This window comes from Gorilla gorilla, chromosome 17, assembly GCF_029281585.2.
Source record: "Gorilla gorilla gorilla isolate KB3781 chromosome 17, NHGRI_mGorGor1-v2.1_pri, whole genome shotgun sequence".
In the NCBI taxonomy this organism is placed as follows: domain Eukaryota; kingdom Metazoa; phylum Chordata; class Mammalia; order Primates; family Hominidae; genus Gorilla; species Gorilla gorilla.
Window position 1 is genome coordinate 67,341,946 of NC_073241.2, and position 72,089 is coordinate 67,414,034.

The following is a 72,089-nucleotide window of genomic DNA, read 5'->3' on the forward strand; positions in this document are numbered from 1 at the left end:
TCATTTTGGGTAATTATTTTTTAAATTAAAGTTTTATTTGAAACAGTCTTGCTCTGTCATCTGGGCTGGAGTACAATAGCATGACTGTGGCTCACAGCAGCCTCAACCTTCTGGGCTCCAGTGACCCTCCTGCATAAGTCTCCCAAGAAGCTGGGACCACAGGCACATGTTACCATGCTCAGCCAATTTTTAAAAAATTCTATAGAGATGGAGGGTCTCACCATTTCGCCCAGGCTGGTCTCAAATTCCTGGGCTTAAGCAATTCTCCAGCCTTGGTCTCCCAAAGTGCTGGGATTACAGATGTGAGCCATTGTACTCAGCCAATTATTACTGTAAGTTATGAACTACTTCAGAACTTTGATCTCTGCTATCTGTGGTAGCTTCTCAAATTTGTTCTTCAAAACAGTGGTTGAATCTTTTGCCATTTAATATCAGTTCTTTTCTATGCATGCTCCACCATGCTTTTTAATTTTATTTTTATTTCCTTATGTACAAAAATGGTTTTATCCATCTTTCTTTCTTTCTTTTTATATTCTAGTATTTGCATCTTAGCTTGGTCGGTTTACCCGTATGGCCACTGCTCTTTTTAGAAGAGATCCTACGTTATTGTAGCCTAGTGAAAAAGTCAATCTCTTGACTCTATAGGAGGTAATTTTCAGAGGTTTTCTATGTAGGTTCTTTTCTCATTTTCTATTTCTTTTTTTCTTTACTCATCTTTAAAGGTGGAATTTAGTCACATATTTTGGGACTAGCTCTAAATGCACATTGTTTCAGATTTCTCTAGGCTTATTCTGAATAGTCCCAACTTCAGTTCTTGCTACTTTTCAGACATCCATTTACTGCAGATTTACTACAGAATATGAATTCACTCCTACCCATGTTGGCTTAGTGACCTCCCAAATTGAAAGACTGGCAGAAAAATAGAATTGGCAATATACCCATTAATCGAGGTTCTTCTGACATTCACCCCAATCCTGTACCACATACGTAATTTTCTACTTGGGGAGAACCCTATTCTATGTGTTAAAATGTACATGCATAAATGCTTCAATGTGTTCTAAGAATTTCTCACTGCCAAAAGGAATTAAATTTGAGGGGTAGGAGAAAGTGTCCTGAATGCCTAAAAAATTAGTGCTGTGAGGAAGAGCAGAAATCATGCAGTTCTTTCACTTTTAATCTAAGTCTTGGTCTGAAAAAGGCCAAAGGATGAGGTGACTTCTTGTCTTTATACAAGTGATCTTTCTCTGACAATCTAAGTCTTTCCATGTCCTGAGGTCAAGTCGGGGCAGGTTGCCAATGTTTTAAAAAAAGAAAGTGGGGCTCAGAGAATGGTTAACTTTATCAAGGTCACGCAGCTAAAAGTAGACTTAAAGCCTAACATCAAGGTCTGTACACTCAGCACACTTTTCCTTTACAGAACAGCAAACTGTCTTTTTAAAGACAAGATTGCTCACTGATAAACCTAAGGCAACTCTCATGATCTAAGGATTCATCAACACCACTGAAGAACACTTCCTTTGTGAGATATAATATCTAACATTCCCATCCTGAATCTTATATGAAATAGCAGCATGATTCAATTAATGCTTACCCACATGTCATTTATCAACTAGAAGTTCACTGCAATGCAGTTTTACCTCCTCCTAATGCCTTCTTTAATTGTACTAGCTCGTGTAATCTTGTCCTATTTTGACCTCCTTTGATCCATATTGCTTCCACTCCTCCATCTCGCCTATCATCATACTCTACCTCATGCTTTGGGTCCTCTATTGAACCTTGTTTCTCCAGATGGCACCCAAAATTCTTGTTGGCAGAGGCTACGTTTTATTCAATTGTTCTTCCATGCCATCTAGCTTAAAACTACACCCACAGAAAGTATTTACACAGTAGCCTAGACTAGGGTACAATGCTAAAACAGCATTTTTCTCTGGAGGCTGTTTACAGGAAAATTAAAATTTAATTAATAATCTAATATTGTCTGCATTTTTCTTAAGTTGGCTCAAAATAGTTTTTGTTTACCTTTTTGTTTTCTCCCTTGCATATACAATTTTTCGTGAATATTAGGATTTCTTCTTCAGCTAACATTTCAGGAGAGTTTGCTATGTGCTGGGCACCTTGCTACTCTATTGGGAAACATAAATGAGTAAGATTCAGTCTAGGTTGCAAATGCTGTCTGATGATCAAAACAGACATTTATTTAAATGATCTCAGTCAAATTTGGGAAATGATCCAATAAAGTTATGCACAAGAGGAGAAGAGAAAAGATCAAGTAATTTATTCTGGGGGAGCTCTCTCTTTTCAGAGATTAAAATCCAGCAAAAAAGCTCAACCCCAAAGTGCCGCCCATAACGCCTCGATTCTTGAAACTTGAAATATAAACCTCACCTATTTCTTGTCAATGGTGCTATTTGGGAGTCTAAGGGCACTGGGACCTCCAAAGGACACAGGTAGACCACGACCAATGGCATAAGATATAACGAACATTTATACAGTGATGAAAAAATAAATCCCTTTCCTGTGTCCTTCTAAATTTATTTTGACTAGCTATTGAACAGGCGTTTCATAGATTCAATACATCACAACATATTAAGTGCTGCTCAGCTCCCGCCACTCCTGCTGCCCTGCTGTGGACCGTCTCTTTCTGTTTGCATCTTGCCCGTCCTCTTTGCATATAAACAAAGTGTCTCCATTTCTGCTCTCAGAGTGTACCGTGCCACACAACCGAGATTTCAAGAACAAATATCAACAGTGGCTAAGCCAAACATATCTTGTCAAGAGAGTGCCACTGCAGTATAAAGACTGATTTGTCGAGGGAGATCTTGCATATAAGTAGATGTGAAGGCAAGGACTGAGGTTAACAAGTTTCCACTGTGGGAGTTTATTTATAACAAAATAACAAAAGGACAGTTCTGCCTCTGCCAATTACTTTCCATCCTCTCCTACATTCATTGCCTAGTGGCTCCATTCATCACCAGGAAGCAGCCTCTGTAGCGCAAATACAGGTAGAGTTCTGTGGACAAAAAGCTTGCCCTCAGAACTTATGTCTTCATTTCAATTAGGACAATTTCATGCCATTCGGTACCACTTTGGAGTGTTCTTTGTGCCCGGTTCAGAGCTTAGATGCACAGAGGAATAAAAGGGAAAGCGAAGACATGGACTTTATGTGTGAGGTGCTCACAAACACCAGACCCACAGGCATCACACTAAAGAAAGTGTGTGATAAAGAGCTATTTGTATAAATTTTAAATAATGAGTGCTGCAGGTCAGAGGAAGGAGACATCATTTTGGCCTGCGGCAGTCAGGCCTGGCTCATTATACGAGGTGGTGATTGAGTCTGAACTTGAGGAAGAAGTAGGTTGGGAGCAGACTGTGGTTGGTTACATATATATGATGACATGTGTCATCATCCACAATCTGAGTAAACTAGGAATCAGGGCCAGGGCCAGATGGTGAATGCATAAAGAGAGCAGGCAGACATGGAGATGGTTTGATTCGGGTATCCACCCATTCAACAGATATTTATTGCATGCCCTAGGAGCCAGGGATCCAACACTGGAAAAGATCTAGTTTCTACCACAAAGAAGCTCACATCTTAGTGGGGAACAAGATAGCATTCTAAGTGTGACAAGCGTTTAGTTAATTACAAGAAGATATGAGAACTACTATAATGTCATGGAAACATAGAGGAGAAATATCCAAAATAGACTTAGACATAAAGAAAGGCTTTCCACAGGAGTTGATATCTGAGCTGGGAGAACTTGGTGAGTGGGAGGAAGGGCTACAATGATTCAATTACTCTGGCTTCTAAAGGCAAAGAACCAAAAATGATGCAATCAAATCCTTTCTTTAACATAGACACTGTTCTCAGCAAGCTCCTATTCTAAAACTGTTCTCTCCAAAGTGACAGCTGGTCATGACTAGGGGTCTAGGATTAGTCAAACTGCAAACAGCAGTTGGCATACTCTATTCAAGAGCAGGACGTTGTTGTGCACCACTGCAGGCCTTCAAGTCCTTAGGGCAAAGAAAACCAGCAGCCAACTAACTCATGGCTGATTAACTCAGCATATCAAAGTCATTGGACAGCACCATGGCTAGATACCTTTACATTGCTGGGGGTAGGAGGCAGGGGAAAGCTCCTAACTTGGGAAAAGCCTGTTCCCTATCCTTGGCTCCAACCAACTGTTCTTCCTCTGAAACTAAAAAGAGACCTCAACCATTGCCAATTGCCCCTCAAAAATGTGTCTTTGGACATGAGGGGAATATGTGGACAGCATCTATTTCTCAACTGTGGGTTTTAGATTATATGGTGGAAGATAATAAGCTAAGTTATAATTGTTGCAGAATTGCTTTTCTGCCAGTGAATTCAAAGCATGTCCCTCGCCCTCCACATTATCCCTAGTTCTAAGCTTTACAATCTTTAGGGTGCCATAGGTAGCTATTGAAATTCTGCTTTGTCCTAAAAAGCAACTCATGACCCTCATCCTTCCTCCTACTGCAACTTCCTCCAACTCTGTTCTGCATGATTGTTTCTGGCCTTCCCCAGGGTAGGTCCTATTTCTTCTCCTGATTCACCTAAGCACCCAAAACTCCACCTGCACTAAGATTGTGCTCACCTGGAATCTTTCACTGTTCCCTGGACCAGTAATACCACTGTGCAATCCTTCCTCAGTATCTGGTGACATCCTGTGTTTGGAATGGCCACTTCTAATGACTAGGAAACGCAAAGAAGTAATTAGTGAAACAGCAGGGTTTAGAGGTTTCTAAAAAATTTTTCTTTTCAGTATTTACTAGCACCCATAGGGCTTAAACTAAAGCAGCTATGTTGTCTGGGGTATAAACCCTGGGGTTCATCGTCTCACAGCAGGAAAACATAGACACAAGTGAGGAATTTAGGAGCAGAGGTTTAATAGGCAGAAGAGAAGGGGAAGAGAAACAACTCTCTCTCTCTACAGAAAGGGGTCTTCTGATTGGAAAAGATGGGCTAGAGATGGGTGCACCAGATTTTATAGTCTGGCTTGAGGAGGCAGTGTCTGATTTACCTAGGGCTCACAGATTGGTTTTGATCAGGTGTGATGTTTGCATAGTGCTGGGAGGGGAGGGGAAGGCTGATCGCCCCACCCTAATCTTATTGTGCAAATGAACTCTCCTTGGGCGGCACCATCTTGTTTGCACCTTACTGTACGCATAGCTGGCAGAGAAGGGAGGATGAAGCCACCATTTTGAACATGTCTAGTCCCTAGTTCCTGCTGGCATTCACCCGTGCAAGCTCCCAGCTTGCTTGTCTCGTCTGCAGCTCGACTTTGTAGGTTGCTCTTTGTTAGAAAATGATTTGGTCTGCCTTTCCTTTAAGGGAAAAGTCTTACTGAGGACTCTCATACCATTACTATCTGCCTAAGTGAATCCTTCTTAACTCCTATATGAAAACAACACTGTGGATTAAACAGGATGCATAATGAAGCCAAGAATGGATGAATGGAAAGCATTCAAGTGAAACTGAGCCAGAAAGTTACAGAGGGCAATGATAATTAAAGAAGAAGGAAGGTACATATAATACATGCATTCATATACATGTAATGTTATAAATTATGTATTAAACTCTGTTTTCAGTCACTATTGTGCAAATGTACATAAGTAACATTTGCCAAAAATGTGTAAAATGTGTTCAAAACAATTATTTATCATAACGTTAAAAGGTTTAATGGTTTTGATGAGTATATTGTTACAACATGCTGTATACCTCCAATTTCTTAAACACAGTGTGTCTTTTAAAAACAATTATTGCTGTCTACTTTATACAGTTTGAAATTTGCTTCCAGTATTAATGAGCTTAGTGCTATGTTTTTGAAATTCATGTGAAAATTTCTAAAATTTTCTATTTTTTTTTTCTTACTCTGAGGCTACTGGCAGTTCTTTCTGCTTTGAGTGTGATTTCATTGAGCTACTTTTTCCTTTTAATTTGATGATGGGACTCTGCTTTGGTGTTGGAGAGGTAAATGTTACTTGTAAAGCTGAGTTATACAGTAAGTGCCAACAGGCTGTAATGAACTGTGCCTAGCAGTCAAGTACGCAGATTTGATACCTGACTTTAACAATTGTTATTTAAACCAGTGAGGTGACTTTCAGTTGAAATCCAGATTTTAAATTTTACTCTTAAAGTTTTAGGTTGTTATAAGATAGACATTAGAACAATGAATCATTACTATTGTTAAATAAAATTTATAGGTCTTTGGTCAGACTGAGCTCTTACATGCGGCTCAATAAACCAAACCAAAATGAAGTCACTCACGCTAAAGTTGTACGTTATCAAGTGGGAACTAAATTGTTTATCTGACCTTCCAAGCAATCAGGATAGAGGTAGATAATAGCCAAATCACCAAACAGGCCAGTTTTAGCCAGCATGATAAGGAAGTCCTTTCTGCTTTAGTCTTTATAAGAAAAGTAACTTTGAAATAACCAATCTGCTTTCTGTTTTCTGCTTTACTCAGCCCTTTTAGGTCCATAAAACCAAACTTCTCTGCTCAGCTTATGGGAACACTCATTCTATTTTATAGAATGAGGTGTTGGCCAATTCTAGAATCACAAATAAAAGCCAATTAAAATCTTTAAACTAAATTTTGTTGTAATTTTGTCTTTTGACACTATTTTCAATGTTATAACATGAAGATTTATTGGTTTACAAGAGATACAAAGTTATAAAATCTAGAGCCAGAAAAACCTGAGTCTTAATGAGTCATCCATCCTCTTGGAGTTCAATTATCCCCAGATAATAAAATGAAGATGAAACGAGCCAACAGGCAACCTGCTCCAATGATTTAGTGATGGGGTTGTGTGGAAGGTATCAGAGAATAGAGTTTTATGTTTCTTTTTCAAATAACTATCCATTTTCTATTCTGAGGCTTGTGCACTAGTGGCCAAGTTTGGCTTTGACAATGGAGCCATTTGGGCTTTGTTTATCTTTTCTAAAGCTCTGGAAATGATTGTTTAAACAGAAGTAGTCCAAATAAGAGAAAACTACATCTTTATACTGTTGTAAAGGTATTAGAGGAGGGATTTTAAGGAGCAAATCTGGAGCTAGTTTCATCTCAACCAAAGCAAGTACAGAGATATTCCATTCTCCCATAATTTTTGGAGTATGGTGGGTTTCCAGATTTGAGGTTACTAGTACAAAATGAGATCTTGGCCCACAAGAAGAGTTGAGCTGCAAAGTTAATACTGCTTCTGGGAATTATCTGACTTACTTCTGCCCATGACTGCCATACTTTGGAAATCATCACAATTTCCCAAAAAGAAAGGGTACAGGAGAAAAAAAGAGCAGAGGCATTGGGTTTTTAAAAAATATTAAGAACTACATTTCCTTTGCTTCATATAGGACTAAAATCTATTTCTTCTTTCTTACCTTTCATACGTTCTTCTTTTTAAAAACCATTAAACAAATACAGATAACTGTTAGGTGCTGAGAATATCACCCTGGACAAGACACTCATCATCCTGCCCTTACAGAACTTAGAATTGAGCTCTTACTTCCATTTCATTCCACTGTTGAAATGCTGCCCTCAGCCTCATGGTGTCTTACAGAGAGATTTTCACAGAGAATTGCACAAGAGCAGGAAAGAAAAAGTACAAGTGCTTAATTACCACTGAATTTGATTCTTTTACTTCCTTTTACTTGTTTTACAATCTAAATCACCTGCATTTGCTGGGAAGTTCTTTGGAGAAGGGGCATAGAAGCAAATGAAGTCATATTCCTTCTTGTAGTTCCAAATCTCACCAGGAAGAGGAGATTCTTCCACATGAAATAAACCATAAACAAAAGGCAGCATTTTCATGTAGCCATATTACCTGCTTGATTAGTTCTCAGTACTTTGCTTTTTGTTAATTCATACGTTCATTCATGCAATCACTCAATGAACATGAATTGGGCACCCATTAGAGCTAAGGTATTTAAAACCCAAAATGTTTTGCATGACAGGAACCAGGTCAAGGATAGCAGTGAAGAGCCCCTGCAGACTTCGTAAAATACTTCCAGACATTTCAAAACAAAAGTGACCAGTGCCGGTTGCCTAAGCCATCTCACTTCCAAAAGGCCAAGTCTTGTTTAACTTTTATTGTGAGTTGGCAGTTTTCTTTACCTGCCCCCCTCTACCCCCACCACCTGCTCCTCCCCACTTCCCAAATAAAACACATACAGAATCTCTTAGGCAAATACACCCACCATGAAATATACAATCAGGTAATTTCTGATCTTGTCCCTAGGCTTGGTTGTTATTAATAGCTTCTGAGGGGCCAATGGGAATCTATAGTTTTATCCTAGGATCTTCTATTACTGATAATAGTTCTAGAAATGCTTAGGAGAGGGGTAGCAATGTTTAAGTTTTGTGATTTTTTTTTTTAGTTTGTTGCTTTTTACAACCAAAATAAAATAAAGTCTCAGCAAAGTTTATACTAACTTCTAAAAACAGTGCAATCACTCTACTACATCCTAATCTTTCAATTCTAATTGGACACAAAGAGGTCAACAATCAAGCTTTATTTCTTGTCTCTAATTGAATGTAAACTGGTGAGCATGTGCTTTTATTAAATTTCACCCATCAATACTCTCTGCCTTCACAGAATCACAAATCCAGCTCATTATAGCAGCCCACCTGTAGGAGCCTTAGCACCCATCCATAACTGCAAAGCCAATTACATTCAAGCATCAGCTATGCAGTTTTGCTTTCAACTTCATAAACTAACACTGAGAAGGCAATGCAAACCCTTGGCATTTTTTGTCTTAGTGAAGGTTCTACTCTAAGCCATGGTTCCCATGTAGATCTCCTAAGTCTGACTTCTCCAGTAATTTTTTCTGTTTCTCTGAATCTTTAAGTCACAGTTTTGAAAACAAAGGCTAACCTGATTAAGCCTTCCAAACTTAATCTGCCTTGCTTGCTTTTAATTGCTTATTTCTGGTTGATCTTAAAACTAACACTAGCAAGTCACATAGCCAAACAGTGCATAACTAAACTCCCACTAGCTTCCTTATAGATAACATCTCCAACTGTGGGGTACTATAGTAAACAGTTGCTTCAAGTTGTTTTTCAGGAACTGCAGGGCAGCTCTTGTCCATTTCAAACTGGTTGAAGCCACTGACCTTTAACTGGGCCTGGGTGGTTGCCTGAAGAGTGACCTTTTGAAGTCAGAAGACCAAAACCTCCACCCTTAAATCATGCTTAACATGCTGCCGTTTTCTGCACATGTATCCTATGAAAACCCATGTAGCTCAATTAAGCTTATGCAGAAACCTTGATTACCTCATCTTTCCTACCCACCAATCACCTTGCCCCACACTTTAGATCACCGCACACTTTAGATCACCCCACTTTCTGTCTCATAGATATCCCCAAGCTCTATTTTTGGGGAGGCAGATTTGAGACTTTTTTCTCCTGTATAGCAGCCTTGTGAATAAGATATTTTATCTTTTGTAGAACCCATTGTTTCAGTGATTGCTTGTGCATGAGTGGAAGGAAACTGGCTTGGTAACACACTCTCTTCTATTGTAGAAATTACTATTGCCTACCTCTCTTTTGAGCTACTACATAGTAGCATAGTCCCAACTTAATAGCTGCAGTTTAAACAATGCTTTCCTTCCAGTTGCCCCTTCTAAGAAGTGGAGTCATTGGACTAAGGTGGGGAGGGCAGTTTTATGTGGAGATGGAAAATGGTGGTCAACAAGAGAACGTTCTCTCTACTGTCTTTGAAATCTTTTCCATAATGACCCTTGTCACAGTCCATCCTTTTGTGGGATTTTTGCAGTGCTTCTATCTCATTTTAGGAGAAGGCTCTCTGAAGGCAGGGGCTGTTTTACATCTTTTTATGTCTCCCTCCTCTCCTACCCTAAATTAATCAAATTGCCTTAGACATAGGGGCTAAACAAATGTGCACTAAATGCTTGGTTTCCAGCTGCCTCCTATCATTTCCTTGCTTGCTGTCCCAAGTTGAGATGTCATAGGAGACCAAGCCCTGCTTGGCGAATGAATTGTGCTAGAGCACTATTTATTTCTCAAATGCGATTCACACAAGCTCTGGCTGAAAGGCACAGAAGTCCTTTGCTTATTATGAATCATTTTGGGGAATGTGCCTTGTGCCTGAAGGGACAGTGGAGTACTTGTCAATTCACAAGAAAGCCTCAGTTAACCAGGACCCAATGAGCCATAATCCTTAATTAGAATTGTTCGTTCCCCATTTAAGAAGAAAGAGGCAAAGAATGGAAAACATGCTTACATGGAGGAGCTAGCAAAACAAGAGGTAATAAAATTTAACAAAACCAAATTTGTAGATCACTGGTAGGAAACAGCTTAGGATCAGCTCCCTCTCCCAAATGATACACATCTTAATCTCTTGCTCTGAACGTGATGATTACATCTGTGATTTTTATTAATACAGAAAACAATAGATGATCAAGTCATTTATGACTAAAATGTTTGAAACCCAGATAACATACTGAGGGGCTCCAGACTGATAAATTACAGTATTCTTCAGAGAAACTCAAAGACCTTAGGAAAAACAAAACAATTAACATGATACTGGTTAGCAAATAAAAGCGTAATGTGAGGTGTGGTTGATAAAAGAGGCTGTTTACCTTAGACCAATGTTCTTTCCCCTGGACCAGAGATGAGGAACTTTTTCACAACTCTTGTGCCTTTTTGAGAAGATGGGAGAAGTAACTACACACTGCCTTCCCCTTTCTCTTCTCACTGACCCCTCTCCATGGAAAGAAGAGGAGCCAATGAGATGAGTCAGAGTCAGATGCTAGGACTTGACTATAAGCCACAGGTTTGATTATTAGAAAGGTGTCCTGATCCAGACCCCAAGAGAGGGTTCTTTGATCTTGTGCAAGAAAGAATTCAGGGTGAGTCCATAGAGTAAAGTGAAAACAAGTTTATTGGGAAGGTAAAGGAATAAAGAATGTCTACTCCATAGGCAGAGGAGCAGCAGGGGCTGCTCAGCTGCTTATATTTATTGTTACTTCTTGATTATACGCTAAATAGGGGTGGATTATTCATGAGTTTTCCAGGAAAGGGGTGGCCAAGTCCCAGAGCTGAGGGTCCCACCCCTTTTTAGCCCATATAGGATAACTTCCCGACATTGCCATGGCATTCATACTGTCATGGTGCTGGTGAGAGCGTCTTTTAGCATGCTAATGCATTATAATCAGCAATGAAGATAATGAGCAATGAGCAATGAAGACCACCAGGGGTCACTTTCATCCTTTCATCACCATCTTGGTTTTGGTGGGTTTTGGCTGGCTTCTTTACTGGAAACTGTTTTATCAGCAAGGTCTTCGTGACCTGTACCTTGTGCCAACCTCCTATTTCATCCTGTGACTTAGAATGCCTAACCTCCTGGGAATACAGTCCGATAGGGCTCAGCCTTATTTTAACCAGCCCCTGTTCAAGATGGAGTCACTCTGGTTCAAACGCCTCTAATAGTTTTACCCTGACTCTGCCTGGGCCCTGCTTGCCTCCTGGATTGGTCATTAGTGCAGTGGGTTCTCACCTGCTTCTTCCCTCTTACTGGAGGTTCTCCTCCCTCAGAACATACCTTTAGCCTCCCCATTCATGATCAGTGAGTAAATGAGGTTTATGCAGTCCTGTGGGCTCAGCTGGCTCTACTTAATTGTTAACAGAATTTGATATCCTACTTGAGTCCTCAAACCTTTGCCATTTCTTTTAGCACAGTTTATGACAAATCCTACTTATTAGTCACTGTTTTTACATGATTAATAAAGCTGAAATTTTTAGTCTTGTTTTGGCTAATGATTCTTGTGCCAATTCTTTCCATAGATTAAAATTTGGGGAGAACAGAATGGAGTAATTGTCACCTCTAATCACTAAGCCTCAGATATAGTCAAATTTGAATGAACCGTTATTTAAGTTAACTTTATTTTTCTATACTAGGCTTCTAAAGAGATGATTGACCTAAAAAAAGCTAAAGTATGGGATTTTAATAAGAAAAATTTCAGAATTAATACATATTTGGCTTAACTTTTAATCTCTTAAAGGTGAGAATGAGAAGGGGGGTGTTAGTGGTTTGATAAAAAGGAAAAGGAAGAAAATTCTATATCCATCTTAAAAAGTGGGAGAGTTAATTCACTAGTGGGTTGTAAGAGGATCTCTGGATAGTACTGAAGGCCTACCTGAAGTGTGTGATCATATTTTTAAAGTGAAACCAGTAAAGAAGTTGATATAAAACTTACCAGTAATTACATGACTCTTTCTGCCTTCTCCTTCTTGAAGATATAACGAGTCTTCTGAATTATACCTCTCTCCTACACGTGTGTGTTTGTGTAGTCACCATATACATGTGTAGCCCTAAACCAAATGTTGCTTAGTTTGCCTGGCTTTGAGCTATAAAATATATTAAATGTGTTCTTCTGTGACTTAATTTTGTCCCATACTATATTTATTAGCTACATCCATATTGTTGCTTAGGGATGTGACTCATTTATTTCCATTCAGTGTATAGATTTTCATTGTTTTTGCTATTACAGAAATGCTGTATGGCCATTCCCATGCAGATCTCTTGGTGTGCGTATGCAGTTTCTCTGAGTTATTTACCTAAGAATGAAATTGCTGGCTTATTGAGTAGACACAAGTTTAAGATAATGCCAAATTTTTTCCCAAATTGGTGGTAGAAATTTTTACTCTCTCCAGTAACGGTTTGTACCAGTTGCTTAGATACAGGCACTAAACAGGTGGAAGGACAGGTTCAACCAGATTGAGGATTCCCCCAGTGACTGTGATAGAAGGGGCAAGGGAAATAAGATCTTATCAAGGGAGTGATTATATGTTAAGTTCCATGGAAATTATACTGAGTAGATTATGAAGTAAAGACCTGAGTGAAGGACGGACAAGAAAAGACTGGTATAGGGTCCTTTCACCTTCACTGCAGAGTGGTAGGTGGGGAGATACAGTTTCACCCTTGGGCACAGAACCAAATGGAAATCTTAAAATGGAAGCTTTAGACTTCAGCCAAAGGGAGAATGGAGTATGTAGACAGAATTGGGAGGAGGCAGAAAAAACTTCTTGGACCTATTAAATGCATAGTTTTGCTTTTTAGTCAGAAATTTCTGTACTACTTGAAGTATGAAAACAGTTAAATATCATGAGGTAAGCTTTTATATTCAGGCATTCGAATGGCCTGAATGAGAGCAAAGGACTATCATCGTGAGTTTAAACCCACTAAGAATATTTATTTGTACTATGTGCATGAAGCAAGAACAACGTCAACATGAAAACAACAAAAAAGGAAAACAAAGAGTGTTCAATTCACTTGGAGAAAGTCATTCAGCTCACAGTTTGAAAAATGAAAGTGCAAAACCAGGTCTGTGAACTCTAAGACTGAGGGTCTTACAAGGTTATGTGTCTGGAGTGGTGATTCTTAAGCATTTCTGCTATGAACTTCTTGAGAATTCAGAGGAAACTATGGTGTCTCTGCGGAGGACAAGCATAGATTTGTAAAACACTACAATTTGCATTCCATTTCAGGAAGTTCCACAGCCTCTGAAGCTCCATCTTTGGATTCCCTCCTGCACCCAGGGCAGAAACATTACAGAGGAAGTTTGTGCAAGTTGTATACTGCAAGGAGGGTGCAGGCTGGAGAGCAAAGGGATGACAGAAGTCTTCTGGTCCTCCATCTGCCAAACTAGGCGCAGGTCAGCAACTGTATTCAAAGAAAGAGAAAGAAGTGCCATTTTCTAATCAATTTACCCAAAGAAGATATATGTTTTTTATTTCTCAAGATGAACTAGCAACAAGCCCAGATTAGACCTCATGTTATTGATGGTCCTAGTGGTTGATTTAATAATTTTGTGTAATGGCTTCATTTTCAACAAGTTTGTCATTAGAAATTTAGCATATACAGGCCTTTGATTGTCAGCTATATTGCCATGTGTCAGTCCTGTCCCCCTTGGTTATGTTTTCAAGTACCTGGAGGCCATGGGTGATTTCTGGACATTGTCTCTTCCCCAGCACACAGTAGTGTCTTTGTAGACTAAGATGCTCAAACAACATTTGATGCTTAATTTTGATTACTGATTAATATATGAAGTAAATCTAAAAGAAACTTTAAAAACAACTGATTGTTTGACAGAGTGTAGGTGTTTCAAGGTTTTATTTTTAATCTTAGCTGGTTTTTTTTTTTGGAGAAGTTAATGCAGCCCTAGGCTGTAAAGAATGAAATTCACCCTGCTCTTGTGTTGCATTAGTGATGTTTCTGCTGTCAGGGGTTGGAAAACAGTAACTTGGAAACTAGAGGGGGTTGTGACCAGCAAGTAGGGCAGATGGGATTATGTTATTGAAGAGAACCAGAGAGGTTTAATCCAGTTTCCACCAGATGCCAAAACATACTCTAAAAGAGGAATTTTCTCGAGATTGAGAGTGATGGAAACAGAATCGGAGACACTTAAGGAGATAAATGAGTGGGAGAGATTTATTGATGAAGCATGTGTAGAACTAAATGTGGAAGTTAAAACAGCAGAAAATGAGGTCCAGGAGAGGAAATTGAGGGAAGAGGCAGCATGTGTCAGGAGAGGAGGAGCTCATGGGGAACATGAAGTAAAAGCAGAGCTGTGGGAAGAATCACAGCAGGGAAGGACAGCAGAGCTGGGATGATCTGGCAAATCCACTCTTCAGGGCACTGGGGATGCAGCCTTGGTCTCTGACACCAGGAGTAAGTTGTGGGTCAGAAAATTGTCCCTGGGGGAAATATAAACTTATTTATGCTTTTATATAGTTCTATCAAGCCAAATTTCCAAACCTTATAGGTGCCCAGTGGATGTCCAAATAATTGAATTACTGCAAGAATGGTCCATTTGCAGGTCATTTGAAAGTGGGCTTCAGGGTCCAGAGTTAACTTTGAGACTGAGTGCATGCTGATTCTCAGATATTTGAAGCAAGTCTTAAATTATAACAACAGCCTGTGAGAGAGTAATTACAATAGAGCCCCAGGAGAGGAAATTGAGGGATATACTCAATACACTGTGCTCCTATGTCATTTTGTGATTTAGTTTTTATTCAAAGCCTTTTCATCTCCTTTGGCTCCGTGGAACTGATACCCTAGGAAGAGCAGTGAGGCATGGCACCTACAGGAGTATAGAAGAAAATGTGGACCAGGCTTGGGGTCAGATGAGTACATGGCCCACTATGCTGTTAATTGCAGATTTTTGGTTTCAGTTATTGAGTGCTGTGTAAAAAATCACTCTGAAGCTTCGTGCTTAAAAAACAAAAGCTCACTCATCTGGTTGCAATCAGATGGCAGCTACAATGGTAAGTAGGTCCAAGATGACCTTGTTCACATTTCTGTGGCCTCAGCACTGGAGTTTTATCCTCCTGGGTCCCTTACCATGCACTGATATGGCTCAGCTTTCCTACAGGGTAGCAGCAGCATCCCCAGAAAATAGAAGTTGCTGCTTCTTTAACTTTTATTTTAGGTTCAGGGGTACATGTGCTTGTTGGTTATATAGGTAAACTCATGTCACAGGGGTTTGTTGTACATATTATTTCATCATCCCATTACTAAACCTTATACCCACTAGTTATTTTTTCCTGTTCTTCTCCCTCCTCCCACCTTCTAGCCTCAAGTAGGCTCCAGTGTGTGTTCTTCCCCTCTATGTGTCCATGTAGTCTCATCTTTTAGCACCCACTTATAAGTGAGAACATGCAGTATTTGGTTTTCTCTTTCTGTATTCGTTTGCTAAGGATAAAGGCCTCCAGCCCCATCCATGTTCCCGCAAAAGACATGGTCTCATTCTTTTTTATGGTTCCATGGTATTCCATGGTATATATGAACCATGTTTTCTTTATCCAATCTGTCATTAATGGTCATTTATGTTGATTTCGTATCTTTGCTATTATGAATAGTGCTGCAGTGAACATTTGTGTGCATGTGTCTTTATGGTAGAATGATTTATATTCCTCTTGGTATATACCCAGTAATGGGATTGCTGGGTCACATGATGGTTCTGTTATAGCTCTCTGAGGAATCGCCGTACTGCTTTCCATAATGGTTGAACTAATTTACCTTCCCACCAACAATGTATAAGCATTCCCTTTTCTCTACAACATCTCCAGCATCTGTTATTTTTTTTTGAATTTTTAATAATAGCCATTGTGACTGGTGTGAGATGGTATCTGTGGTTTTGATTTGCATTTCTCTAATGATCAGTGATGTTGAGCTTTTTTTCATATGCTTCTTGGCCTCATGCATGTCTTCTTTTGAAAGTGTCTGTTCATGTTCTTTGCCCACTTTTATTTATTTATTTATTTTTTTTTTTGGATGGAGTCTCGCTCTGTCGCCCAGGCTGGAGTGCAGTGGTGCAATCTTGGCTCACTGCAAGCTCCACCTCCTGGGTTCATGCCATTCTTGTGCCTCAGCGTAGCTAGGACTACAGGCGCCTGCCACCACACCTGGCTAATTTTTTGTTATTTTTAGTAGAGACGGGGTTTTGCCATGTTAGCCAGGATCTGCCTGCCTTGGCCTCCCAAAGTGCTGGGATTACAGGCATGAGCCACCGTGCCCGGCCCTTTGCCCACTTTTTAATGGGGTTGTTTGTTTTTCTCTTGTAAATGTGTTTAAGTTCTCTATAGATGTTGAATATTAGAACTTTGTCAGATGCATAGTTTGCAAATATTTTCTCCCATTTTGTAGGTTACATGTTTTCTCTGTTGCTAGTTTATTTTGCTGTGCAGAAACTCTTAAATTTAATTAGATCCCATTTGTCAGTTTTTGCTCTTGTTGTGATCGCTTTTGACATCTTTGTCATAAAATATTTGTCCATTCCTATGTCCAAAATGGTATGGCTAAGGTTGTCTTTCAGAGCTTTTATAGTTTGGGGTTTTACATTTAAGTCTTTAATCCACCTCATAGAAATAAAAATAACCATCAGAGACTACTACAAAAACCTCTGTACACACAGACTTGAAATCCTAGGAGAGATGGATAAATTCCTGGACACACACATCTTTCTAAGACTAAACTAGGAAATTGATTCTCTGAACAGACCAGTAATGAGCTCTGAAATTGAATTAGGAATAAATAGCATACCAAGCCACAAAACCCAAGGACCAGATGGGTTCACAGCCAAATTCTACCAGACATACAAAGAAGAGCTGATACCATTCCTACTGAAAATATTCTAAACAATTGAGGAGGAGGGACTCCTCCTTAACTCATTCTATGAAGCAAGCATCATCCTGAATCCAAAACCTGGCAGAGACACAGCACAAAAGGAAAACTTCAGGACATTATCCTTGATGAACACTGATGTAAAAATCCTCAACAGAATACTTGCAAACTGATTCAAGCAGCACATCAAAAAGCTAATCTACCATGATCAAGTAGGTTTCATCCCTGGGATGCAAGGTTGGTTCAACATATGCAAATCAATAAAGTGATTCATCACATAAACAGAACTAAAGACAAAAACCACAGGATTATCTCGATAGATGCAGAAAAGGCTCTTGATAAAATTCAGCATCCCTTCATGTTAAAAAATCCCAGTAAACTGGATATTAAAGGAACATTCCTCAAAATAATGAGAGCCATCATCTATGACAAACCCACAGCCAACTAATGGGCAAAAGCTGGAAGAATTTCCCTTGAAAACCAGCACAAAAAAGGATGTCCTCTGTCACCACTCTTATTCAACATAGTATTGGAAGTCCTGGCCAGGGCAGTCAGGCAGGTGAAAGAAATAAAAAGGAACCCAAATAGGAATAGAGGAAGTCAAGCTATCCTTGTTTGTAGACAACATGATCCTGTATTAGGAAACCAAATAGTCTCAGCCCCAAAGCTCCTTAAGCTGATAATCAACTTCAGTGAAGTCTCAGGGTAAAAAAAACAAATGTATAAAAACCACTAGCATTCCTATACACCAAGCATAGTCAAGCCAGGAGCAATCCCATTCACAGTTGCCACAAAAAATGAACAAAATACCTAGGAATACAGCTACCCAGGGAGGTGAAAGATCTCTACAAGGAGAGTTACAAAACACTGCTCAAAGAAATCAAAGAAAACACAAACAAATGGAAAAACATTCCATTCTCATGGATAGGTTAAATTAATATCATTAAAATGGCCATACTGCTCCGAACAATGTACAGATTCTATGCTATTCCTATTAAACTGCAAATGACATTTGTCAAATAACTAGAAAAAACTATTTTAAAATTCATATGGAACCAAAAAAAGAGCCTGAATAGCCAAGGCAATCCTAAGCAAAAAGAACACAGCTGAAGGCATCACATTACCCGACTTCAAACTATACTATACAGTAACCAAAACAGCATGGTACTGGTCCAAAAACAGGCACATAGACCAATGCAACAGAATAGAGAACCCAGAAATAAGGCCACACATCTATGACCATCTAATCTCCAACAAAGCTGACAAAAACAAACAGTGGGAAAAAGACTCCCTATTAAATAAATAGTGCTGGGATAACTGGCTAGCCACATACAGAAGACTGAAAATGGACCTCATCCTTACATGTATACAAAAATCAACTCGAGATGGAAGTTGGTGCCTCTTACGTGCCTGATTCCAGAGCTCACACGACTTCATTTCACCCCATCTGTTTGGACAAAGCAAGTCCAAAGGCCAGGCCAAGGCCAGGGCTGGGTAAATGGATTTCCTCTCTTACTGGGAAGAGCTTCAAAACCTTGCAGCTGTGATTTCCAATCTACCGCAATTGTCACTTTATGGCAACGTCACTCTTCAGGGACACACTGTGACTCCACTATCTCCATTTAATAATCTCACAATCTTGAGATAACAAACACAAATACCTTTTAATCAAACCATTGGCATCTATTAATATGTGCTTCTCCTTTTAGCCTCACTCCTCACTCTAGACCAACTGAAGGAGAATCTTGAGAGCTATAGCCCAGACTTTGGCATTTTTAGCAAGGACCATAGCTGACTCAGATACCCATTGATGTTTTAGAACCATTATAATAATGTTTAGATGTACCAAGGAATGCCCAGAGAAAAGTGACTTGCCTATTCTCCTCCTGTTTCTCATTTTGTAGAAAATCACGATAATAATCACCTCCTAGTGTTTTTATGACATAGCTGTGAATAAATGTTGGAAAAATATACGCAGCATGGAACAAATGAGAACTTTCATTGTTATTTTTACTATTGTTATTAGTGTAGTTATTAACATCATGAGTATTAATAGAAGAACAATGTGAACTCCACAAGGATAAGAAATGTTTGTGGTTTAAAACTATATTTAGAATAGTATTTGGCATAGAGTAGATGTTCAATACTTATTTATTGCGAGCATAACACTTACTAATAGAATCTATCAAGTGCTTATTATTTTTTTAATAGAAAATGCTGTCCATGATAACCCTTTGGCAAATATTCTCTTCATCCATCTTTTACGCATGCTGTTTCATATGACTTGTATAATTTATCATGCTTCTCATGTGTACAGGGCAAAACTGATGCATGGTCCCTGCCCTCATTGAGTGTAAACCTCACAGAAGCAACAAGAAACATGCACTTAGAAAAGATGTGTTTGCTTCCTGTCAAATCATTGCTTTTAATGGAGAGTTCTGTATATGATCTGCGGAGCATTACAGCTTCGGATGATGACAAAGATTTTACAGAGAACATGGAACCTGTCCTGGCCTTGGAGAGATTCAGAAGAGACAGTGGGGAAGTCAAGAACAGCATGAATGAAAGTGTAGCTGTGGTAATGAACAAGGGCTTTTGTGGGGAAATGAGAGAGCTGTGTGGGATAGAGGCATAGGACAGGCAAACGTCGGATACAGGATTGTAGAAGTGGACTGAGCTCAGCATGTGGGAATTAGAGGCCATGACCTTCACAAAGGCTTTTAAGGAAGAGAATGTTGTTATAAAATGTGTTTGGGCTTGCAAGACCAATTCAGGTGTGTATCCGGAAGGCAAGGGCCAGGCTGACTTTATCTGGGGTCAGATTCCTGATTGCTCTGAGTAAACAGGGGCTGGCTTGAGGAAGATATCTGGACAGAAGACCATAAACAGGTATCTCCTCCCTCATTCTCTGGTTCCCCTCTCCATCCACATACCCAGATCACAATTGCAGTTTTGCTGCAATCACATTTCTGCCAGGAAAACTTCCCCACGTTTTAAATTCCACTTTGATCTACTTCTTGTTCCAGTTCCCAATTAAAGCTGCAGTTATAGAACTAGGTGTCCTGGCTCAGTGTGAAATACTATGAAATTTGTAGTAATTAATGATCAGTATGATAGCTATGAGTTATTAATGACATTAGAAAGAGCAAGATAATGTCATCGTTACATCTTTATAACAGTGTGAGGAGGTATAAAAATAGCAATTGCCATAATGATAGCTTCTGTAATAGGGAGATAGAAGGTATTTTTGATAATAGATCAGTGAGAAAGAAAAGCTGAGAAGTGTCTGAGAAGATGAATGAATGTAGAAAGTTGTTAGTGATCTGGAAAAAAGCATGAGCCTAGAAGGACCATGTAACTCAAATAACACATCCTCTGAAAATATTAGCATTAGTCAACAGAGCTGCTTGGACCTCAGTAGGCAAGGGATGGAGTGTTAGGGCTTCCCTCTTGACTGGGGGAGCGGGAAACCAACGGTGGTGCCAACAGCTCCTCAATACACAAGAGATTTCATTGTGTTTAAACCCCTAATTGTGAAAACATGCAAACAAGTAAAAGAAAAAACACATAGAAATAATTATATTAAAATTATAAAACACATATTACAAACATTTTAAATCTTCACTGAAGGGCTTTAAAAACTACAAATAGTCATTTTATGCTCCCAGATGAGAAGATGTGAGTGCTAATATCCATTTTCCCCAATTAAATAACACATTTGATACTTTCAAGCAGAACAATCCATTTTAATGGTAACCAACATTTTAAAATAAATTTACCAAGTAAATTCTCGAGTACATATGGTACAGAAAATGTCTGTCTATTTAACATATTTTCCAGAAAGTATAACATGAGTAGTGTTCCAGATATTAACACATATTAAAAATGTTAGTAATTAAAACAATTGACATTGTTGTAAGATAGATGAATGGAGGAAAAAAACAAATAAATTTATTCATATTATTGTGGAAATGTACCTAGTTATAGCTGATATTTTAAATCAGTATAGAAATAGTAGACAGAGAAAAAAATGTTTGGGATATTTGGAAATGTATTTGGAAAACAGAAAGTAAGTTTCCATATTTATGCATGCCTTATAGATAATAAGCCAAAGTGTAAAAAATAATGTGATTACAGGAACATTTAAAATTTTTAGTGATATGGTAGAAAATTGTTTAACATTGAAACAAAGAAGTCCACCTTAAATGAGATATAAAGACAGATGTTGAAAATCACTGAATAATTTGATGCATTAAAGAAAAAATAATACAATTTGGAAAGAAGAGAGCCAATAATTTAAGTACAGTCACAAAAAAGAAATCAAAATAAAGAATAGATATATCAAGTGCCTGATTTTACATTTAATACAAAAATAAAAATTAAAAGATATGTGATAATTGGATATGTAACATTTTAAGGCAAAATAATGATTGAGAATTTGAGGAAATAAATATTAACTTATCTTTGAAAATGAACTGTAAAAATGGTAAAATATTTTTGTAGAATGTAAATTAGTTTTTAAAATTGTCTCAGCAAAATTGAATTTTTTTTCTGATGGGCATTTCTTTGAATTTTAACACAGAAATAGATTTATTCCATTCTGTTGTTGTGTGGTATGCCACTATATGGACAAACAGATTATTTAGCCATTCTCCTATTAAAGGATGTCTCTATGATTTCCCCCTTTCATTCCTGGCATTGGTAATTTGTTTCTTCTCTACTTTTGCTTTCTTACTAGAGGTGCATTAATTCATTTGATCTCTTCAAGGAACCAGCTTTTGTTTTCATTAATTTTCTTTATTGTTTTTCTGGTTTTTATGTAATTGCTTTCAGTTTCTAGTTGTTATTTTTTTCCTTCTGTTTGTTTCGGACTTATTTTTTCTTCCTTTTATAGTTTCTTTAGGTTTATTTTGCTCTTCTTTTTATAGTCTTTTGAGGTGTAAGCTTAGATTATTGATTCAAAGAAACTGTTTTCTAACAGAAGTATTTGATGTTATGTAATTCCCCCTAAGCCATGCCTTAGCTGTATCATGCTAATTTAGATATGTTGTATTTTCATTTGTGTTCAAAAAGTTTTCTAGTTTCCCTGGAAGTATCAATAATTTATAACCATGTTGTCTAAGTTTCAATTATTTGGAGATGTTCATGTTATTTTTCTGTCATTGACCTGTGATTTCTTTTCATTATTGTGAGAAAATATACTTTGTATGATTTCAGTTTATTTAAACATGTTAAAGTTTATGACCCAAAATATAATTTATCATGGGGAATGTTTCATGTATATTCTATTGTTGATAGAGTACTATGTAAATGTCAAATTGTTCTGGTTAGTTGATGGTATTATTCAATTTTTTTAAATCCTTGTTGATATGTTTTTTGTTTACCAGTTCTGTCTATTGCTGGGTGAGGAGTGTTGAAATCTTCAATTATTACATGCATTTGTCTCTATTAATGTGCATTTATAAATGTAAGGGTTTTTTTTTTACAGACTCTCAATTCTATTCCATTCATCTGTGTCTCTCCTATCTTTATCCTAGTATTACATTATCATGAGTACCATAATTTAGTGTTAACTATTGGAATTGGAAAGTGTGAATCTTCCAACTTTGTTCTTTTTTCGAGATTGATTTGGCTGTTTTGAATTTCATGCATCCTCATGCTAATGTTAGACTAGCTGGTTAATTTCTTTTCACTTTTCCTCAAAAGACAAGAAAAAGGCCAGTTGTCATTTTGCTAGCAGTTGCATTGAATCTATAGATCAATTTCAGAAGTATTCTGGTCTTAAAGGTATTGTGTCTTCTGACCCTACTATTCCAAGAATATGGGATATGTGTGCTATGCTTATATTGACCTTTTGTTCCCAACTCTGTTTAATTTCCTTACTTTTAGAAATTTTTCTTATTGATTTGTTAGTGTTTCTACACAAATGATCATGCTGTTCATGAATGAAGTCTATTTTAATAGTTTTTCTAAACTTTATGCTGTTTATTTTCTTTAATTATTTATAGAACTACCAGTACAATATTACATTAAAATAAAGAGAGCTAATATACTTGACTTATTCGGATCTTAGGGGGAAATATTCAGGTTTTTATCATTAATTTGTTGTTACCTATGGATGTTCCACTGATGTCTATGCATTAGATTAAGAAGTTACTTTCTATTTATTATTTGCTAAAATATTTTATTATGAATGGATGTTGAATTTTATTATACGCTTTTCAGAGTCTATTGGGAGGATCACAAATATTCTATCATTAAGATAAATTATATTGATCAATTTTTGAATATTCACCCAATCTTGCTTACCTATGTTAAAATCCATTTTAAATATTAAATTTTTATATGATGTTGGATTTTATTTGCTAATATTTTGTCAACTATTATCCTTCCTTTCTTTCTCCCTTCTTTTATCTTATTTTCTCTCTCTCTTTCTCCTCTCTGGAACAGGGTAATGTTGGTCTCAAAAAACGTGTTAAAAAATGTTCCTTCAACTTATATTTCTGAAAGAGGTGAATAGGATTAGAATTATTTTATTCTTAAATATATGATAGAACTTACTAGTGGGGCTATTTGAGCCTAGAATTATCTGTGGGAAAGGTGTGTTTTTTTTTCTTTTTCTTTTTTTTTTGTGTATGTGTGTGTGTTTGAAATTAATAATTTAACTTCTTCAATGGATAGAGAAATACTACTTTTTATTTGTTTAGTTTTAGTGATTTTTATTTTTCAACTATTTTGGCCATTTAATCTAAATTTGTAAAATTATGAATATAAAATTGTTCATAATACTTATTTAGTATCTATAGAATCTGTAATGATAAACTCTAATTATTGACATTGATAATTTGCATCTTTTTTCTGATTATTCTTGATCAAACTTGACAAAGCTTTATAATTTTATTAACTTTTTAAAAACTCTAAATTTTATTGCTTGTCTTTTTTATGTTTTTAGTTGATAAGTCATTGATTTCTGCTTATTGTTTTTTCCTTTAATTTGTCTTATAGTTACATTGCTCTTTCTTTTTTTGCTTCCTAAGATGGAAGCTTAAATCATTTTTGGACTTTATTGCCTTTTGGCATAAGTATTTAAAATTACATATTTAATATCTACTTAAGGTGCATCTTACAAATATTTATTTTGTTTACTTCATAACATATTCCAATTTTCTATATGGTTTCTTTGTTTGCTATGGTTTATGTATGAATGTTTTATTTGATGTCATAATATCTTGATATTTATTTTATTTTTTTCTGATTTCTTAATTTCTAATTAAATTCCATTGTGTCAGAAAAAAATTCTCTATATGATTTAAATATTTTAAATATATCAAGGCTTGTTTTGTCACCCAACACACGTGGTATATATTATTAAATGTTAATGGGCACAGGAATATAATGTGTATTCTGCTGTTGGTTGGAACGCTCCATAAAGTTCAAATTTGCAAAGATTGTCACAGAGTTAAAGTCCTTCCTATCTTCAATGGATTTTCTGTTTATTCTATCAGTTATTGACAAAAAATATTGAAGCTTTAGATATAATTGTTAAATTTTCTATTTTTGCTTTCAGTTTTATTAGTTTTTTTCTTCATGCATTTTGAAGATCTGTTATTGTGTGTATACATGTTAAAATTGTGGTATCTTGTTGAACTGACACTTTTATCATTAAAAATATTCTTCTTTATTCCTGGTATTATTTCTTGTTTTGAAATCAAACTTGCCTCGTATTAATATACCCAGTGTGTCTTTATAATGAATGTGGGTTTCTTATAGAAAATGTATAGTACTGTCTTACATTTGTAGCCAAACTTACAACATTTTTCTTTTATTTGAAGAATTTAGATGGTTTCCTTTAAATGAAGTTACTAATTTGGTTGTGTTAAGTCTATCAACATATTGTTTATTTCATCTGTTTTTGTTCTTTGCCCCCTTTTCCCACTTTCTTTCTAATGTTTTAAAGATTACATTTTATGTACAAAATTAGGTTATTAAAAACATCGCGTCACTTTAATTTTAGAGTAAGGTTGAAAAAATTATAACCCGTGGACAAAAACTAGCCAGCTGTTATATAAAGTTTACGAAAACACAGGAATGCACCTTTGTTTACGTACTGGGCATAGCTGTTTCATGCTACAACAATAGCGCCGAACAGCTGCAACAGAAACTATATGGCTCACAAAGCCTAAAATATTTGCTGCCTGGCCTTTCACAGAATAAGTTTGCTGATCCTGCTCTGGAATAAATAATATACACTTTTAAATTATTATTATTTGAGCTATTTTACCATTTCACATATAAGTTTTAACTACAACATACTTTTATTTCTCTTCTCCTTTGTGCTATTTTCATAAAAATTACTTACATATATAAGACCTAGAAATATTTCCACTACTTTTTCTTTAAATAGTGAAATATTTGTAAACATCAAGAAGACATAGAAATAAGGACCTACATGTGTGCTCATACTTTCCAGTTGGAATTATTTTATTTTTGCTTTAAAAACTTCTGTTATTTTTTTTCAGGCAGGCCAGTTTTGTTTGCAATAATTTTTCTCATTTTTTTGTTTTTCTAAAAATGTCTTTAATTTGCCTTAATATTTGGGCAAATTATAGGTTGACAGGATCAGCACTTTGAACACATTATTCCATTGACTTCTGTCTTGCATAATTTTTTATGCAAAGTCTGTGATTATATTCTCTTTGTCTCTTTCTGTTTTCCCCCTTCTGGATGCTTTTAAAACTTTATCTTTGTTTTTCATTTACAGAGATTTAATTATGTTGTGTCTTGGTGTGATTTTTCTTTGTGTTTATCCTGCTTACATTTTAATGAAGTAACTGGTCTCTGAGTTTATAATTTTTATAAAATTAAAAAAAGTACCATTATTTCTTCAAATAATTTCTATGTTCCTTATTCCTTATGAAACTTCAATTACTAATATATTAGACCTCTTAATATTGTCCCACAGGTCAAAGATACTCTGTTCATGTTTGTTTTTTAAATTTTTTTCTGTGTTATTTCATTTTGAATAATTTCTATCACTGTCTTTAAGTCCATTGACATTTCTTCTGTAGAAATGGTTTACTGTCCAGAAAATCCAGTGAGATTTTCATTTCAGACAGTGTATCTACATCTCTATATGTTCCATTTTATTCTCTCCTCATTCATTTTTTTTAAATAGCTATTTTAAAGTTCTTCCCTACTAATTCCATCTCTCAAAAAATTATTTCTGAATCTTTCTGTTTACTAATTTGTTTTCTCCTGGTAATGTGATGTTTAGAGTATTAAGTGTATGAAATTTGTTTTCCTTCTATAGAAAACTTTGCTCTTTATTCTGTTAGATAGTTAAATAATTGTTTAGTTCATTTCTATGTTTTTGAATCTTGCTTAGTTAGTCAAGGTCTAGAGTAGCCTTTAATCTGGGAGTGTTTAGCTGGCTATTGAGGTATGACCCTCTTGGTGTTCCTGTTAAATGCCATAAGTAATGGTTATCTTCTTTGGCTGAACAATTTTTGGTAGGAACTGAAGCAATTCCTGGTATGCGTGATTTCCGGAATCTAGACGGCTTACCTGACCTATTGTTCACCATATCCAGCATGTATTATTATTCAGCTCAAGGAAAAATATGCACATTTTAAAGTTGTTTTTCTCCATGGTTTCTTTCATTCTGGAGCTCTGCCCTGCAATTTCTGGCCACCTATGATTCCCTGAACTTTAATCTCTATCTCCTCAACTCAATGAGACAGCAATGTTCTGCTTGGAAGCTTTCCTTCACTCCAGTATGGAATGTTCCCCTCCATAGAACAAAGCCAGGACAATGTTGGGCTCAACTCTTTGATTCCCTTCTCTAAGGGATTAGAGTTCTGCACTGCTAGTTTTTTAATGTCTGGAAAAGTGTTGTTTTATATATATTTTTTCCAGTTTTCTTGTTTAACATCAGAAATTAGATACAGTTCCTGCTACTCCATTATGACCAAAAATGAAAAAAGTAAAGTCTTTTTAAAAGTAAATTGGAAGTATCTAAACAAAATTTCCATTTATATTTTATATATAGGGCCTCCCCTAAACATTGGCAGGGTCTGATATAAAAGCACAAATGGAGGAATTTATATCATATGTCAAAATATTTAAAAGTTATAAATCAAGCTAACATAATGTTACATGAAATATATTCTATCAACTTGACAAAAATAACTAAATAGAAATCTGGAAGGCCAGTTTGAAATTTGCAGTTCCCAGACTCCTTCAAGTTCCATCCTAGTCATCCCTTTCCCCTGAGCACTTTAAGGAGCCTTTTACATAGGCATATGGAAGCTATGCCAGCAAGTCTGTGGTTGTGTACAAACCTAGTCTTGTCTTCCCCAGGGTGGCAGTGGAGTGGTGGGGAGGTGGTTATGAATGAAAGTGAGTTTTTCTGTTTTTGTTTTCATTGTATACTAGGCATGGTTTGAATATTTTATAAAAAACAGTGATTTCATTTAATGTTTGTAAAATTATATATACACACATATGCATATATATAAACCTTCTTCAAACATGTAACTTTAATGAGAAAGTCTATGAAATCCATAACTGAAATTGCTTTTTTCCCCTTCAGTATAGGTGCATTTACCAAACTCAACGGTCCAAGCTAATGTAAATTATTTTGTATACATATGACAGGATGAATGAATGTGTGTGTGTGTGTGTGTGTGTGTGTGTGTGTGTGTGAGAGAGAGAGAGAGAGAGAGAGAGAAAGAGAGAGAATTCATATAATAAAAATGGACCTTTGTGACGATTTTACCAAACCTTATTCATTGAAATACTGCTTGGTGGAAAAAAGTTACATTTGATGTAAACCACTCCCTGAACCAAAATAAATAAATGCAAATATATAAAACACCCATTCCTTGACTATAATAGATATTCAATAATATTAGACTTCCACTTCTTCCACCCTCTCAGTTTCTTAGAAATCATACATATTAATGACACTTTCCTGAAAATATTTCTCAAATTTGTAGGCATTATAGACTCAAAAGCGCAACATTGCAGGCCTAATAGAGAATGGTGGATCATAACAAAGATAACGAAAGTTTGTAGCACATGAGACCTCAGATGAAATCATATTTGTAAAACTTTCTTTTTTTCTGCTCTGAGCTACTGTTATTTGGAAGGACAGATGGTAAAACCAGACCACTGTAGTCTGAGAATTTGGCCTGTGTAAAGAAAACCCAAAGGGGAACATGGCTATAAGATAATCACTCATAAAAGATAGCTAAATTTCAATAATTTAGCTTCTACCAGAGGTCTATGGAAATAGGAGTGGAGTGAGAATGGAAGGAATGGATGTAGTCTCAGAATCCCCATTCCATTCTTCTTTTGGAGGGGCTGGCCCAATATTTTAACACACCCTAGATCTCCAGTTAAATTTCAGGATATTATCCAGGGTGTCAACAAGACAAGTTGATAAGGAACTCCCTGCAGATGTGCCTCTTCCTGGTCTGGCTTGAATATGGACCTTTTCCAAAGTAAAGCATGAGCAACTTTGTTTTTTGCAGTTGTGTATAGTTTGATGACTCTCAATCTCTGACCCTCCACTCTCTCAGTGCTGATCAATGTCTGCACTCCTTGAAGGTCAGGGCTTCTGCAGAGTGCCTGGATTAAGGTCTTGATGTCAGAGCCTGTTATCTGCTGCAGAGCCCCTAATGCCATTAGCAGGAAAATGAAAGAAGCTTCCAAATAACCTTCAGATCGATGCTAACGTTATAACTTCTAACAGCTGCTGCTCAGCTTCTTTATTTGTTAAGACCTCCTCCTGTGTGAAACTTTCTTGACTCAAGTTTAATTCTGTCAATTTGACAAAGATGTTTCCAGCAACTGTTCGCTATTCAGGCCTGGGCAAAGCCTTAGAAAATAGAAACATATATGATGGAGTAGGTCATTTCCGTCAAGGTAATAAACATTCCATTAGAAAGATAAAAATCGCAAAGCATTTAAAGGGCTGTATATGCCCATAATGATTTCAATAATAAAATGGAAATTTTCAAAGTGGTCAAAGGAGAGATATTTATGTTGGTAGTGTTGGAAGGAAGAATTTGAGGAAGGAGGGAGAGAGAAAGTCTTCTACATGGGAGTAGTAGCCTGTGGAACACAGGATTGCTATTTCTTGGGTCTATGACACAAGACAGAACACTCTCCAGTGCATTGTATTTCCAGCTCCTTCTCATCAAGTCTCAGTACAAGAATGACAGAAACTTTCACAGAGCAACTCTATTTCTACTTGAGGGCGCCTCAGATTCTTGCAGTGAAGGGAGAAAAGAGAAAATTGTAAAACTCTAATAGTTGTTTTCTTTGTTTTAGGAAAAACAGGGCAATAGAAATGTGGCCCTCTTTCACCTGCCTTATAAAGTTCTATAATGAAACCTTTCCCGCATTGATGTAAAAAAAAATCAATAGGTAGGAATTTAGCAGTCTAGTAGCCCTTCTTCACACTGTTAGGGCTGACAGATCTAGAATGGTGTCTGCCAACCTTTTCTTGAGGGTCAGCCATTACTGATGACTCCAAGGTTTAGGGACCCTAAAAATGCTTCATGGGAGAAATCAAAATACTTAGTTGGACAATTAGAATTCTCAAAAATCTAGGCCACTCTCTTATTTTTATAGTCTCATCTTTTGTCCCCGTTCTATTTACATATTGCATTATTGGCATTCTCATCGCCAAAATATCTTTGTGCATAACATGGGCTTTATTTGCTCACCATTTCCCTACCTTGAAGGCTCTTTCTCAATGTTTTCTCAATGTAAAGACTTACTCTATTAAGTCTTTGCTGGCAACTCCCATACACAGTAAACTCTAATTTTTCTGCAAGTCTGCATTCCTGACTTTTTCAATCATTTATCTGGTACTCATTTAACATCTTCTGGAATTTCTTATATTATGGCTTACCCCATATTAATTTTCTGTGTATGAATGTCCTTCCATGTGTGCTAATTTAGTTTCACATGTGAAAACATAAATTCTTGTGTATAGGACATGTATTTAGATCCTTTTCTAGAATCTAAGCACTTTTTTTGTATGTCTTTTGGGATTCCATACCCACCTGATTTGTTTCCTACTCTTTGACTAAAGCATTTCCACCTGTATTTGCCTCCACTCCTTTTCTCCAATTAGTAGAGTTCTGCTCTTGAACCTCCACTATTCTCTATCTACACTAATTCCCCAAGTAATTTAAACCAATCTCATGTTTTACTATCTCTTCACTATTGACTTTCAGCTGTATGTCTAAATACAGACCTTCTCTATGAACCCTATGAATCATACATCTGCAAAGAGAAATGTTTTGGCACTATTTTCTCCTTATTTGTACATATTCATTTTCTCTAATTGCCTTTTGATGAGTAAAGTTGCTTAACTTTAATGAAGTTAAATTTCTCAGACCTTTTAATTTTTTTCATTTATGTTTTTGCTGTCCAGATCCTATCTAAGAAGACTTTTCCTATCCCCAGGACACAAACATTATTCTATACCTTCTTTGAAGTCGTTTGTAGTTTTAGTTTCTATGTTTAGGTCTTTATTTTTGTGTTTTTTGACATGGAGATTGAGATTTATTTTTCTATTTCATATGTGTGCTGCAGGACAATTTGACTTACCTTTTTTTGCTATCAATTGCTTTGGAAACTTGGTTGAAAATCAGTTGATCTATGCATGTATATTTATGCCAATTCCATATCGTCTTGAGTATTTTATATTAACTCTTGATTTTAAGTGGTTTAAATTTTCTTTTTTTTCTTTATCAAAATTATTTTGGCTATTCTAGGCCCTTTGTCTTTTCACATGTAGTATAGAATTAACTTGTAAACCTCTATAACAAAGCCTGCTGTGATTATAATTGAGATTACTTTAAATTTATAGGTCAATTTTGGAAAAATTGGATATCTTAAAATTATAAATTCTTAAATCATAGTCTTTCAATCTGTGAACATGATAGATTTCTCTATCAATTTAGATCTTCCTAATTACTCTCAGTGTTTTGTACCTTGTAGTATAGCAGTTTTGAACAGTTAAAATTCTTCTAGGTTTTTTTTTTTAATTTTTTGAACAGAGCTAAAGTTTCTCGAGGTTTTTTAATGCTAATATAAATCACATTTTTATCTCATATCCCAATTACTGCTGCTAGTAATAGAAATATAATTAATACTTGTACATTAATTATGTAACCTAAGCCCCTGCAACTCATGTATTCTTTCTAATATTTTTTGTTTCTGCTTTAGAATTTTCTTTATAAAAATTATAAAATATGCAAGTAAAGGCAGTTTTTGTCTCTCTTTCCAGATTGTACAACTTTAATTCATCTTTCTTACCTTATTACATTGGCCAGGAACTCTAGTATAATGCTAAATAGAGGTGATGGAAATAAAAATTGCACCCTTGTTTTTGATCTTACAGGGGAGGAGTTTACCACTTCACGATCCAGCCTGTATGATTTTATAGTTTCACTTCAGCAATTTTAGAAAGTTCCCCTCAAATTCCAGTTTGCTTAGAATTTTTTAAAAATATGAATGTGTGTTTAATTTGTCAAAAGTCATTTCCACAATATTAAATTGCTCATGTAAGTTCTCTTCTTTATTGTGTTGAAATAAAAATACATTAATCAATTTTAAAATATGTTAAATAAAGTTTATAGGAGGTCATTCATTTGGAGTGACCTCCTGCACTGGGTCCAATAGATCAAAGCAAAATGGAGTCACTCATGATGAAGTCCCATGCCACCACAACAGAAATAAGTTGTTTATTTGAACTTCTAAACAATCAGGGGAGAGAGAGAGAGAGAAGGAGAGGGAGAAGGAGAAGGACAGAATAGCCAAAACTCTAAACAGGCCAGTTTTAGCCTGCGTGATTAGTTAGTCTTCTCTACTTTAATCTTCCTTTCTTTTTTTTTTTTGAGACAGAGTCTTGCTCTGTTGCCCAGGCTAGAGTGCAGTGGTGCGATCTCGGCTCACTGCTAGCTCCGCCTCCCGGGTTCACACCATTCTCCTGCCTCAGCCTCCTGAGTAGCTGGGACTACAGGCGCCCACCATCACGCCCGGCTAATTTTTTGTATTTTTAGTAGAGATGGGGTTTCACTGTGTTAGCCAGGATGGTCTCGATCTCCTGACCTCATGATCTGCCTGCCTCGGCCTCCCAAAGTGCTAGGATTACAGACGTGAGCCACCGCGCCAAACCTCTGCTTTAATCTTTACATGAAAAGTAACTTTGAAATCATCAGTTTGCTTTCGTTCTCTGTTTCTTCTTTCCTCCACCATTTTTTGTCTATAAAGCCAGGTTCCTCCACTTGGCATATAAAAAGACTCATTGTGTCTGAATGAGGTGTTGCCTAACTCTACAATAATAAATAAAAGCCAATTAAGATCTTAAACTAAATTTGTTGCAATTTTGTCTTTGGACAAATATTAAATCAATATTGCATTCCTGGAATCAACTTTGCCTGTTCAAGGTATATAATATATTGCTAAATTAAGTGTGATATTATTTTATTGAAAAATTTTTATGTCTATATTCTTAAGAGATGTCTGTCTTTAATACAGGTGCACCCAACACAGGAACTCTTAGAGACCTTCAAAGAGACTTAGACTCCTACACAATAATAGTGGGAGATTTAAACACCTCACTGACAATATTAGAGAGATCACCAAGACAGAAAATTAAAAAAGATATTCAGGACCTGAACTCATCACTGGATCAAATGGACCTGATAGACATCTACAGAACTCTCCACCCCAAAACAACAGAGTATGCATTCTTCTCATCACCACATGGCATAGTCTGTAAAATTCATCACATAATCAGTAGTAAAACATTCCTCAGCAAATGTAACAGAACTGAAATCATAACAAACAATCTCCTGGACTACAGTGCAATCAAATTAGAAATCAAGACTCGAGAAATTTACTCATAACCGGTGGGGTTTGGTGACTCACACCTGTAATCCCAGCACTTTGGGAGGCTGAGGCGGGTGGGTCACGATGTCAGGAGATCGAGACCATCCTGGCTAACACAGTGAAATGCTGTCTCTATTAAAAATACAAAAAATTAGCTGAGCGTGGTGGCGGGTGCCTGTATTCCCAGCTACTCAGGAGGCTGAGGCAGGAGAATGGCGTGAACTTGGGAGGTGGAGCTTGCAGCGAGCTGAGGTTGCCCCACTGCACTCCAGTCTGGGCAACAGAGAGAGACTCCAACAAAAAACAAAAAACAAAAAACAAAAAAAAAAGAAAAAAAAGAAATTTACTCATAACCATACAATTACATGGAAATTGAACAACCTTCTCCTAAATGACTTTTCAGTAAATAATAAAATTAAGGCAGAAATCAAGAAGTTCTTTGAAACTAATGAGAACAAAGATACAACATACCAGTATCTCTGGGACACAGCTAAGGCAATGTTAAGAGGGAAATTTATAGCACTAAATGCCCACATCAAAAAGTTAGAAAGATCTCAATTTAATAACTAATATCGCAAATAAAAGAACTAGAGAAACAAGAGCAAACCAGTCCCAAAGCTAGCAGAAGACAAGAAATAACCAAAATCAGAGCTGAACTGAAGGAAATTAAGACACACAAAACAGATTGGAAAGATCAATTAATCCAGGAGCTGATTTTTTGAAAAAATTAATAGACCATTATCTAGACTAATAAAAATGAAAAGAGACAAGATTCAAATAAATACAATCAGATACAATAAGGGGGATATTATCCCTGACCCCACAGAAATACAAATAACCATCAGAGATTATTATGAACACCTCTATGCACATAAACTGTAAAATATGGAAGAAATGGATAAATTCCTGGATACATGCAGCCTCCCAAGACTGAACCAGGAAGAAATCAAGTCGCTGAACAGACTAATAATAAGCTCTGAAACTGAGTCAGTAATAAATAGCCTACTAATCTAAAAAAGCTCAGGACCAGAAAAATTCACAGCTGAATTCTACCAGATGTACAAAGAAGAGCTGCTATTCCTGCTGAAACTATTCCAAATAATTGAGGAGGAGGGACTCTTCCCTAACTCATTCTATGAGGCCAGCATCATTCTCATACCAAAACCTGGCAGAGACACAACAACAACAAAAAAGAAAACTTCAGGCCGATATCCTTGATGAACATGGATGGAAAAATCCTCAAGATACTAGCAAACCGAATCCAGCAGCCCATCAAAAAGCTTATCTACCATGATCAAGTAGGCTTTATCCCTGGGATACAAGGTTGGTTTAACATATGCAAATCAGTAAGTCAGTAACATATGCAAATATGCACATAAACAGAACTCTTTAGGTCTGTTAGTCTTTACAAAACCACATGATTATCTCAATAGATGCAGAAAAGGCTTTCAATGAAATTCAACACCCAACTTTTCATGATAAAAACTCTCAATAAACTAGGTATTGAAGAAACATACCTCAAAATAATAAGAGCCATTTATGACAAACCCACAGCCAACATCATACTGAATGGACAAAAGCTGGAAGCATTTCCCTTGAAAACTGGCACAAGACAAGGATGTTCTCTCTCACCACTCCTATTCAACATCCTATTGGAAGTCCTGGCCAGGGCAATCAGGCAAGAAAAAGAAATAAAAGGCATCCAGATAGGAAGAGAAGATGTCAAACTATCCCTGTTTGCAGATGACATAATCCTAAATCTAGAAAACCCCATAATCTCAGCCTAAAAACTCCTTCAGCTGATAAACAACTTCAGCAAAGTGTCAGGATACAAAATCAATGTGCAAAAATCACTAGCATTCTTATGCACCAACAATGGTCAAGCTGACAGCCAAATCAGGAATGCAATTACATTCACAATTGCCACACACACACACACACACACACACAAAATACTGAGGAATACAGCTAACCAGGGAGATGAACGATTTCTATAAGGAGAAACACAAAACACTGTCTTTAATATTCCAATTTTTTGTAATGTCTTTCTCAGATATTGGAATCACAATTATGTTGCCTTTATAAAATGGGATGGAATGTTTTTATTCCTACCCTATTTTTTAAAAGAAATTTGTCTTAAATACATGTTTGGTAGAATTCTCAAGTAAAATGATGGGACCTGGATGTGTGTGTGTGTGTGTGTGTGTGCGTGCATGCGCACATGCATGCATGTGTGTATGTGTGTAATATTTGTTAAATTCACTGTTTTGATAAATATAGAAAATTCAAAAATTTTATTTGGTAAGTTATCCTTTCAGAATATTCTTATTTTATCCAAATTATCATGTTTATTGGCATATCACTCATATATTTTATTACCTTTTTGATATTTCTAGCACTTGTTGTAATCACTGATGTTAATAATTTTTCTTTTTTCTTTTTTTAATTTTAATTTTTAATTTTTATTATTTATTTATTATTTTTTATTATACTTTAAGTTTTAGGGTACATGTGCACAACGTGTAGGTTTGTTACATATGTATACATGTGCCATGTTGGTGTGCTGCACCCATTAAATCATCATTTACATTAGGTATATCTCCTAATGCTATCCCTCCCCCCTCCCCCCACCCCACAATAGGCCCCAGGTGTGATGTTCCCCTTCCTGTGTCCAAGTGTTCTCATTGTTCAATTCCCACCTATGAGTGAGAACATGCGGTGTTTGGTTTTTTGTCCTTGCAATAGTTTGCTGAGAATGGTAGTTTCCAGCTTCATCCATGTCCCTACAAAGGACATGAACTCATCCTTTTTTATTGCTGCATAGTATTCCATGGTGTATATGTGCCACATTTTCTTTTCTTCTTAATCTGTCTTGCTAGTTTTTATTTTATTAATCCTTTACAATAACTAGGTTTTTGTCTTTTAAATTGTCTGTATTTTGTCTGTTTTCTTTTTTTTAGAATCCTGCTTTTATCTTATTATTGTCTTTCTTATCCTTTGAGATTAAATAGCTTTTCATATACTCCCTTAGTTTAAGTTTGAGATTGAGATAATTAATTTTGTCTTCTTTGCTCTTCTAAGACCTGTGTTAGCTGCATCCTGTGGATTCTGATATGCTGCATTTTTACTACTGTTCATTTCGAAAATAATTTTCTGATTTTCCTTTTGATTTCTTTTCCGTCTTTCTACCTACTCTTCATAGGTTATTTAGAAATGTGTTTTTCAATTAATAAATATTTGTAGCTTTCTGTGTATTTTTCCATTAATTTTAAAATTATTTTTACTGTGTTAAAAGAATATACTCTGTAATATTTAAGGCTTTTGGTATTTCCTGGCACTTTCTCTTTTTTGTTGCTTAATATGTTATTTGTTTATTTTTTTCTGATCTTGAAAAGAATGTATATTCTTTTTTTGTCTGGTTTAGTGTTTTTTAAGTATTTATTAAATTAAGATCATTGATAGTATTGTTTTGGTCGTATATGCCATCACTAATATTTTATCTAATACTTACTGAGAGACAGATACTAAAATTTGCAGCTGTGATTGTAGATTTTTTTATGTCTCTCTTTAATCTTTAGTTTCCATTTAATTCCTCTGTTGGACTTATATACCACTAAGACTTGTATACCATTTTGCATTAATTTTAAATAATTTCTCTTGGGATTACACTATCATGATGCCACTCTTGAGCTCCCTTCTTTCATACCTCGCTCAGTACGTTCTCTTCAGTCTTCATCAAATTCTGTTCACTGTACTTTGAAAATACATCCAGAATTTGACTTCTCCAAATTATCTCCACTGGAGCCATCTTGGTTTATTTTTCCTTTTACTTGAGTTACTGTAAAAGCCTTGACGATTTTTTTTCTGCATTTTTGCTCCTTTTTAGTGTATTCCAAACAAAAGCCAAGTGATCTTACTGAACTGTAAGTGGGATCACCTCACTTCCCTGTTTCTCACTCTCAGCATAAAAGCTGAGGTATTGCCAGGCAGTGCCAAGCCTGTGTGATCTGCTCCATCAGCATCCAGCTACCCTTTCATCCTGATCTTCATTACTTCCTCCTTCCACACTCGAATCTGAATTTAAAAAATCTTTGCCTTTTCTTTAACGTAACAATCAGGCCTCTACTTCAAGGCCTGTTGTTTGCTATCCTCTCTGCCTGGAACATCCCAGCTCCATGATTCCTGTAGCTACCTTCCTTACTTTCTTCAGATTTTCACTAAAATGCCATATTCTCAGGAAGTTTTCATTTGCCAACCTTAACTAAAATGTTCACTCCTCTTAGTCATCCTGTCCCTATTTCTGGCTTTAGTTTTCTCCTCAGAATTTATAGCTATTTAACATGTTATTGATATTTAGTTTACTTATGTATTTATTGTGGACTCCATTGCCTTCCCCCACCCTCATTAGATCATAAACTTTTTTAGGGCAGTGATTTTTTATTGATTTCATTTACTATTCTGTTTTCTCCCTAATGCCTAAACTAATGCCTGACATTCTGTTAATGACAAACCTTGAGGTGCCAGATAGTCTTCTCGGGTCAGGGTATATACTTTTTTTGTATTTTTTTAGTGGTTCTGATTTAATAATCTTTGATAAATGGTGAATTAATCTTACCTGAAGTATCTGTAAATGAAGGTGATTTTGCTTCCTCCCTGGGTACCTTGTTTCCAGAGTCCTAACTGTTCCAATAGTTACAAGGATTTTCCTAATAATTAACCTAAATTCTCCCTCTGTTGAAACAGAAGCCCCATTAGCTCCTACTCTGTCCTTGTTGGCTAATGAGAATAATTGGTCTCTATCCCTTTTATGGACTCACTCTTCTGTATTTGTGGATGTCTGTGGTGCTTCTTCTCAGCCATTGGTCAAGGAAGTGTGTCAGCAGGATGGCCACATGGGGACCAGCTGGTCCCAGAACAGGCATACATAGCTCATCTCCCCACAACAGGAACCAGGAGCAAATGAAAGTTATTTTAAATAGACAGTGAGTTTATGTGGTGAAGGGGCCCATGTCATGGATTGGATTTGGATCTTGTATTGACAAATTGGCTTTTAAAGAAACTTAAAATTTGAAAGCAGCAACTGAGCTCATTTGGAGCTTTGTTTTTGTTGACAATTAAGATGATAGCAAGGACTTCTCTGGATGCCCTGCCTCCTTTCTTCAGAAAGATATATATTTTTAATTATCAAAATATCACATTTTTAATGAAGAAACAGAAAGGTATTTTCTAAGTGTCAAACTACGAATCCTTTTGTAAATTTTCACACTGTTCCCAGGCTCTGGGCCCTAAATGCATTTTCTAAAGTATCCTGTGCTTACAAAATTATGTAGAATATTCTCCATGTTGAGTTAACCATTTTTCACCTCCTAAAATTTATTACTATTTACTTTTTCGGTCTATATAAGGATATCATTTCTGAATGCAGTTGCTTCCTCATCCTTTTTCTTTAAATTACACCCCGATGTTCACCATGAAGTTGCCTATTTATTTATAAGTATAGTCAAAGATAATACAAGGAAAATAATTTCACTTATTTACTTTATTTTTCCTGCAATTTCATTTAAATGGTTGAATCAACATAGAAAGAGAGGGTAGTGTGATGAATAGAAAGAACCCTGACTCACAGTTGGAAGACGTGAGTTGAAATTCTACCTCTTTCATTTAAGAGCAGTGTGGCCCTTAAAGTAAAGTAAAGAACTCCTTACTGAGCTCTTGTTACCTCATGATTAAATGATGTTTTAGGCCAGATTAACTCTAAGGTTCTTTTTAGTCCTTCAGTTTTATGATTCTATAAAGAAGGACAATTCCAAAAATCTTATTACCATGTTTAAGTTTATTATCCATACATATAAGGTTAATTAACAAGATTGGTGGAGAGCTGTTGTGGAGTAGAGTTCACAATAGAGTGAACAAGAAACTATCCCTATGAAAAACTATGGACGAAAAACTAATTTACACGAATTCTTTTTTTCCTTCCACGGAGACAACTAGATACTTTTTATTTTCTAAAATTAATAGTACCAATTGGCTAGTATTAATGAGATATGTATTGAAGAACTTTTGACATTTCTTCGGTGCTCTATGTTGCACTATTTGGTATTAAACAGTCAGTGAACGAGCAGCTGGTGTTTTATCTCAGGTCAAGATTTCAAGCCCTGTCAAATGTGTGATGGAAACTTCAGAGTTACAGCTGCTTATCCTTCATGACTTGTCACCCGAGATTAACACCATTGTCTAAGACTAAGCTAGTGACATACTATAAAAACTTATGATGGCACTCACTGTAAATCAGAAGTCACAGCTGGTCCACCTGTCTGAGTCCTGTTTTCTGTTGCTTCAACACTTATCTACATCATATTAGAGAAGGTCAAGCTGCCAGCCATGCCATCTCACTGTATAGCAAACTGCCACCTCAACTGTCATCTCACTGCATGACACAGGTGAGAAAGTTTGGAAACAGACATAGAGATAGGTGAAAGTCTTGATACTTCACAAGGTAAAAGTCAATCTTATAGCAACTGAGATCCAGGAAGAGTCTTTGGAAAGAGCAGGTCTGGGTAAGGAAGATGAGAAATTTAGTTTTGGACATTTTGAGTATAAGGTGCCTAGAAGGCAACTGGAAATGTCTAGAAGGCAATTAAATATTTAAGACTGGAGTTCAGGGAGAAGTCCATAACATATCTCATAAGTTCTAACTTAACCAAGTTTTGAAGTCATAGCTAAAAATCCTCAATTCCTCTTTGCAGGAAGTTTGCTAACTCCCTACCTCAAGTAAATACCTCAATACTTTCCGTATTAGGTTGTAGCATTCCTGGGATATAATACACACATACCCAGCTCCAAGAGGCTCCCCAGATATCTAGGGGATCCAGGGACAGCCCTTTCTCAAGTGGGCCCAGAGAATTACTGAAAGTACTCAACTGGAAGTCAGTGAAACCTAACTAACCCCACCATACTTACCATATGTAAGCCTCCTTAGACAGTTCCAGCTTTCTGTTCCTCTGTTCCTAGATGCCATATCTTGTATGGCCCTGGATGGCAGCCTTCTTTTCATTTGGAAATTACCAAGAGTTCTGCCTTTCATCTATTCAAGTGTTTCTGAGTTGTGTGCCCATCACTGAAAGAATCTGTAAATCTTCTGAAACAAGGTAAAAACTGGATATATAAACATGAGAAATTCTGGCACCAAACATGATATTTGGTACATTATAAGAAATAATTTAGAAAAGCTAGCAACTTCACTTTAGCGTTGCAATGTTGCTTTGATTCAGCCCTGAATAGCTGGATGGTTGATATCACTTGAATCTTCTACTTAAGAGGCATATCCTGGCCTTGTGATATGCACACCAGTTTGGGGACTTCAAGGTGACTATTGACATCATTGCTATTTCACCCCTGATGATTCTGCTGCCACAGGGGAAAGCGTGATGGGAAAATCATAGGATTTGCTAACATGACTGATAAGGATCAGAAGATCAAGCTGTAGATCTCTCTGTATTTAAAGGAATACCAGCCAGGCTCAAGTGAAGGAAATCAATTACTAAACATGTAGTAGATGGACCGATAACCACAGGTAGAGCCCCTTGGTAAAATGTTAACTGCCACACACGCATACTCACACACACACACACACACACACACACACACACACACACATTAAACGAAGGATCTGGTGCCTTTAAATTCAGAATTATGAACAGAGAAGTCTTGGAAGTAGTAAATTTCCAGTACTGTATCCCACTAAAAGACCTAGATAAGGAGGAATTCCTCTTTTCTAACCCCCATCCACATCTAGCACACAAAATCTTCACTTCCATACACAACATACTCATGCCAGCCTCAGATTTGTCTTTTACTTTCTCTCCAATCATAGAGACACAAGATTCCTTGCAACAGTTAGTCCTCTTCAGGCTAGTGAGCTGTTGACAACATAGGCTCCAGAGGAATTGCAGTCAGATGGTCTACATGTCATGTTTGTCATACCCAGAAGTGTTGGATATATTAATGCTTCTATTTAGATTAATGTGTGGCCCTGCTATTAGCTAATTTACCCACGGGCCTTTGGTCCACTTGTATTTTTTTTCTATGCTATGCATGGAGTAATTAGTTCTATCAGTTAATTGATGGATGTGCCATACCATTTCAAACCCTTCTCTCTCTTTTATGTTTATTCATATCTTGCCAATAATTTGAAACAAAACAACCACACTTTTTTCCTTCACAGGACTTAGTTGTCCATATTAGGATGATTTTACCTTTCTCAACTTTGACCTTTAAATGCAGAGAAATATTTTCCTAACTTTATGCAAGAAGAGGCCATAAGGAGAGGGGAACCTGACGTAATCCTTGTCCATAAGGCATTCATAGAGGTTGGAAGCTAAGAAGAAATAAAATGGATTATGAGAGGATGGGTGACTTCAAAGGATTCCTAGACAAATACTCCAAATAGTAATTGGACAATATCATCTTCCAGTTTTTGGAACTGATCTTGGCTTTTAAGAAGTGCGTGTTTCTAGCCTTTGGCCACTGTATGATAAAAGATGATTGTGTGCTATAATTTCATTTGGATAACAAACCTCAGAGGAATCTTACATCACAAAATAGCTTCCTTGGCACAGAGTCTTCCCAATACACTCTTTTCTATCTCTGGGTCTCCCAAGATGAGAAGCTCATGCAGAATGCCATTTTCATTCTTGCCTATGGCCATCTGGGGCCTCCCATGTTTTCTTCTATTTCCCTGCCTTTTCTTCACTTTGCTCTTTTCTCTTTGTCTTTCTTGCCTTTGTTCTTTTTCTCTGAGGACCCCTCTGCCTGACTCTGATTTCTTTTGACTTTGAGTTTAATTTTCACTTTACAAGACTCATTTCTCTCCTAATAATTCACATATGAAGATTGGAGCAATGGAAAAAAAATCCCATCAAGACTTGCTAATAAAGAGGCTGTTTATTCATTTCCCCACAATGTTTCCACTTGCTTTAGAAAGTTGCATCTATTAGCAGGGCAGTCCTGTGACTTAGAGGAGAGATGTTTAAGGGAGAAAAATTAGCCATTACTCATTGGCAACATGCCTGCCCACATGCATTGGGATGTGATTGTGACAAGGGAATTAGAGAGACCCATTCACATTTCAAATGCTGCTCTTCTAAGTCCACAGCATTTGGACAAGAAAACTCACAACGCTTTCAATTCTGTCTCTACAAATCTGTTATAATTTTCTAAATATCTGCTTGATATTGGGATTTGAGAGATGCCACAATAAGTCTCTATAATTCCCATTCTGTACCTAATCATGGATTGGTAGAACTTTTTGGGATAGGGCAGACATTTTGATTTTTCAATTAGATGTAAGAGATCTGAACAGATTTGCCTGGAGGAGAAAACACATGGCCCTAAATCTGTACTACGAAGCCAACATGTTACATTCAAATTCTTTCTATGAAAATTTTGCAAGAGTAGGGATAAGAATTTTTGAGAAAAATGTCTTGAAGAAAAAAAGAGGAAAATTGTTTGGTGAAACAGTCCTCAAATTCTATGAAATAAAGTCTTGCCATACTTCACAAATTTCCTAGCACAGGTCCTGAAAATCAAAGTGTTCTTATATATTATAAAAGTGCAATGCAATTTATGGAAATGCAATCAGAAGTATGCTTGTGGGCAATTATTCACATACACACTCATACACACATATTTTTTCCTGTATACACAAGCACACTTTTTCAAATGTGTACACACATATACACAATCATGCTCACATAGGAAAATGCAGGTCCTCAGATTTCAAATGAATTGCCAGAAGACTGGGCAGTGCTTATTAAATTTCCTTTGGCTTGGTTAGTGACAGGACTGTATTTCATCAAAAGCAACTACTTATTTTGTAGGAAAATAAAATAATTATAAAACTCCCAAATTCTATATCTATTTCTTTGTGTTCTATATTCCATTTCTAATTGTTTCAGTTAACATAGAAAAATAATGGTTCTTCCTGTTTTTGAATGTTCCTAATACATTTTTCAAAGATAACCATTATATTTCCCTGAACTCTTTTCTGTTTCTGTTTTGTCTAAAATATTTTGTCCTTCTAGCTTGAAACACTAATAACATATCTCAACAATGAGTAAAAGTCATATATAGATGAAGAACACTATACTGGTGAGCTCAGATCTTATTGGTAGTGAGGAGAAATTTTCCATTTTATGGCAAATACAATATTCTCTAAGAATTTCTTGGCATATGACCTTTCTTTCACATTCTTTTCTTCTGCTCTCAGTTTTATGTGGGTATTGGGATATTTAGTCAAGACCTTTGTCTCACTTTGTGCTAGACTTTACTTCACTGCTATTGCCTTTGGGGAAGTGAAACTATTCTGTAAGATACTGCAGTGTTGGATATGATATTATAATTGTGAAATAAATATATAATATATGTATTATATAGCTATATTCATTAATTATGCTGTATATGTATTTATGTATACATACATATATACCTATATACATTGACTATATATGTGTATATATATTCACATAATTACCTATATGCACAATATATATGTATATATGGCTATATATACATATACGCCTATATATACCTATATATACATGTATACTTATATACATGGAATATATAGACATATAGGTATATATATTTATATATGCATATGTGTCGTAGTCATTGCATATACATACAAATAGTCCATGTGTGGATTACATGACTTTGATGAGATACACACATTGAGAACTTCCCAGTGTGGATGAATAGATTTTAACTTCCAGCACAATAATTTGACAATTATAATGTCATATTTGTCATTGTAGTATCATATGGAATAGTTTCTCTGTCCTAAATAAATAAATAAATAAATACATGTAAATGTAAAACTTTTGTAAGAAATAAAGACTATTAATTTAGTACCAAAATCACATCTGGTACAGTGGCTGCAATTGGAGTCACTGCCTAGTTAAGCTTACAATGATCCACTGCAATTCTCCAAGGTCCCTCTGTCTTCTGCACAGCCCAGATAGGCCAGTTGAATGGGGATGTGGTGGGAATTATTACTCCTGCATCCTTAAAGTCTTTGATGGTGGCACAGATCACTGCATTTCTTCCAGGAATGTGGTATTGCCTTTGGTTACTATTTTCCTGGGCAGAGACAATTCTAATTATTTCCATTTAATAATTCCTACCAGAATAGCCCTCCCTCCACAGTTCAGGAAACCAACGTGGGGATTCTGTTAACTGCTGAGTGTATCTATTTTCATTACACATTCCAGAACTGGGGAAATAACCACAGGATGGCCTTGAGGACCTATTGGGGCCACTGTCAGATAGAGCTGAATTAAAACTCCATTAATCATCTGACCTCCATAAGCTCCTCCTCTGATGGGCCATAGTCATGCTTTGGATCTCCAGGAATTAGTGTCAAAGCAGAGCCTGTGTCCAGTAGTCCCTGAAAAGTCCAGTCGTTTCCTATTCCTGAATGCATAGTTGTCCTGGTAAAAGGTTATAGGCTTCTTTGAAGAAGGCTGGGACATGTGTTAACAGTATACAATTTTGGTAGTGTGGTAGATACCTCCTTAAGGGGACAGGCCTCTCCTTCATTCATGGGGTTCTGGATCTGTAAACTGGCTCAATTCTGGAACTTGATTGATGGGCTGTAACTCTGTGTTTATGATTGAGGTTAGACTTTTATTCATTTGACTTAGGAATTTTGTCCTTATACAGATCATGTAAAAATTTAGTAGACTTCCTATATGTTTTACTTCTAGGGAAACTGTGACCAACTAGCTAAAGCCATAAGTCTGCAAGAGTTAGTCTGTTAGGATTGCTGTTTTGACTCTGCTGCCCATTATAATAAGCATGCCTATCTTGCCTTTAGCAGTTGAATGCCACCCATTGGCTTCTACCTCCCCATGATCCAGTAACTCCCATTGCATTTAGGTTTTTCAGTTCAGTGACTGCTGTTCCCAATTCCCACTGTAAGGTCTAGCCTATAGGGAAGAGCAATTACAGATCTCTTCATGATTGCCAGGCTTCTCTCTAAAATTTATTTCTTATAATTTTGGTGAAAGGCATGTCTTCCTGACCTTCCCAGTGTGGGTGAATAGATTTAAACTTCCAATCTCCCTAAAAGCCTTTGAATCCCTTTCTCTACATCAAAACAAGGCAAAGCATGCATTTCCAACTTACTCAATGTTGGTAACCCTTTTGTCCAGCAAGCCAACCAAACTTAGAGTCCTTTCTAGCTCCAGAGCTACAAAATTAAATGCAAAATTTCTCAGTATTTACTGAGCCCATACAAATAAATTAAGCCTGATCCAACTTTACATTCCTTCAACCATTGGCCCACACTTTTAGCATCCATTCCTACACATGTACCCATATTTCTGTTTGTATACATTAGAAAACCCAAGTAGTTTTTTTGGAGTGTAATATACTTCCTCATGCCTCACACTCTGTACCTCATCCTTAGGGTTTTTCTGGGACTTGAGTCTAGTTATAGGTCAAGAAGTAAAGAGGAGTGGTAAAGGTGGATCCTGATGAGAATAAGCATTTCCTTGTTTCATAACTGTCTCAGGAGGTGGTGGTGGGGATTACAGTCTTCTCAAAAAATGCAGGGTTAATCCTCTGAAATGTAGGTGAAAAAGCAGACATGATCGGGATGGGAGTGCTGCTGCCTTTGGGGGTAGAGAAGCCTCTTTCACTGGGGATTGAGAGACCTCTTTCACTGCAAAAGAAGACTCATCAGTATCTAGGAGCTCAAGGTCCCCAGCTTCATTAGGGTTGTTCCACACATCCTCATTCCAACTTATAGGGTCTCATTCTTTCCCAATTCATACACTCACTGTAACAGTGGATACCTTACAAAGCTGGAAGTTCAACTTGAGTTTTAACTCAAGCAGTTGCAAAATGAGATTCTGCACCTGATTTTCAGCAATCTCGGCTCTGAGGCTGTGGGAAATAAGTGTCTCCTTCATGGCACACATAGAAGTCTTCAGGACATTTATGTGACCCTTGCACTGAGAATTCAAATACCTGAGGTCATCCATTTCTTTTGCTACTTTGTCCAAGAACTTTAGGCATAATCAGTCACCATATTATATTCTCTAATTTCCCCAAAATGTTTGAAAGTGTCATATACATAGTGTCCTTGATTAGGTGCATCCAATAGTGATATTTTGTTTATCTTTATTGCATATTCACATCAGTTCTCTCTTTCCTACTGGAAATAAAGTCATTCTATTTTTAAATCTAATTTTATTAGAGAGAAAATTTAAGAAACCCTAGAAACAATTCAGAAACTTATTCTTAAAATACTATTCCTCTAGAACCACTCCCATTATCAAAGTTTGTATTAGTCAGGGTCTTCAGAGAAACAGAAGCAATAGGATATATAGATAACAGATAGACAGATGCATAGTTGATAGATGGTAGAGATTTACTATAAAGTATTGACTCGCTTTATTATGGAGTCTGAGAAGTCCCATGATATGCTGTCTCTTATTTGGAGACCCAGGAATGCCAGCTGTGTAGTTCAAAGGTCTGAGAGCTGGAGAGCTGGTGGTGTTTTCAGTCTGAGTCTGAAGAAAGACCTGAAAACCAGGAGTGCCAAGTGTGGGAGATGATTGATGTACCAACTCAAACAGTCAAGCAGAGAATGAATTCAACCTTTCTCCACCTTTTTGTTTATTCAGTCTCTCAGTGGAGTGTCTGATGCTCATCTACATTGCAGAGGGCCATTTGTTTTACTCAGCCGTCAATCCAAGTGAGAATCTTTTCAGGAAACACTTTTACAAATACAACCATAAATAAGGCTTAATCAGTTTTCTGGGCATCCTATGGCCCAGTCAAGTTGACACACAAAATTAACTATCACATATACCAAATGATTGCACAAGAAAACTCTCAATTGCTAATGATAATGCAATATTACACATCCACTTTGTTAAACAGTTTGGTAGTTGGTTGCAAACATACACTTATTGTGTTACCTAATGGTCACATTCTTAGATATTTTTTGAAGTGAATTGAAAACTTATGTATGTTCATACAAAAACCTGTATGTTAATGTGTATAGCAGCTTTATTCATAATTGCCAAAACTGGAAACAACCCAAATGTTTTTCAACAGATGAAGTTTTAAACAAATGTGTTAACATCCATAACATTAAATACTACTCAGCAATTAAATGGAACAACCAACTGATTTGTATAATATGAATGAATTTTAAATGTATTTCTTTACATGGACTGAGACAAATGCAAAAGATCAGTACTTTATCATTTACTTATATGACATTCTGGAAAAAGGAAAAATATTATAGGGCCAGAAAATAGATGAGTGTTTGGTAAAAGAGAACTGACTAAAAAGGGACTGTATAAGACATTTTAAGGTGATGAAACATTGTTCCCCATAGTGGTGGATATATGGCTATAAGCACTTATCAAATTCCATAAAGCAGTAGATATCAAAGATTGAATTTTTTGAACATTAAAAAATAATTATCTGAATTGTCCAGAGATTGTAAGATGAAATATAGTCTGTGACAAATGAATTCAACTGTATTACAAAATATATAGCATAACATCACTGAAGGTGGTAGGTGAGAACTGATCTAAGTAACTTTGAAAAATAATGATTTGACTAAATACTGTAAGACTAAAGAGAAAAAGAACTATACAGAAACAATGTCCTCTAATTGGTAACTTTCTTTCTTACAGGAGTATGGGGTATGGCTTAGCAATTCTTAAACTATTTTACATAGATGCTATAGCTGAACAAATAACTAAAGTGTAGATAATGAGAGCCACATTTGTCACTGTCAGAGATAAAAGCAACTGAGAAGACTGAAATGAACTCTGCTCTGATGGATCAGATTTGGAGATATCATGCGTGTGCATATACTATATATATATAAAAATATAGAAATGTATCTGTATATACACATGATATCTATGCATTATATGTGTGTGTATATACATATATAGATGTGTCTGTATATACACACACACTATATATATAATGCATAGATACATATAGAAATGAGCATAGATGTGTGTGTATGCATAGGTTAGTATATATACATTTATTTCCTAGAAGCAGTGACACAATAGCCCAAGCACACTTAGCACCCTGTTCTTGGTGTCTAATACCATTCTTCAACAATGAGAGCCACGGCTGCTTGGAGAAATGACTGATTCTAGGTCTGGAATAAGAAAAGTACAGATGTGTCTGGCTGGGTGTATCTTGTAATGAAAATAAGAAAGTACACACAAACACACAAATATATTGAGGCATAGCAAAACGATATTCTAGAATCCAATAAACTGAAAGTGCTGCCAAGTGCCAAAGCAGAAACAATTTGAGAAACAACAACAAAAATGATTACATTGGATATAACCCAAAGTATAAAATAAATATCCACAATATGAATAAACAAACATGTACATGAGAATATATATATATATATATATATATTAGAATGAACAAATATATGTATATGAGAATGGACAAATCTTCCTTAAATAACCCCTTACAGGAATGAAGGAAATAGAAAAATATTATTTGAGTTCCAAAATAATAACTATTGCAGGGAAAATACACTGCTAAAATTAGTGGGTGAAATTTTAAGGAAGTACGGTAGAAGTACAGCCTCAAAGTATCACCCCAAACATATTGATTAATTATAGGGGAGATTTTAACATATGTCCCCAAATTATTTGATATTCATACATTTGGAATGTTGAGTTCAATTTCTCCATCCATTGTGTGTTGGCTGGATTTAGTGATTGACTTTTAATGAATAGTATCAGAAAATTAAAAAATCATGTAACTTTACAGTAGAGAATTTCACAGTGGCAAACACCACCCTAATCACGTGATCAAGTTTATCATCGAGTAATGTCTTGTTAATATCATGTTTCCTCTGATATGATGTGATGGGGAGGGCGTTTTACCTCTGGTATTCTTCCTTAGCAGCCATAACTTAAGAGAAACATACAAATTAAAAGTGAGAGATACTCTTTAAGTTCCGAGGTCATGAAAAAGGGGAAAAGGCTAAAAAACTGTCAAAGCAGAGGAGTCTAAGGAGACATAAAAATTTAATGAAAAGTTTTATCCTGTTTTGAATTTTAAAACAGAAAAAAATTAATGTATGAACTGGTGAAATCTGAATAAAGTTTTGGTTTAGTTAATACAATTTTAGCGACGTTGACTTCTCAGATTTAATATTTAATAAATATATTATGCAAGATAAGTTAAATTTGTGGAAGCTGGGTGAAGGGTATATGGGATCTCACTGGACTATTTTTGCAAATCTTCTATATTTCAAGACAAAAATTATAAAAGCAAATTTGTGCTTTTCTCCTGTTTTTCCCTACTCTGAAACACTGTGTTAGTAAATCATTTTGGCCTGATATTTCTTTATAAGAAGATTTTTATATGCTGCTTTATTTTACTCAATGGGTTGTTTCTTGTTTTTTTTTTAAGTCAATTTTGAAGCTTTGGTTTTTTTAAAAAATTGTCCATTTTTAAGTTTATTGAAATAAAGCTGTTCATAATATTCTCTTATTTATTGTTTAATATTCACAATACTTTTCATTTCAACTGTTTAAAAGATAGATTATTTATTTGAGCATACGTTCTTTTTTGTTTGGTCTCCTTAGAGGTGTCTATTTTGTTAGTCTTTTAAAATACACACACATGACTATTTAGCTTTTCAGATAATCCTTGGTATATTGTTTTCCATTTAACTAATTTCTAAGTTTTTTAAAAATTTACTTTTTTTACTCTCTTTAGAAATATATATATTTTTTAACATGGATGATTATCTTATTAGTATTTTTTCTTTTGAAAATAAACATTTAAGGCTCCTCATTTCCATATTTGGCCCTTCTTACTCATAGGATCCGCATCTATGGATTCAACCAACTGTGGATCAAAAATATTTGAAAAAAAAATCATGTCTATAGTGAACATGTACAGGTTTTTTTTCTTGTGATTCCCTAAACAAGATAGCATAACAGTGATTTTTATAGCATTTATATTGTAGTAGGTGTTGTAAGTAATCTAGATATAATCTAAAGGATTTGGGAGGATATGCATAGATTATATGCAAATATTACACTTTTTATATAAGGAATCTGAGCATCCACAGATTTTGGTATGAAGGGTCAGGGGTTGTCCTGGAACTAATCCTCCATGGATACTAAGGAATAACTACTAATTGGTATTGGTAATTGTATCTCATAATTTTAGGGTATGCGGATAGCTGATAAACATCTTACAGTCTTCATTATTATTCCTTTTGGATCCTTGACTTATTTTAAGTGTGTTTCTTAGTTTTCAAATATATGTGGTTTTTCCACTTAGTTTTCTTATTGGTTTGTAAGTTAAGTGCATTGTGGCAATGAACGTGGTTTTTATTATATCAATAATTCCAAATTTGTTGAAACTTGCTTCACAGCCAAGTATGTGGTTAACGTGTGCTTCAGAAGTACATGTTTTCTGAGGTTACTGGGTGTGTGGTTCTATATATGCTCCTTAGATCAATCTTGCTAATGTGTTATTCAAATCCTCTCTATCCTTTTTGATTGATCTATTAATTACAGAATATATTGCATTAAAATAGCCTACCACAGTTTTTAATATTTCTTCTATTAATATTTGAGTTTATGTTACTATCCTTATGGATGTTTAGAATATTTTTCTTCCTTTGTGAATTGATGATATATAAATTCTCTTACTTCTTTGCCTGTGCATCTATATCATCTGATATTATTGCCACACAGTCTTTTCTCCTTTAACTTTCTCCTTCTCTTTGCCCACATGATATGTGAATGTCTGTTTTAAATCACATACAAATAGATCTTCATTTCATCTTAACTATAAAACAGTCTATTTAAATGTATTTTAAATATTAATTTATTTATGTAAATATATTTTTACTATTTATCCCATAATTTCTATATTATTTCTTCTCACTGTTAGTGGTTTTTTAAAAATATTGATTATTTAACTCCAAAAATTTTGAAGTTATATGCTGTAGTTACATTCTTTATATTTTTCGGGTCAAAAATTCTTATCACAATGGAATAAAACTAGAAACCAATAATGCAGGGAAAACTGGAAAATTCATCAATATGTGGAAATTAAAGAACACAGTCTACAATCATCACTGAGTCAAAGAAGAAATTACAAGGGAAATTATAAAATACCTTGGGACAAATGACAATAAAAATACAGATACCAAAACTTATAGGATACCATAGAAAAAGTTCTGAGAAGGAAATATATAGCTGTGAACACCAACATTCCAAAAGAAGATCTCAGACTTCAAGCCATTCGGAACCAAGCAACAAAGAACAGGATTCCTGTGTGTTGCGAAATAAACATGGTGAACTTTATGATAATTCAGCTCATTGTCTGCAGAAAGCTTTGAGGACATAAAAAAAGCGTAGGAATGAAGGTAGAGTCTGCTGAACTCTGAGTAGAGTTGATACAACTGGGAGTCCGGGAAGGACAAGTGTTTATAAGGCATAGTACCAGAAATGTGAGAGCTGTACACAGTTCCACAACTGCTGAAGGTCCCTCTCAAATCTTCAACTGAGTTGAGATCAGTACAGGCATATGAAGGAATTATCCAAGGCCAGAGAAAGAGCTACTACTATGGAAGTATTAGAGATAGCAGTTCCTGGAACTGATACCAAGCTGATGATAGTTCTTTTTCCTTCTAGCCATAGAGAAAAACCTCATTATTCACAGGGTGTGAGGTGGAGGTCTCAACAAAATTTTGCCTCAGTAGTGGGGCAAAATTAGTTCTAGAGATAATGCTGCTCTACTCTTGCCTAATAAAGCTTAAAAGCAAGAACTGAAATGATCAAACTGTTCTTAAGTAACTTAACTGCATCACAGAAAAAATTTTAAGAATGTTTATAGAAATTTTTAAATATCACCGTATTACTAAAAATTTTATAATACACACAAAGTATTATAAAATTCACATCTGGAAAAAAATAATATTACCAGGCATGGATGAAGCTGGAAAATATTATGTATAAAGAGGAGAAATATCAATCCATACAAACAGGCCCAGAGGTGACAGAGATGATTGAATTTGTAGAAAGTTAATTTAGTCTTTTATAAATGTATTCCATATGTTCAAGAAGGTAGAACAAAGAGGAACAATTAATCCTATAAGCAGATATGAAAATCATCTAAAAATGACCCAAATCAAATTTCTGCAGAGGAAAAGAGTAACATCTGAAACTCAAAATACAGTGGATGGAATTAAAAGCAGATTAGACATTGCAGAAGAAAAAAAGTAATGAAGTTAAAAATGTGGCAATAGAAACTTTCCAAAATTAAATAGATACAGTAAATATAAAAAAGAATCAAAAGCATCAGTGAGCTGTGGAACAACTGTGAGTGGCATATTATAATTAAAATCTCCTAACAGAGGAAAGACAAATAGTGACTGAAATAATATTTGAATAAATAATGGCTGAAAATTTTCCAAACATATAAAAACTATATACCAATAGATTGAATAATATCAATGAACTCCAAGCACAATAAAAATGAAGAAAACTAGAGAAAGGCATATTGTGGTCAAATGGCTTAGAAACAAAGATAAAGGTAAATATTTAAAAATATCCAGAGAAGGCAGAAAAATTATGTACAGAGAAACAAACATAAGAGTGATAGCAGACTTCTTGCCCAAAACAATGCAAGCTAGAAGAAGGCAAAGCGTCACTAAAGAACTATAAAAAACAAACAAAAACAATGAAAGTCTAATTAGAATTCTACTACAACAAAAGTATCTTTTAAAAAGGATTGTGAAATACTGTTTTGAAACATACAATAGCTGTAAAAGTTCAAAACCAGCAAACATATACTCCATGAATTACAAAATCAAGTTCTGCAGGCTAAGTAGGAAAATGATGCCAGAAGGAAATATGGAAGGGCACTGGAAATAGTAACTGTGAGTATAAATACAATTACTTTTTATCTCATTGTTTAAAACTCCTGAAAAAATACTTGACTGTTTAAAGCAAAAATAATAATACTTTGTGAGTTTATAACTTTTGTAAAAATAAAAGATGTAAGAGCACTTCAATAAATGCTTAGAAGGGAGAAATGAAAGTACACTATCAAAGGTTTTGACACTGTATGTGAAGTTACTTCAAAAGTAAACTCTAATGAGTAATAATCATAATATATAGACCCAAAAGCAACTATACAAACACCCCCAAATAGTTGTATCTAAGAAACAAACCAAGGAGATAACATGGAATCATAAATAATACTCATGTAATTCAAAATGATACACAAGAGGAAATATTGGACAAAAAACCAGATGAGACAAATATAAAACCAATAAGAAGATTTTAAATTTGAATCTAACTATATAACAATTAAATATAAATGATCTAAACACCTCATGAAAACACAAAGCTTATCTCTCAATAACTGAATAAATAACAGAGAGAAAATTAATACTGTTATAGAATATTTGATTAATATTATCAACCACTTGGACATAATTGATATCTATAGAACAATCTATCCAACAGCAATATAATATATATCCATTTTAAGCACACACAGAATACTTATTAAAATAGGCAATATTCTGGGCACAAAAGAAGTTTTAATAAACTTAAAGATTTATTAAATTTAAAAGGCATAAATTACACAGATTATTTTCTGACCAAAGTGGAATTAAATTCAAAATTGATAACATACATATATGGAAAGTGTACAAATATCTCCACAATATACAGCACTTTTAAAATTATAAAATATTTTAAACTGAAGGAAAGCATATCAAAATTATTAAATACAGCTAAAGCAGTATTTTGAGGAAGATGTAAATTGTCAAATGCTTTATTAGAACAGTCTCAAATTAATGATCTCAGCTTCTAGCTGAAAAAATTGAGATAGAAAACAAAGAAAAGAATAATAGAAAAAGAAAGATCAGAGCTGAAATTAATGAAATGAAAAACAAAAAATATAGAAAATATAAGCAAAAGTTGAGTCTCAGAAAAAAATTAATACAGTGATATACTTTTTAGTCACACTGATTATCAAAAAATAAAGATACAAATTATTAAAATCAGAAATGAGAGAGGGAATATTATTAACTATTTTATGCCAGTATATTGTACAATTTAGAAGAAATGAACAAAGTTCTTGTAAAACACAAAGTACCAAACTTTGCTAAAGAAGAAATAGATAATATTCTTAGCCTATGTTGCCCATGTAGAAAACTCCAGGCCCAGATAGCTTCATTATCAATTGTTCCAAACTCTTAAGTAAACAATACTACAAATTCTATATAAATTCTTCCAAAACTTAAAGAGGAGAAAATAAATGCTAACAAGTTATTTAATACCATATTACACTGATACTAAAACCAGCAATGACATTACAAGAAAACTATACACATAATTGCAAAAATGCTCACACACATAGTTACAAAAATTTTTCTACATATTTTTAGCAAATTTAATCCAACAACTCCTAAAAAGCATAATACACTATGATAAAATGGCGTTTATGCAAGACATTCACGGTGGGTTTAACATTTGAAAATTAATATATTTCACCACATTAACAGGCTAAAAACAAAAACAGGATGATTTCGATAAATGCATAAGTAGAACTTAACAAATTCAATATCTATTCCTTATTATAAAGAAAATAGAACATCTAGAAATTATGAGTATGAAAGTACTTCCCCAATATGATATAGGGTAAGTATAAAAAACCAACAACTAGCTTTATACTTAATGGTGAAAGACTGATTGCTTTCCACCTAAGATCAGAAGGAAGGCAAGGAAGTCCTCTTCCATCATTTTTATTTAATATAAAACTTGAGATTTTAGACAGTGCAACTGGTTAGAAGAAGAAATGAAAGCCATCCAAATTGAAAAAGAAGAAAATCTTCTTTATTTGAAGATGATATTATCTCCTATTTAGAAAATTCTATGGAATCTACAAAAGACTAGGAAGACTTGAGTTTAGGAAATTTGCACCATCGAAAACCAACCTACAAAATCCATTGTATTTCAATATACTAGAAATGCACAATCAACAATTGAAGTAAAACATATTCTTTACAAAAGCATCAAATATAAAAGTACTTGATAAATTTGACAGAAACTTTTCAGATCTTGTACACTGAAAACTGCAAAACGTTACAGACAGAAATTTAAAAGGACCCAAATACATGCAGTTCCACTCTTTTCTTGGCTTAGAGGACTCAACATTAATAAGATGTCAATGTTTCCCAAACTGATCTATCTATTTGATGAAATTCCAATCAAAATCTTTTAGCTTAGATCTCCCACCCTTGGAATGGTGGCAAAGCAAGGTGAAATTTCCCTAACAAAAGCGGGGGAGTGCAGAAGTAAATACATAGAGCTACATGCAGGTGTGAGTTAGGACAGTGTTGTAAAGGCCCCTAGTACATAAGCAGGACTTATTCTGAAGGGGGGTAAACTTATCAAGTGTGCTGAGGTATAAATATTGAAAAGCTTCCTAAAAGGTTAACCCCCTTGCTAGATGTCAAGATGTTCTTTTCAAGATTCAGCTTGAAGTAAATTGCCTGTGAATGGGAAAAGAGGAGCTCAGCCTGACAGAAAAATCTTCAAGTGATTTTTTTTGTCTCTTCGAGGCTGCACATATATAAGTAGAAGCACTTATACCTCTCCATAAAGCCTTGCTTATGTTACACCCACTTCTGCCTTCAGCTCTGATTTACTCTGAATCCTGCCCCACTTGCTGTAAAATGCTCTGTCTGCCAGTAACACCTCAGTGAAATCTCCTTTAAGTAAAGCATTCTTGCACCTACGCTGTTGCTCTGAAAGCTGCCATCTGGTCTAGTTCAACTCTATTTTAAGCTCTTGAATCACATGACTTAAATACACATAAGTGTTGATTGTACATGATTGCCTTTATTGATTCCTGCTTGGACTAAACTTATTTCAGAGCCTCCATCCAACTTTAGCAAGAATTCTCTCTCTCTCTTTTTTTGTTTGTTTGTTTTTTTTTGGGGGGGGGTGCTTATTCTCTTCCTCTTGGGCTTAATACTAAATAATTCCCTCTTGTTATGTAATACTCTGTCTACAAAGATATTGAGGAGTTTGAGTTGTGTGATAATTACCCCCAAAATTTGGTTTCTTCAGACTTCAATGTATCTGAATACATCTCTCATTGTCCTCCCCCTTTAAAATCAGCCCCATCTCTTAACTACATGACAACTACATCATTACTATCTCTATCTCCATTTGAACTAATGACATTGACTTTTTGAGATATCTGTCAGACATAGAGTCTGATTCCTTCCTCCATTCCTTTCCAGCATAGGTTGCCTTCCTATGCTATTCATAGCTGGATATTCATATGGCCAGCCTTCTAACCAGACTCTAGGTTAGCACCAGTCTCACTGAATTAGAAACTTTTAGGCGAGCCCCAGGTACCTGTTTTATTAAGACTTTCCCAGTGATTCTGAACCTCAGCCAGTGAAACCCTATTCTTATCTTGTATTTTTCAGCTTTGTGTATTTGTTTCTCTTGTCAGCTCTGCATTCAGAGAGAGAGATTCTTGAAGATAGAAATCTCCCTCATCCTTTTATTCTTCAGAACGCTTGCATATGAGAGATGCTCAATAAAGTTAGCAGCAGCGGATCAAAATAATTAAGAGCCACCATGCCTCAGCACAATTGCTGGTAATGTGCCCCTTTGAAATATCCTTTATTCCCTGCTCCCCTTTCTCCATCTATTGAGTTGTTCATTAAAGGTCCACTTCAGATCGTTCACTGTAGTTATCTCTAATTCAAACTCTTCCTTTGCCATTCCCTACAGTGCACATCATCTGTACCAAGCACTCCAGAACTCAGCTTAGAATTATTCTTCATAAGTCAGTCAATTTTTTTCTAACTACCTGGAAGGTTTATAATGTTTCTTCAGTTTTCACAAAATTAGTCTGAGTATTCAGACAGTGCTTGATAAATATTTTCTGCTTGTTTTCTCAATGCATACAGCTGTGACTTGCATTTATTTCAATATAAAGATCCTCTTACTGAATACCAGATATTTGCAAAGCATTGCTTCAGGTGTTGTGTTAGTGTGAGCACACCCTTTGAAATGTTTAGAAAGGATTCCAGTGCCAAAACCAGATGATGTATAAATTAGCCCCCAAAGGGTTTTATCATTAAGAAAATTATAGCTACCACTGGGAGTTAATCTGTCTGTCTGCTGGAGAGTGCTACATTGTCCAACATTTGCAAGTAAAGAGCACTTGTGGGAACAAATGCTATTGAGGTAGAGGGTGGGGAGACCAGGATACCATTTGACCACGATAGTCAATTTCCATCTTTCCAATTCAAAAGGAATCTCCTAATCAACCACCGATGATGGTGCTTGAAACAGTCATCCATGCTTCCCAAAGAATTGGCTGTTATTTTGGAAAGAATGGGATGCACAAAACTCTGAATACAGGGCCTATCTAAAACTTTTGGTAAGGTAACAGCATTAAGAAATATTGTGGGCCGGGCGTGGTGGCTCACTCCTGTAATCCCAGCACTTTGGGAGGCTGAGGCAGGCCGATCACCTGAGGTCAGGAGTTTGAGACCAGCCTGGCCAACATGGTGATACCTCATCTCTACTAAAAATACAAAAATTAGCTGGGCGTGGTGGCATGCGCCTGTAATCCCAGCTACTCAGTAGGCTGAGGCAGGAGAATCGCTAGAACCCAGGAGGCAGAGGCTGCAGTGAGCCGAGCTCATGCCACTGCTCTCCAGCCTGGGCGACAGAGCAAGACTCTGTCTGAAAGAAAGAAAGAGAGAAAGAGAGAAAAAGAGAGAGGGAGGGAGGGAGCAAGGAAGGAAGGAAGGAAGGAAGGAAGGAAGATTGTGGTGAGACTCAGGAGAACTGGACTTAGTCATGTTTCTGCTACTCACAGTTTGACATTGAGTAAATCACTGAGTGGCTTTGGTCCTCAGTTGCCTTTTCTGAAATGGGAGGGGAAACTGTGAAGTACCTGACCAGGTATAGAGGACAGTGTTCTCGCCCTCCTTCTCCTCTTTTTCAGGTAAGATATCCAATCGCTCTGGTTCCAGCTGTGGTTATATGAGCTAGGGTACAGCAAAGTACATCCTTTGTTGTTCCCAGGAACCATAGAAAAATAGTCTCCTTTTGTGTGTGTGTGTTGGAGGGTGTTTGGGTGTACAGGGGTAGTAGTGAAATATAAGAGGTACTAGTGCCCATGTTCCACTTGGAGGAATTTGTGACAGAGAATGATAATGGCAAGCTAGGGTAAGCAGAGGCAAGAAGTAGAAGACCTTCCCTTGGTTTTGCTACATAAGGTACAAATCCACTTCTTGGTTACAATATACATTTTTTTCATTTGAAACCAAAAGACAGCTGATGGGTAAAAAACCATAAATATCTAAATATAGTACTGAAATACTGAATAATAATACCAAGTACTGGTGATTTGATCAGTTAATTAGTATGGATCTCAGTCTCCTAGGAAAATTAGAATCATGATATCTGAAAAATTTAGCATCTAGGGTCATTGTTAAGGTTGCAAGAGGACCATGAGATGGCTTTGGCCAATGTGTACTTTCAAAGTTCAGCTGTCCTTATTAACTTACTAATGGAAAGAGAAATAATGAATAATGATTAGATGATAGATAGGGAAAATAGTGGTGGTGTTTTAGAATTTGAAAATGTGTAATTTGGTGGTATTTGAGGTTTTTCTCTCATCCCACATACTAGCTGTGTGTTCTTACTGTCACTTTTACATTTATCAGTCTCACATTCCTCTATTCTATAACAGGATAGTAGTACTTCAAGAGACAGATGTAATGATCAATTGAGAAAATGTGTGTGTGTGTGTGTGTGTGTGTGTGTGTGAATTGTAAAATACGATGCATTTAGAAATAAGGGTTGAAGTATAAATATCACAGAGACAGACAGGAAACTAAATTTCATATTAAAATTTAAATTACTTATATTGCAATATCTTTTCCAAGAATACTTTCTGATAGACAAATATTACACTTCTACCTTAATCATATTCACAGGTGTACAAGTGTGTGAGGATGTGTGTGTAGCATTGATGGTGAAGTGTCAAAACTATTATAATCTCAGAGAAGGATCCCGCATCCCTGTAATTTGTTTGCAAGACCTGCTTCAAAATGTATACACACACAGAGGCACCTGTCAGTTATTCTTAACATTTCAGCCATGCTTAATGGAAAACATTTCTATATTTAATTCCAACTTGCTTTTAAATTTAATATTATGGTTATGAGATGTATCTGTGGTGATGTCTGTAGCCACAAATCATTCTTTTTGAATGCTATATTATACTGTACTACACTAGAGCATTGTATGAAAATACAATTTTCTATTGATAAACTTCCACATTTTTCAAAGTTTTGCTATTATTATCAAAAGTGCTGCTAAGAAATGTATTGGCCATGTGTTTTGAGGCACACATCAATGAGTTTTTTAACAGTATATCTCCAGAAGTGAAATTGCAAACTTGTGGGATAAATCATCTTAAACTCACTAGATAATGCTGATAATTTTTCAAATCTACACACCCAATAGCAATAGATATGGTGTCTCAAAACTGTAGTTTTAAGCTGAACATTTCAATGCAGATGCTGCTATACTTACAAATGCTTGATATTTTCAAACTTATTTTTTTTGCCAGTAGGATAGATGAAATGGTATCTCATTGCAATATTAATTTGTATTCAACTAATAACTGATAAGATTGGTTACCTTATATGTTTACTATTTTTCTTTTATATAGAGCTTATTTCCCATTTTTATTATATTTTTATGATTTGTAGGACTACTTTATATATTCTAGATCCTAAACTTTTTTCAATTTATGTGTGTTATGATTTAATTCTTCCAACACTTGAGTTGCTTTTTTTTTCATTGTCCTTAAGATACCACTTGATGAATGGAAGTTCTTATTGGTAATGTAATTGAATATGTTAATATTTTTTCTTTTGGTTAATAATTTTATGTCTTGCATGAGAAATCTTTTCCTATTCTATGGTCTAAAAGACATTCTCTCATATTGTATTCTAATTTATTTCTAGTTTTAACTTTCATTATTAGGATTCTAATCTACAGAAAATTGGTTTTTGAATTTTGTGCTAGGAAATTTCTTTTTTTTAAGGGATAACTAATATTCATAGGATTATTTATTGGTTATTTCCTTTTTCCCACTATTTTGAATTTTCATCTATCTCAAATTTTTATTAAAATATTTGTTTCTGTATTACTGTCACACAGTCTTAATGATCATATCTTTAAGTCTTGATATCTATAAAAGCATATTTTTCTATTTTCTGTTCTTCCAGTGTGATTTAGCTATTCTTGTTCTTTGCCTCCTCTAGTAAATTTTAGAACTTGCATGTCAAGTTACATGCATGATACTATTGGGAATTTGGGATGCATCGACTTTATACGTCTATAGATCAATGTGGGTAAAATACTTGAAATATAATATTTCAATCCATGAATATATCTCTGTCATTTGTTTGTTGCAAGTTTTAAGACACAAGGCTCTCTCTTCTCTACGTTGTTCTCCTTCTCTTTGGTCTGAATGTATCGTTGCCAAATTGGCAGATTTTAGAAATCAGTTTTCTAGGTAAGAGTGATTGCACTCCTAAACCAATTGCTGTGTTTTGGTATGCATATATAAATCACATTCATGGGAAGGATAACTTATTTGTGATACCTTTCCATAAGATAAAAAAAATAATCCACGGTGTTCTTGTATACAGTTTATAAAAATTGTTTGTTATTTATTTAGCTATAATAAATGACATTTTAATTATGCTTTGTCTTTTTTTTTTTTTTTTTTTTTGAGACGGAGTCTCCCTGTGTCCCCCAGGCTGGAGTGCAGTGGTGCAATCTCTGCTTACTGCAAGCTGCACCTCCTGGGTTCACGCCATTCTCCTGTCTCAGCCTCCCGAATAGCTGGGACGACAGGCGCCCGCCACCAAGCCTGGCTAATTTTTTGTATTTTTTAGTAGAGACAGGGTTTCACAGTGTTAGCCAGGATGGTCTTGATCTCTTGACCTTGTGATCCGCCCGTCTCAACCTCCCAAAGTGCTAGATTTACAGGTATGAGCCACTGCGCCTGGCCTAATTATGCTTTTTCTATGTGCTAATTGCTGTCATATAGAAATACAACAAACTATGGTGTATTAATTTTGATTCTAGCAATGCGTTTAAACTTTCTTATGAATTCAATAATTTATTGTTGATTTTTTGACTTTTCTATGTATTCAATTATATCCTGTTCCTGTTTGAACAATTCTAGGTATATATTTGCTCCTTTACAAACCTCACACATTTTTTTTTTTTTTGGCCTTCTGTGCTACTTAGTCCTTCTGGCATAATATTGAATAAAAACGGTGATAGCAGACATATTTGCTTTTACTTAATTTTAAAGGAAATGCCTTCATCAAATCTTCGTTAGTATAAAGTATGTTTCACGTGTGTGTTTGTGTGTGTGTGTGTGTGTGTTTGTGGTGCACATGACTTTGAATGATGTCTTCTGTACAGGCTCTTAGGTGACATAGTTTTCATCATAGTCAGGCCATATGAAATCATTTTCTTCCTTCCTATCTTGTGCTCACTTCATTGCTAACATTTCATTTGTTTATTTAGCCAGAACACTGCATGACTTTTTTTCTTTTCCTCTCATCTCATATTTTTCTGAATTACCATACACTTTATATAAAGTGGAAAGAACTCAGTGAAAAGTATAAATCCTAAGGTCTAAGTGTGCGAAGCTGTAGAGAAGTGATCATCATGTCAATGTGACGTGTCATAAAAATGTGCTACATAAAAGGCTGCCATCAGGTAACCAGAGTAGACCTTTTGCCAAATGATGAGCATAATTTGCCCTCAAATGAAAAGTCAGAGTCTCAAATAAAATAAAACTAGTAACAAGTCAATCGTTAATTAAAGTTCCAGAAGCTTGATTTTAACAGGCAGCTAAATGCTTGTTAAACTCACTGGGGTTTGGACTATACAGGCCAAGTGATGTGGGGAGGTGGCACAGCATAATTCAGTCAGTAAATTAACATATCCTAGCATGGATTGTAGTATTCTAGGACTGGCCATTAAGAATTGGAAAATACCTTAAAGATCATGTGGTCCAACCTATCATCTAATCAAGAAACTTGCCATTGTAGCCATTAACCTCTTAAGGGTGTTTTTCATCATTCACTTCTAACTTGATGGATGTAACCAAAGTTAGATACTCCACCTTCTCAGAACTTAATTTTCAATTGCACGACAACACACCATGTTTGCTTCTAATACTTCAAGAAGTTAGCTTCCAATCTTATGTGAGAGGTATACAGAGAACAGTGAGTTCAAAACAGAATGAAGCAATAGAAAGTTTATGTAGAAAAAAGTAAAAATGACGATATAAGAGTTTGGACTGGTGGCTGAAGTCAAGAGGACAGCTACATGGGGCAGGGGGAGTTTATTATTCCCAAATCAATGCCCAGTTTACTCATCCTGAGTAATTGTTCTGGTATGCATCAGGAAAGAACATTACACAGAGCTGGGGTTATCATATATCCAGGTAAGGTGACATGGGGATTGAACTCGAGCTAAAGACACCAGGTTATGAGAGATAGTCCCTATAAGAGAATATATAAAGAAGATGATTTCACGGACTTCTAAGCTTCAGTTTTTTCATCATTCACTTTCTCATAGGTGTGTGTCAACAGTGGATAACCTGCGGGATGGTTTTCTTTATAGACTCCAGTCTTCATCAGCATGAAAAATGTTAGCTTTTTCACTTTTGGCTCTTTCTGTGGTGTACTCCATGGTAAATCAATATCCAATATGCTAAAGTCACATTTTCATCCTAGATAATTCTGTAAGTATGGTAATAATTTATGGGTCAAATTCAAGGGTGAGAAACTGCCAGATTGTTTCTAGAGTGGCTGTATCATTTTGTTAGAGGCATAGGGAGGTGAAGTTGCAACTGCAAAGTGTCAGCAAGAGGAAATTCCATAGGGTGTTGACACTGGTCTGTATTCTATTTGTGGTGGTAGTTATAAGAATCTAATCATGTGTTAAAACTCACAGAACTATACACAAAATGTGACTACCACTGTTTGTAAATGTATAAAAATAAATAAAAGGTATGCTAGTTTTTTTTTTCACGTAAGATAGCCCACAACATGCTTGTGGAAGAAACACACAATAATTTTTAAATACCTTAGGAATTTTTACTTAAAATTTAGCAAACACAATAAACAAGTTACTGCCTAAGAAGCCATCAGTTTTGCTCTCCTGTTGTCTTTCATATAAATCTACTTTTACAGATATTATTTCAAATTCTCTATACCCCTTTTAATTCTAATCCTGCATTTGTAACTCACATTTGAAAAAATTGGCATTTCTGTTAGTTCTGAGAAATACAGAATCATTCTACAATTGTAGCAAGGCTTATTTAATCATTAAAGATAGTGTGGCAGGTTTTTTTCATGGAACAGTTTTCACATCTGAGCCATATCAGAATTTTAATGAAGGCAATAGGTAAAGAAGGGGGTATGTGTTATAAAACTGTTTTTCATATAAGTTGTCTGCCTAAGGCCCATGGAAGACAGTTCCTATGTACATTTACTTCATCTTTATTGCAGTGATCCTTGTTGTTACATTGTCACTGTACTGTAAAAACAGCATGCCACATCTACTTTGTCGCTTTAGTCATGATTCTAATGCCATGTGATAAAAACACATGCTGTGTCATATGTTATATGTAATGTATTCCTAACTGGACATTTGTAAGATGTTTAATAATGACTGAAGCTCCACTGTGTCTAATATATTATTGGGTAAATGTGTCAAAAACCTGTGGCATGCTCTAAAACTTTATTTTAAAAGAGGCAGGTCGTACAGCTCTGATGTTGTTTGTGCCTGATTTGGGCAGCAATGGGATTCAAGCAGCAGATGATGAAAATCACACAATTGGGATATTTTCCACCTTTTGAAAAAGAGGTTGAATTAAGAAAAAATGTTAATCTGATCCTCTATTATTGTTGTAGCTCATTCTCTTCTGAAACTGACTTCAACGGGAGTTACATTGATGAAATAGGCCAGTGTCACCATTTGTTGGCCAGAAAGCAGGAGAAATATTTTCTTAAAAGATATAATCTGTGACTCCAAATTGCTGCCACATAAATAATGTCAAAGGAAGAGGCCGCCTGTTGGTATAGCTATCTTATGAGTTCCTGGGCTATCTAGATGGGCAGACTCCCTTATAAGGAAGCCAAGGGGGAAGCTCACTAAACCAAAAGGTGAAATGTGTCATTGTCAATGGCTTCGTTAAATTATTCTTAAGAAGTAGAGGTATAAGATTAGCCGGGCGCGGTGGCGGCCGCCTGTAGTCCCAGCTACTTGGCAGGCTGAGGCAGGAGAATGGCGTGAACCCAGGAGGCGGAGCTTGCAGTGAGCCGAGATCACGCCACTGCACTCCAGCCTGGGCGACAGAGCCAGACACCATCTCAAAAAAAAAAAAAAAAAAAAAAAAAAAAGAAGTAGAGGTATAATAAACATTTTAGGGACAAATCTGGAATAAAATAAAGATGGGATTAAATACACTTACGTGACAATATTTATCTTCTTAATTCTAGACAAATACATTTTAATCTTATTATTTGGAACAACTCTCAAAATCTAATTTCTTCATTCATCTTTCAGATATGTATGTAGCACTTCTTATGTTTTAAAGACTCTTGAAAAAGTCAGATTTTCTAGAACTTGGCCCTCAGGTGTGAGATATTTCTTTCATACATATGTAGCTATTTATTCTTTCATGTATTTATAAATTAATTTGAACATTATTTTTAGCTTATGATTACTAAGCCTCTTTTTAAGCCAGAACCTGATTTTTAATTTTTTTTTTTTTTTTTTTTTTTTGAGACGGAGTCTCACTCTGTCGCCCAGACTGGAGTGCAGTGGAGCAATCTAGGCTCACTGCAAGCTCCGCCTCCCGGGTTCACGCCATTCTCCTGCCTCAGCCTGAGTAGCTGGGACTACAGGCGCCCGCCACCACGCCCGGCTAATTTTTTGTATTTTTAGTAGGGACGGGGTTTCACCATGCTAGCCAGGATGGTCTCAATCTCCTGACTTCGTGATCTGCCCGCTTCAGCCTCCCAAAGTGCTGCGATTACAGGCGTGTGCCACCGCGCCCGGCGATTTTTTTTTTTTTTAAATTAGGCTCTTCTCCTATGGGTTCTCATGGTGTAGCCCCAATATTGATTCATTTACGTTGATTCCTAACTGACTACTTGTTTTCTTTGTTGTGGGATTTTTTTGATTATTACATTTTTTTTTCCTGTCTGGTGACATATTTCTGCCACACTAACATTGTGAAAATTTTTTATTTTCCCGTTTTCTTTCTACCCTTCCTGAGCTCAAACCTCAGACACAGTCAAGACCATATCTTCACTAAAACTTGACTAGACCTTCAGCTGAGTCAAGGAAATCTACTGGGTAAATCAGTGGGCCTCAGTTGCTTCAATGATATCTTCCTAGGAATTTAGATTTTTAATGGAAATTGTAGTTCTAATTGTGCCTTTTGATTTCTGCCTTCTCAACCAGGAGTAGATTACAATTATTGAGTATGAGGGAAAGTTCTGAGAATAAATGCTGTCAAACTGTCGCTTGTCTAATTTCACCTGTAGTCCTTCCATCACACCTAAATGCAGGCTGGACGTCACAAGTCTTCATTGAAAACTAACTAAAAAAGTTTTCAGACATAATAGAGAATATATTACCTTATGAAATAAAAAGCTTCCTGAAAGTTTTACTCCAGCAAATTTTAATCAGCATTTTTAATTTTAATTTTTACATTATTTTAAGAAATTTTTACTTTTTATTTTTATTATAGGAATATTATGGTTATTCTTTCCTATATTCCCCAGAAATTAGCATTCTAGAAGAAAGTTTTTACATGGTCTCATTTGCTTAAAATTAAATATATCAATACTCCTTTCCTAACACCTCTACATCCCTATGTAAAACATGTCCATTTATTATTTTAATAAAGGGACAACTGTTCTCCAGAGGTTGCCCCATCCAATACTTTACTCCATATGCTATTTCAGATTCCCAAGTATAAGAAAGCAAAACAATGAGTGTTTAGGGTTTAATTTTTAATAAAAAGTTCCCCAAACTCAATTAAATTCTTACTGAATCTTGAGTGAAAATGAAATATATTAAACCCCAAGAAGCAGCCGCAAATGTCTAATACATTGGATAACAAGGATTAGAACGCTGGTTTGGGATCATATGCCTTCGTTTGGTTATTAGACATTAAGAATGGGATTTTAGGCAGCTCTCTCCTAGATGCATTAGTCCCAGTAAAGTCCTTACCAGATAATTCATTATAGTTTTTGTGTGTTGGGGAGGGGGGGAAGGGAGGGGTTGTAATTTAGAAGAATGCAATTAAAACTGAACTTGATAATTAATTCTGAACTGGTGAGAACTAGTTCCAGAGATTATTACTATAATGCTGTGTAGTCACTGATATAAATATTCATGAGGTTTCATTGTTTTATGGTTTTCTCAAGCACACAGCTTATCTGAAGAAGTAAAATTAAAGTACCATTATTTAACATTACAATGCAAATAAGAATCAATGAAGAAAGAATTGTTAATTCATTAGAGAATGTAAATACATGTAGGTATGTGTACAGGGACTATATCATATATGTACAAATAAAACATCTTCTGAATGTATAAATTAGAATATTGGGGAAAGAAGAAAAATAGTGATATGGGTAAACAATTGTGGATCTTAATCTGGTCCACGCTAGGTGAGTGAAATTCATTGAAATCGACTTAACCTACCACCAAAAATCAATCAACATATAAAACTAATCACGGGCAGCAGAAGAGAGAATGAGAAAACGGTATTTCTTATTCTATTTCCATCTTTTACTGAGCCATAATGCCATCATATCTGACCTTGAAGCAGATTCATCTATAACGTGAAATTTTCAAATAATCTGATAGAATAAACAGGGTATGATGAATGGATGAATGGATGGATGCATGGATGGAAACTACAAAAAGAAAAGTAGCCAGAAAGCAGCCAGCTAGAAAAATTGAAATAGAAGGCAGAAGGGGAGTTGAGAAAAGGGAGTGTAATTTCAGACATTGTCTTTGATTTGATTTAATTTTATTTAAAAAAATCCATCATAATGGGATTCTTATAATTGCTATTTGTTTATATCCTCAAACTTGATGAAGAAAGAATCAGCACAAACAGTATACTCATTGAAAACTTTATACAAATTAAAGGAAGATTTAAGCCTTCTGTACTGGTATGCTCAGTTCATTTATTGTTAAGCACCACAAAGTCAAATTCAGTATTATGTGATTAAGCTGCATCTGTCTCTGTGCAAGCACTCACCATATTTCTTTAAGTTCAGCAGGTGTTTCGCAAAGAATCTAAAGGATTTTGCACAAAATTAGTGCCTATAATAAAGCAATGCTGATGAAGAGACAGCTTTTTATATCACTGATATATTATAGTTTCTTTCTAATAAATGTCATTGCTAGATATTTCAAAACCTGAAGCAGATTTGCTGACTGCACTGTTTTGAAGCATATTTGCTGTGCCTTATTGCTAAGATGTTCTTTTATAGACATACAGTTTAGAAATTTTATTTGACACTGTTGACTACTAAATTAGCAGCTTTTCAACTTTGTAAGACTTCTGTCACACAATTGAAATAAAAGATAGAATGCATCACTTTTGCATTAATCTTTTCTGGCACTGTTCTAAGGCAATTTTAGATATATTAATTGAGAGCACAATTTGAGAAACAAATATAAACAGGATCGTTATTTGTTTTTTCCCCTAGATTCCCTGCCTCCATACACATATACACACAACGTATGAAGAATAAAACTATAAATATGTAGATCTTTTAATTTTTAATTACCTGAATTTGATGGTTTAAAATTAAAAATATTGTTTAATTAGAAAGCTTACTTGGGGAACCCATTTAGTTTCCAACTGTTAGAGTGCTGCTGCGTTCTCTGGGTTGACACATTGATGGCATTCAGTGTTATATTTGAGGAAGTTTATTCATTTGGTTAGAGCTTAAGGTTAGTGAAGTGCACATACAATGGGGTCAAATCCTAAGCTCGTCATCTAGACTTGCTCTTTTCAGTAAGGACCAAAAAGGATCTGGCCTCAACTCCAACCACAGATGACAGTGTTAACACAGGGGTCTTTGACCCATAAATAGAATATAAGACCATAAACATAGACACAGGCCTATTTCAGGCCAAGTTTCTTACAGAGCTCTAATCTGGGCCATAAGACACTAGCAGGAAACGAGATTGATCCTCTGATTCCAGCCACGCCCAAACTGCAATTCAGAGCATCAGTACAACTATCACAATCACAATCAGTCATCTTTAAAATCCAATTCTGTGAAAGTTCCTGGTGGTAATGAAGAGAGAGAAAAAGAAATATTAGCTACATTTGCCTATTCTGATGAGCTTTGTCAAAAAATTTACATTCATTCAAAAATATTTTCTATGTGCTAACTAGGAGCCCAATTTTATTTCAAGTGGGTAAGCTGGGGGGCTATTAAATGTATACAGAAAGAGATTCTGTTCTCAGAGGATATGTAAAGTCACATATGAAAAAAAACACCACAAATATACGAGGTACTAAATGCTAACTGACAAATAATCAGAACAGACAAAAATTCCAATTCCAGAGAATTAGGAATTCCAATAATCATGCATATAGTTTCTATACATGGAAAGGTGAGAATATAAGATATATTAGGGGCAGAAACAATATGAAAAACAAAGCAAGTGTCTTCTTTCTCTACTTAGAATTTAGAAAGTTGCAAAGGAGAATGCTCCCATTATAAAAATTAGAAAATACTGGTTAAACTACCAAATCATAATACTTCAAAAGCCAAACAGAATGCTGAGTTTACGAGGCCATCAGGTAACCTGAAGTCTAAAGTGTGACTAGCCCCTTCAACGAGAGACAGGATATGCAAACTGTTTCACCTAAGGCAGTACAAAGGGAGAAGAGGCATACTGATAGCTACACTATAAGCAGGTGAAAATTTACATGCTAAATTTTTAAAAAGAATTACTAAAGGTCAAGTGTGGGCTAGCATGTCAGTATAAAATATCTGGGTCATCTGACAAAAGGGAATTTGCACTGGCCAAAAAACTCTTTACTATGGGTCTTTACTAGGTGTTCACAAGAAAGATGGTGGGTAGAATATGAGATTGATGAAAGCTTCAGTCCAGGCGTGGTGGTTCACATCTGTAATTTCAGCACTTTGGGAGGCCGAGATGGGTGGATCACTTGAGCTCAGGAGTTCAAGACCAGCTTGGCCAATATGGCAAAAACCCGTCTCTACTAAAAATACAAAAAAATTAGCCAGGCGTGGTGGTGAGCACTTGTAATCCCAGCTACTCGGGAGGCTGGGGTAGGAGAATCGGTTGAACCTGGGAGGTGGAGGTTGCAGTGAGCCAAGATCAGGCCATTGCACTCCAGCCTGGGCAACAAGAGTGAAACTCCATCTCAAAAAAAAAAAAAAAAAAGAAGAGGGGTTTCTGTGTTTGGTGCAGTAATACAAGCAGAGATCATCAGCTATTCAACAGTATAGGGATAGGCAAACTATAAACTATATTCTGCAGTTTGCCAAATTTTTCTTTTCTGTGAAGCAGTAAACTAAAGCCTCTTAAAGATAGTTAGCAAAGACTATGGCCTGCATGGAACAGAGTATAAAAAGCAACTCTCTATCTTTTGTAGAAGGGACAGAAAACTGTCTTGGTCTTAAAACTTGCTTCTAATACCAAATAGCGGTTTCTGTCTTTTGGGAGAGGGACAGGAAAATATCACTAAAGATTAATTGCAGATACAACACAGATACAGGTTGCTATAGGGAGGGAAGACTAGAATTTTAAAAAAGCTTCACCCTGAGCCTCTAGTGCATAGATTCTCCCAGTGATGGAGGCTGGGCTGGAGAAAAACAGAGACCTCTTCTTCCATAAGCATGAGACTAGTGAAAAGTAGCAAGCAGTAGCAGTCTACTGTTAGAAGAGGTGTAAATGAATGGAGAATGATTTTTTTTTCTGTAGCAGAAGTTTGTAAGGGTGGTTGAAAGATGATGATGAAACACTAGCTCTGAGAAAATAGCACCAGTATCCCAGTGCAAATGCTAAGCACTAGTCCTGCAGAAGAGAAATGTGAATCTGTTGTCCCATTGAAGTTAACCATAACAACTGCAATGCCCAAATCCCGATCAATACTTGACTAGATTTACTCAACTGCTCATATTTACAGCCTGGTAGAAGGAGGAGCAACTCATTTATCTGAATAAATACTTTTTTGTTTTTACCTCAGTATCTACTGTTATAACTACAAGACAGAGAAAAACTAGAAAAATACAACCTATCAATCCATTCAAGAGACAAAGCAGCCAATGGAACCAGACTCAGAAATGACACAGATATTGAAATTGTCAGAGAGAGGTTTTAAAAATAGCTATAATTAAACTACTAATGGCTCTTGTGGCAAAGGAAAAACATTGGCAAGATGCATTAATGAACAGGAAGTTTATATAATTATATCCATCAGTCTGAACTCAATACTGTCTGAAACACAGAAGTGCACAGCAGTATAAACAGGCAGAGCACCATGACCAGTCTGCTAATTTTGGCTCCAGAAAAAAGTTAACTCCTGATGTTCAGAGAAAGCATGACAAATTTCTGTTCTTTCTTCTCTCCATTTTTTTTTTACAACCCAGATGCCAAACAATCCCATGGGGGCAGTTGTAGAGGTCGCCATAGAAGACTACAATAGCTAAAACTTTGAGAGGGGAACATTTCTTTCCAATAGGCATATTGGAGGAATAACATATATTAGACACATAGCCACTTCATTAGTACTTTGAATTCTTGTCTTCTTTCTCAACATTACTGCTGTTATTTATTCTAGCATCCTCAAACAGCCATTCCATACATTATGTATGTATTTTATAGTTGTATTCAGTGAGAGAGAAAAAGTGAAGTCTTGTAACTGCCTCTAACCAAAAACTGGAACGCTAGAAAATATTTTAATTGGTTATAAATCAAATTACAACATATAAAAATGGGCAAAGTGCAGCTAAAATCATGCTTATCAGAAAATGTATGCCATTAAATGTTTTTATCAGAATACAATAAAGGTCTCAAATGAATCTTTTAAGTTTCTACCTCAAGAAACAAGTAAATAACAAATTAAACCGAAAGTAAATACAAAGAGGCAAATAACAATAAGACCTAAAATTAATAAATACAAAAATGAAAGAAAATAAATGTGAAAAAAATAAATGAAACCAAAATCTGGTTTTCTAAACAATCAATGGAATTGATAAACTTATACACAAAATAGTAAGGAAAAAGAGAGAAGCCACAGATAAACAATATCAGTAGTGAGGGGTTGCTAATACAGATCTTGCAGATTTAAAAGAAAATACTATCAACTTTAAGCCAATACATTTGATAATTTCTATAAAATAGATTCCTTAAAATAAACAAGCCTTTAAATTTCAATCAAGAAAAAATAAACTTTATATTCCTGTATGTATTTTAAAAAGTGAATTCATAGTTAAGTATCTAACCACAAAGAAAAAAATCCAAGCCTATCTCACTTTATTAAAAAATTACACAAAACATTTAAGGAACAGATAAAACTAATTCTTCAAAAGTCCTTCCAGAAAATATAAAAGTGGAAACTTCTCAACTTATTTAATGAGTTATGAATTACCCTAATGCCAAAGGTATTACCAGAAAACTGAAACATTGTCTCAAAATCCTTAATACATTAGCAAATATAATCCAATTATATATCATAATTATACCATATCACAAATAAATGTTTTATTAACATGAGAATGCAATGTTTTATCATAA

At 35.6% G+C, this 72,089-nt stretch overlaps 1 long non-coding RNA gene across 1 annotated transcript; it reads right to left on the reverse strand.

The window, feature by feature from the left end:
- Window positions 1-13,203: 13,203 nt before the first annotated feature.
- On the reverse strand, window positions 13,204-39,483 carry LOC129528355 (uncharacterized). The gene is made up of 2 exons (XR_008673615.1): window positions 39,358-39,483; window positions 13,204-13,698 (listed from the first exon to the last, which is right to left on the reverse strand). It is a non-coding gene; the product is annotated as an uncharacterized lncRNA (long non-coding RNA).
- Window positions 39,484-72,089: the final 32,606 nt, after the last annotated feature.